The sequence below is a fragment of the Diaphorina citri genome, unplaced genomic scaffold (genome assembly GCF_000475195.1).
Source record: "Diaphorina citri unplaced genomic scaffold, Diaci psyllid genome assembly version 1.1 scaffold163, whole genome shotgun sequence".
Lineage (NCBI taxonomy): Eukaryota > Metazoa > Arthropoda > Insecta > Hemiptera > Psyllidae > Diaphorina > Diaphorina citri.
This window is the reverse complement of record NW_007377600.1, coordinates 114,279-184,663: the sequence shown is the minus strand read 5'-3', so window position 1 is coordinate 184,663 and position 70,385 is coordinate 114,279. Positions and strand designations below refer to the sequence as shown.

Here is a 70,385-nt window from a genome sequence, read left to right as displayed (position 1 = left end):
ATAATTATGTCATAGCTACTCATTTCCCTCACGAACCTCCTCCTCCTCTTCCTCCTCCTCGTCTTCCTCCTCCTCTTCCTCCTCCTCCTCCTCCTCCTCCTCCTCCTCTTCCTCCTCCTCCTTTCTCTATCTTTCATTCTCACTTCTACATTGGATCAACCTTCATCTCACTCTCCCAGGTATTCGCAGAATTTCAGTGTCGATGGCGCGGCAGCTTTCAATATGCGGCCAGTCCATCCCATAATTTCAGTTCAGTTTTCCATCTTGACTGACGTGATGATGGGAGTATTTTAAACTAAATTGTTTACCATCGACCATTATTCAATGAAACTATCAATCAACTTCAAGGTCAACTATCAATCAACTCCAAGGACAACTATCAATCAACTCCAACGTCAACCATCAATCAACTCCAAAGTCGCTCAAGGTCATTGACGTCTGGTGTTAAAACAAATACCATCTGCTTTCTTCACCAGGTTTGTTCTTAGCTCTACTTTGGATATAATGTAAATGTAAATGCAGTTTCTTTGTGTTATTATTTGGTCTCACTGCAGCATTGTAAGATTTTTCCCAATATCTCAATAATCCTAAAATCCAATGTTTACCTACCATGCTGGCACCGGTCGCTTTGCGCATTTATGTCATAGCTACTCATTTTCCTCACGAGGCTGAGTGGGCCCCGCAACAGCCAGTCACGGAATCAATCGTTTGGATGATACAAATTTCTTGACCCCGCCGGGAATCGAACCCGGGTCTCCCGCGTGCAAGGCGAGCGCAGTGACCACTACGCCAATATCTCAATAATCCTAAAATCCAATATTTTGGGTATAAAAAAAAGGAATTTTCCAGTCCTGTTTGAGCAGTAGGTACTACAGATTCACAGGGTTGAATGGTAGTGATTGAAGTAACCCATAAAGGGTTTAAATAGGTGAATAAATCAATTTAATAATAGGATAACGAACGTAAATACTCGTATACCTATCGGTTTGGTCTACACTGAAGCAGACCCTGTGTACAAAATTGTGTTCAACCATTTGCAATAATAATATGAGGTAACAAAAATTGAGTTTTTTTTTTTTTTTTTTTTTAACCCTTTTCAAAAAAAAAATGAGGGAAAAAAAATTGTGTTTTTTTTTTTTTTTTTTTTTTTTTTTTTCAAAAGCATGTACCCTATACGTATGTAGGTACATACCTATGTATATTGGTACATATATCTATACATAGTTTCAAGTCCCTTGGGAAGCCTCAACATTCTCTACCACTCAACAGCGGTCTCTCTCTCTCTCTCTCTCTCTCTCTCTTTCTCCCGATCTCTCCTTCCTCTTTTTTGCCTCCCTTCCTTTCTCTTTTTTCCCTCTTTCGATTTCTCTTTCCCTTTTTACCCTCCCTTCACATTGTAGTTTTCATGTTCTCTGTGTTACTCTCCCTCCTACTTCTCCTCCTCTGATATTCCTCTCAGTCTCTTCCCTCTTGCCTCTTCCCCTATTCCTTTTCCCCTCTTCCCCCCTTTCCCGCCACTTATTTTTTTATTGGACACGGTTATGGTTCATAGCTTGTTTTCCACCTACATTGATTTGCCACTTTTGCTTTCAACGTGGGGAAAAAAGTTGACCTCTCCGACAATATTGACGAGAAAAACAGTCGCGCCAACATGAGTTCATCGCACCTACTCAATAACGCGACGTACCTGTTGACAAAGAAGCCTTAAAAGTGTTTTGAAAAACTGTCATCATATTAGAATGTCTAGTTTTAACAACAGCACATCATAAATATCCCAAGTATTTAGTATCTATGTACATGGTATATTTTACATGATGCTGTGGTTTATCATACAAGAGCTAGGCGAGGTAAAGCCATGTGGACGTTCACTTACATAATCTACTTAATTTATAAAACTGTTGGTCCTTAACCCATCCTTAATCAGGTCCTCAAACAAGAATAAATAAAATCAATATAAATAAATTCAAGAAAAATCCGAACAATAAAAAATAATCTCAATAAATTCAAAAAAAGTCACACTGCCTCAACGATCAATGGCGGCAAGACCAAAAGATCGCCAGTCCAAATACACCCAGGAAACGATTCAAATCAGTCTCGTCCGATCTATCACCACGACTGGCGCAACCTCTTGTGGGAAAAATTTCGGCACGCAATCTAGCGGCCAAACGGTGAAACTCTCCGAGTCGCGAGAATCGGTCAAAGATTCGACCACCTCCTATTCGTCCAGCGATACAGAACCGATTTCTCTGTCCGATACCGATGAACAGTCGTCAGCAGGTGAGACATTTTTCTCTTTCAACCCATTTGCTTAAAAATACATGCCTGGGTAGATTCGTAGAAGCTTAACCCATCCTTTAGGGCTGTTTGCCCCTACACTTAAGCCTCGGAGCGGGCTTTTTATGTATAGAGGTATTCTGATTATCCCTTGGTTGGTATTTGAAACAGTGTGACTTCCTTGTTACCAGAAGAGCCTTGATTAAGCTACCAAATTCTTTCACCGTTAACGTAGGTTTTTTCCGTGTGTGTGAAACAGGCAACCCCTCTCACAGTGTTCGAAGGTTTGGGGTTCTCACAATGTTCGGAGGTTTGGGGTTATCACACACAGTGTTCGACAGGCAACCCCTCTCACAGTGTTCGAAGGTTTGGGGTTCTCACAGTGTTCGAAGGTTTGGGGTTCTCACAGTGTTCGGATGTTTGGGGTTCTCACAGTGTTCGAAGGTTTGGGGTTCTCACAGTGTTCGAAGGTTTGGGGTTCTCACAGTGTTCGAAGGTTTGGGGTTCTCACAGTGTTCGAAGGTTTGGGGTTCTCACAGTGTTCGGAGGTTTGGGGTTATCACAGTGTTCGGAGGTTTGAGGTTATCACAGTGTTCGAAGGTTTGGGGTTCTCACAGTGTTCGGAGGTTTGGGGTTCTCACAGTGTTCGGAGGTTTGAGGTTATCACAGTGTTCGAAGGTTTGGGGTTATCACAGTGTTCGGAGGTTTGGGGTTCTCACAGTGTTCGAAGGTTTGGGGTTCTCACAGTGTTCGGAGGTTTGGGGTTCTCACAGTGTTCGGAGGTTTGGGGTTCTCACAGTGTTCGAAGGTTTGGGGTTCTCACAGTGTTCGGAGGTTTGGGGTTCTCACAGTGTTCGGAGGTTTGGGGTTATCACAAGATTCACAAGGTAGAAAGGACTGGTTTTAAAAGCAGGTGAATGTAGGTTTAACGGTCAACTAGATTCGGTTAACCTTCGTTTCTGGTTCTCACAGTGTTCGAAGGTTTGGGGTTCTCACAGTGTTCGAAGGTTTGGGGTTCTCACAGTGTTCGGAGGTTTGGGGTTATCACAAGGTAGAAAGGACTGGTTTTAAAAGCAGGTGAATGTAGGTTTAACCGTCAACTAGATTCGGTTAACCTTCGTTTCCCATCTTCAATCCACTCCATGACGAGAAAAAAGTGAACGAAACGGGCGATTCGAATCATCACAGCAAACAATATCCTAAGGTAGGTATATAGGTACTAGCAATATTTTGAGCAAGATACTTTCATTGCGCTATCATCCAAGCCCCTCTCATTTTATATGATAAATATTATGAGATAATATGTGAGCTCTCCTGAACAAGCTTATAAGAGGGAGAGAGAGAAGGATAAAGAGAGGAATAGAGAGAAGGGAAGAGAGAGATAGAATTTAAGTACCCTCCTGTATCTCTTTTTTCTTCCAAGTGTAGAGAAAACAAACTTATCCTATTGAGATCTTTATTGAGAGAGAGAGAGAGAGAGAGAGAGAGAAAGAGGGAGAGAGAGAGAAAGAGAGTAAAAGAAAATTTTGGGGTTGCTAGAAAGGTGGAAATCGAGTAAAGGAGAGAAGGTGAGAGAGAGGTAAAGAAAGAGATACCTAGAGAGAGTTTCGGGCTTCTAGAAAAAGGTAGAAATTCTGAGAGAGGGAGGGAGAGCGCGAGAGAGAGAGAGAGAGAGAGAAAGAGGGAGAGAGAGAGAAAGAGAGTAAAAGAAAATTTTGGGGTTGCTAGAAAGGTGGAAATCGAGAAAAGGAGAGAAGGTGAGAGAGAGGTAAAGAAAGAGATAGAGAGAGTTTCGGGCTGCTAGAAAAAGGTAGAAATTCTGAGAGAGGGAGGGAGAGAGCGAGAGAGTAGGGAAAGAGAATGTAAGAGAAAGAGAGAGGGGGAAAAGAGAGAGACAGAGAAAGAAGGGTACCTAAATGTAGAATTTCGTTATGTACCGAGAAAGGATTTTGCTAGAAAATTGCACAGAAAGAAAGAGAGAGAGTGTGTGAAAGAGAAGAAGGAGAAAAGGGAGAGAAATTGAGAGAGAGTGCAGACAGAGAGAGAGAGAGAGAGAGAGAGAAAGAGGGAGAGAGAGAGAAAGAGAGTAAAAGAAAATTTTGGGGTTGCTAGAAAGGTGGAAATCGAGGAAAGGAGAGAAGGTGAGAGAGAGGTAACGAAAGAGATAGAGAGAGTTTCGGGCTGCTAGAAAAAGGTAGAAATTCTGAGAGAGGGAGGGAGAGCGAGAGAGTAGGGAAAGAGAATGTAAGAGAAAGAGAGAGGGGGAAAGAGAGAGACAGAGAAAGAAGGGTACCTAAATGTAGAATTTCGTTATGTACCGAGAAAGGATTTTGCAAGAAAATTGCACAGAAAGAAAGAGAGAGAGAGTGTGTGAAAGAGAAGAAGGAGAAAAGGGAGAGAAATTGAGAGAGTGCAGACAGATTCTCAGCTTTGTTTTATTTTGTTTTTAGGCTCTGTTTGAACAAGGGTAGAAAATAACCGTGTGTATTGTACCCATGGGGTTAGACGAAAAACATGAGTGAGGGAGAAAAAATGTGAAAAATCAAGAGAAAGGGGATTTTTTTTCTCAACAGCATTTTATTATGTTAGGAAGTTCAATGTGAAGGTGACCTAATTTATGAACTTGGGAGAAGGACAAAGAAATCAATTAAACAGGAAAGATAGGCTTAAAATGGAGAGAGAGAGAGAGACTGATTAAGGATGGAAGGGTGAGAGAGAGAGAGAAAGGAAGAGATAAAATGAAAATGAGCGTGTAAGAGAGGGGAAGAGACACAAAGTGTGAGAGATAGATATATGTATGGCAAAAGAAAAGGAAGGAGCAGTGAAAGAAATCAATTAAACAGGAAAGATAGGCTTAAAATGGAGAGAGAGAGAGAGACTGATTAAGGATGGAAGGGTGAGAGAGAGAAAGGAAGAGATAAAATGAAAATGAGCGTGTAAGAGAGGGGAAGAGACACAAAGTGTGAGAGAAAGAAATCAATTAAACAGGAAAGATAGGCTTAAAATGGAGAGAGAGAGAGAGACTGATTAAGGATGGAAGGGTGAGAGAGAGAAAGGAAGAGATAAAATGAAAATGAGCGTGTAAGAGAGGGGAAGAGACACAAAGTGTGAGAGATAGATATATGGCAAAAGAAAAGGAAGGAGAGAGACGGATATAAAGGGAGGGAGGGGGAGAAGGAGAGGGAGAGATACAATGAGTGTGACAAAGTAAAACAGACGTGCGGAAGATCAATATGATGATAACGGTCTTTTTTACGAGAATAGAAAGAAATAGAAAATAGGGATGTATAGGGAAGAAAGAGAAAGAGGGAAAGGGAAGTGGAGGAAGAGGGGCGGAGAAAGATAGAAAGAGGGAGAAGAAGAGAGCGAGGGAGACGAAAAGAGGAAGAAAGACAGAGAAAGATAGAAATAAAGAAAAGCGAGGGAGGGAGAGAAATATGGGAAGAATAGAGAAGAGAGAGGGAAGGGAATGAATGAGGAAAATGTAGAGATAAAGAAAAAAAATCTGGTGTGAACATCCCACGACTTTCCTTATCCTATTAAATTATGCTTATTTGGGTGTTTATCTATTGTAACTTTTACAATATCTCTAACCGTTTAGTCAGTATAGCTGAAAAGCGGTCGAAAGCCGTCAAAAAGCGGTCAAAACACCGCCAACCGCAGCACCTGACAAAGTAAAACAGACGTGCGGAAGATCAATATGATGATAACGGTCTTTTTTACGAGAATAGAAAGAAATAGAAAATAGGGATGTAGGGAAGAAAGAGAAGGAGGGAAAGGGAAGTGGAGGAAGAGGGGCGGAGAAAGATAGAAAGAGGGAGAAGAAGAGAGCGAGGGAGACCGTTCAAAAAGTTTAACCTTTCGTTGTATTTCTGTGCTTACCTTTTGCAGTTTTACCTTGAAAGTTCCATTATTGGATAAATTCAATTTTATTTTACATGGGAACAAAGGGAATATTTAGTTTTTCCTCCTAACTGTGTAGAAAGTGGGTAAACTATGTAGTTTAGAAAGGAAATTTTGGTCTACTCCAAGTCAGTAGAATTAGTTTGACAAAGCCCTTTCAATACCTATCCGGATATTTTCAGGGTACAAAGACAATAACGACGACGAGTAATTCAAAAGAAAAAGTAAAAACAAACAATAGTTCCATGAAAATTCCTGATCAAGCCACAAATGAAATTACTGGCAAAGAACAGTCCATGACAGTAGAAATACCTCCAACCGAAGAAAAATTGCTGCCACCTTCGCCTCCGAAATGTCCTCCACCTCAAAAGAATGAGTATACATGTGTCAGTGCTGATCTAATTGATGAAGTATCTAATCTTGTCAATAAAATTGTGAGGTTCAACAAAAATGTAAACCTAGACAAAATTAAACAACAAATAAATTTCATATTGGAAAAAAATTCAGCAGACAATGAAGATACTAACAAAGAAGAGCATGTTGAAGAAAAGGTCATTCCCAAAGAATCAGGCAGACCCACTATAACTAGAGACAACCCAACAACTAGTAAACTGCAATCCATGACGAAACAAAAAGAAATAGTGAGTGTTCTTTTACCCTAACTTTTACAATATCTCTAACCGTTTTGTCGCTATAGCTGAAAACCGCCAGAAAACGGTCAAAATCTGTCCAAAAGTGGTCAAAATACCGCCAAGCGCAGCAAACATCTCAACCAAACGTTTCGTGTCTAACTTTTACAATATCTCTAACCGTTTTGTCGCTATAGCTGAAAACCGCCAGAAAACGGTCGAAATCTGTCCAAAAGCAGTCAAAATACCGCCAAGCGCAGCAAACATCTCAACCAAACGTTCCGATTGTTAAATTACACCGAAAACCGCCAAAAAGCGGTAAAATGCCGCCAAGCGTTGCATCGGTCTTAACCAAAAGTTTCGTGTCGCATTCTCACATTTGACAGCTACATACCAAATTTCAAGTCTCTAGCTCTTACCGTTCTCGAGATATTTTGTTTACAGACAGACACTCACATTTGACAGCTAAATACCAAATTTCAAGTCTCTAGCTCTTACCGTTCTCGAGATATTTTGTTTACAGACAGACACACACACACAGAAACACACACGGACCAATGGCTGAAACTTTGCATTTAGGATCTAGGGACCTCAAAACGTGTTTTGAAACTAAAAACTGACCATCGAAAATTTGACCCGATTACATTACTTTCCTTCCTATAGGATAAGGAAAGTAAAAAGAGGTGTATCGAGAACTGCGAAGGTAGACTATGTGTTGGGATGGTAATAAATTTTGAATTTCATTGATCCTTTATGATACTAATTATCTAATAATTCATTAACTTGGTTAACTTGGAAAAACTGCGAAGGTAGACTATGTGTTGGGATGGTAATAAATTTTGAATTTCATTGATCCTTTATGATACTAATTATCTAATAATTCATTAAATTCATTAACTTGGTTAACTTGGAAAAAAAGTAAAAAATAAGATGGCACATAAAAAAGAAAAATCAACTGTAGTGTTTCAGTCAAAAGGTTAAAACAATTAAATTTACTGTCTGATGAAAATATTAAAATTATGAATGTATAGGAGTGAAACATGAAGTTCACATTACTTTCTAGATAAATTTTCAGTACCAAATCATAAACAGGGTAATGTTTTCTCATGAAGGTAAGTTTGTCCGGTAATAAGATAAAGTGAGGAGACAGGAGACATAAAATAACGGCAGGTTTAACCAAATTGATAATTCAATCTCATGAAGGTAAGTTTGTCCGGTAATAAGATAAAGTGAGGAGACAGGAGACATAAAATAACGGCAGGTTTAACCAAATTGATTGAAGAAAAGGTCATTCCCAAAGAATCAGGCAGACCCACTATAACTAGAGACAACCCAACAACTAGTAAACTGCAATCCATGACGAAAGAAATAGAAATTCCTAATAAAAGTGCTACTCGAAATGAAAGCAATAAAAACATAAAAGGAATTCGCAATTCATTGATAGAACAAATCAAACAAAACGTCCATGGCTTACAAGTTCGGAAAACGGAACTGATTTATGAGTCAAATCATTCGGAAACAAGTATTCGGCCTAAAAGTATTCATGAACAGAGAAAAAGTCTAAATGAAGACGTAAAACTGAGAGAGATTATGATACCTGTAAACATGATCAAAAACCCACATAGGGAAGAAATAGAGTGGAGAAGAGACAGCATACAAAGAGAAACAAAAAATGAAAAAGACATTCAAAAACCGAGGTTTTGTGGACCTAGCGATTGTGATAAAAGATGTAATAGAAAATGCAAAGAAAAAAGTGGCGTCTTTCAAAATCAGCATGGATACAATTGTGTTGTCAGAAATAAAGTCATATCGAACAACCGATTTCTCTGTCCGATACCGATGAACAGTCGTCAGCAGGTGAGACATTTTTCTCTTTCAACCCATTTGCTTAAAAATACATGCCTTGGTAGATTCGTAGAAGCTTAACCCATCCTTTAGGGCTGTTTGCCCCTACACCTAAGCCTCGGAGCGGGCTTTTTATGTATAGAGGTATTCTGATTATCCCTTGGTTGATATTTGAAACAGTGTAACCTCCTGGTTACCAGAAGAGCCTTGATTAAGCTACCAAATTCTTTCACCGTTAACGTAGGTTTTTTCCGTGTGAGTGAAAATTTAAAAACAAAGCGATAAAAAAAAAAAACATCTCCCCCCCTTCTGAATCTTTTGTTCCCGACCCATTCAAAGAAGAAAAAAAAACAAACAAATGTAATTAAGAAGAAAAGAATATATAATTTATCTATTTATGTTATCTTAAAAAAAAGCCCTCCCTTGAAAAATTATTAAGGTCCTTCCAATGTTTTTTATTTAATCCCTCGAAAACAATGTTCTGGAAAAAATCCTTCTTTTGCTTCAGTAGGAGTAGGTATTTCTTGTGAGCTGAATACCAGTAGTAGAGCTATAGGCAAGTGAATCTTGCACCAATGTTATTAAAAAATGGAAAAAATGTTACTAAAAAAAAAAAAAAAAAAAAAAAAAAAAAAAAACAGGACAATTAGACAGTGGGTGGTTCTGATAAGCTAAATCATAGAAAAATGCTATTTCTCTTTGGAAATCAAGAAGTTTGCTTCGTCTAATCAAGAACTATTTTTAGGCACGTTCGAAAAGTTCACTCTCCCAAAAAGAAAGGATTCTTTCCCAAAGCCTAGGAATAAAACTTCGGTGTTTTCGTTCCCAAATTGGAAAATATTCCACACCGAAAAGGGAAAATTTATCCAAGTAGAAATGTCAATAGGTTTCCCGGGGTTTGTTTTGTTTCGGTGAATCTTTTTTTTCTTTTGTTAAAAAAGAGTTTTTCTCTTTTCTTTCCCGATTTGAAAACGAGAACCTCTTTGCTTTTCGACACACTTTGGTTTTCCATTGTCCAAAAATCTTTTAATTAAAAAAAAGAGCTTGCCATAAGTGAGAGTAACGGCGACCCCTTTCAAATAAGATTAGGAAAAACAGTGCATTAGAAGAAGGAGGAGAAGAGGAGGAAGAGGACAAAGGAGAAGCAGAAGAATGAGAAGATGAAAGAGGAGGACTAGGAGGAGGAGAAGGAGAAAAAGAAGAAGAAGAGGCAGAAGAAGGTGGAGAAGAAGAAAAGGAAGAAGAAAAAGCTTTCCGCATGAAACAAAGCTTTGACTTACACGAGTTTTTATGAAGAGAAATGAACTTCCGCCGAAGGTCACAGATTCAAATAGAAGGTTTTCCGTTGTCTGGATAAACTTAAAACACATGCCTTTCCTTATTTTTTAATGTCTACCTTTAATACAATACATCACCTTGTCACCTAATACTCCAAGTCCTAAGAAATTTCAAGGACTTGTATACTCTACTCTCCAAGTCTTAAAAGTTTAATATGAAGCACTTTTCTTACATCACTTACTTTTCCTTACAACTTTGCCTCTCGCCTCTCCATCTGTCTGGTTTTGGCGTGTGAAATGCACCACTTTGCATTTCATACAAATTTCTTGACCCCGCCGGGAATCGAGCCCGGGTCTCCCGCGTGCAAGGCGAGCGCAGTGACCACTACGCCATGGGAGCTGACTCACAACTTTGGTGTTCACTGCATTGTAGGATTTTCCCAATATCTCAATAATCCTAAAATCCAATACTTTGGGTATAAAGGAATTTTCCAGTCTTATTTGAGCAGTAGGTACTACAGATTCACAGCATTGAATGGTAGTGATTGAAGTACCAATAAATGGTTTAAATAGGTGAATAAATCAATTTAATAATAGGATAACGAACGTAAATACTCGTATAGGTACCTATCGGTTTGGTCTACACTCTACACTGAAGCAGACCCTGCGTGTACAAAATTGTGTTCAACCATTTGCAATAATAATATGAGGTAACAAAAATTGAGTTTTTTTTTTTTTTCAAAAGCATGTACCTACCTATCTATACGTATGTAGGTACATACCTATGTATATTGGTACATACATCTATACATAGTTTCAAGTCCCTTGGGAAGCCTCAACATTCTCTACCACTCAACAGCGGTCTCTCTCTGTCTCTCTCTCTCTCTCTCTCTCTCTCTCTCTCTCTCTCTCTCTCTCTCTCTCTCTCTCTCTCTCTCTCTCTCTTTCTCCCGATCTCTCCCTCCCTCTTTTTTGCCTCCCTCCCTTTCTCTTTTTTCCCCTCTTTCGATTTCTCTTTCCCTTTTTACCCTCCCTCCGTTCACATTGTAGTTTTCATGTTCTCTATGTTACTCTCCCTCCTACTTCTCCTCCTCTGATATTCCTCTCAGTCTCTTCCCTCTTGCCTCTTCCCCTATTCACTTTTCCCCTCTTTTCTCTTTTCCCCTCTTCCCCCCTTTCCCGCCACTTATTGTTTTATTGTACACGGTTATGGTTCATAGCTTGTTTTCCACCTACATTGATTTGCCACTTTTGCTTTCAACATGGGGAAAAAGTTGACCTCTCGTTGTACACGGTTATGGTTCATAGCTTGTTTTCCACCTACATTGATTTGCCACTTTTGCTTTCAACATGGGGAAAAAGTTGACCTCTCGAACAATATTGACGAGAAAAACAGTCGCGCCAACATGAGTTCATCGCACCTACTCAATAACGCGACGTACCTGTTGAAAAAGAAGCCTTAAAAGTGTTTTGAAAAACTGTCACCATATTAGAATGTCTAGTTTTAACAACAGCACATCATAAAAAATATCCCAAGTATTTAGTATCTATGTACGTAGTCGCGCCAACATGAGTTCATCGCACCTACTCAATAACGCGACGTACCTGTTGACAAAGAAGCCTTAAAAGTGTTTTGAAAAACTGTCTCCATATTAGAATGTCTAGTTTTAACAACAGCACATCATAAAAAATATCCCAAGTATTTAGTATCTATGTACATGGTATATTTTACATGACGCTGTGGTTTATCATACAAGAGCTAGGCGAGGTAAAGCCATGTGGACGTTCACTCACATAATCTACTTAGTTTATAAAACTGTTGGTCCTTAACTCATCCTTAATCAGGTCCTCAAACAATATAAATAAATTCAAGAAAAATCCGAACAATAAAAAATAATCTCAATAAATTCAAAAAAGTCACACTGCCTCAAGAATCAATGGCGGCAAGACCAAAAGATCGCCAGTCCAAATACACCCAGGAAAGAACAATAAAAAATAATCTCAATAAATTCAAAAAAGTCACAATGCCTCAAGGACCAATGGCGGCAAAACCCAAAGATCGCCAGTCCAAATACACCCAGGAAACGATTCAAATCAGTCTCGTCCGATCTATCACCACGACTGGCGCGACCTCTGGTGGGAAAAATTTCGGCACGCAATCTAGCGGCCAAACGGTGAAACTCTCCGAGTCGCGAGAATCGGTCAAAGATTCGACCACCTCCTATTCGTCCAGCGATACAGAACCTATTTCTCTGTCCGATACCGATGAACAGTCGTCAGCAGGTGAGACATTTTTCTCTTTCAACCCATTTGCTTAAAAATACATGCCTTGGTAGATTCGTAGAAGCTTAACCCATCCTTTAGGGCTGTTTGCCCCTACACTTAAGCCTCGGAGCGGGCTTTTTATGTATAGAGGTATTCTGATTATCCCTTGGTTGGTATTTGAAACAGTGTGACTTCCTTGTTACCAGAAGAGCCTTGATTAAGCTACCAAATTCTTTCACCGTTAACGTAGGTTTTTTCCGTGTGAGTGAAACAGGCAACCCCTCTCACAGTGTTCGAAGGTTTGGGGTTCTCACAGTGTTCGAAGGTTTGGGGTTCTCACAGTGTTCGAAGGTTTGGGGTTCTCACAGTGTTCGAAGGTTTGGGGTTCTCACAGTGTTCGAAGGTTTGGGGTTCTCACAGTGTTCGAAGGTTTGGGGTTCTCACAGTGTTCGAAGGTTTGGGGTTCTCACAGTGTTCGAAGGTTTGGGGTTCTCACAGTGTTCGAAGGTTTGGGGTTCTCACAGTGTTCGAAGGTTTGGGGTTCTCACAATGTTCGGAGGTTTGGGGTTATCACACGGTAGAAAGGACTGGTTTTAAAAGCAGGTGAATGTAGGTTTAACCGTCAACTAGATTCGGTTAACCTTCGTTTCCCTTCCAGACGAAGAGGCAAGTGGATACAGTGACGAAGACTATAGTGATACCGATCCTACTGATCCAAGCCATGGAACCAGCTCTTATACTTACCAGTCGACCAGCAGAACAACTGACGCCACTGGAACCAATTCGACTAACCTAAGTGGTAAGTGTATCGCTCATTGACTTGGGGGGGGAGAGTTGCCTTTACAGGTTCAGTGCGTGCGGTAAGGAAATGTGTAAAAAAAAGGTGTATTGAGTATTGAGAACTGTGATGGTAGACTATGTGTTGGGATGGTAATGAATTTTGAATTTCATTCATCCTTTATGATACTAATTATCTAATAATTCATTAACTTGGTTAACTTGGAAAAAAAAAAAGTAAAAAATAAGATGGCACATAAAAAAGAAAATCAACAGTAGTGTTTCAGTCAAAAGGTTAAAACAATTAAATTTACTGTCTGATGAAAATATTAAAATTATGAATGTATAGAAGTGAAACATGAAGTTCACATTACTTTCTAGATAAATTTTCAGTACCAAATCATAAACAGGGTAATGCTTTCTCATGAAGGTAAGTTTGTCCGGTAATAAGATAAAGTGAGGAAACAGGAGACATAAAATAACGGCAGGTTTACTCAAATCGATAATTCAAAATTTAAAATAATGGGATATTAAGGAACAGAAGGAGTACGGTAGCTCTTCGCCCCGCCAAGTCATACTGTCACTATTTCCAGAAATGCCCACACATAAAAGATCCAGCAGATATCGAGCGTTATCCGTAAACAACCCATCCAGTGAAGTGCCAAGTAAATCAGCCAAGAACTCCTCCGACGGCACTTCATATGGTACAACAAACACATCTGGAACCACTAGTTATTCCACTAGTACTCCCAACACAACAACTATAACATCCAGCCATGGACCAACTGACTCCAACAAAACACTAAACGCTCCACCTGACCCCTCTACCAAACTGGAAGAACCGATCAATGAAAACGAGTATATTCGGGCACAACTAACACTGCCTACTAATGAGGTCATATCCATCCTGATGAGGAAAGATCAAAACTTGGGGAACATCTTCAATCCACTCCATGACGAGAAAAAAGTGAACGAAACGGGCGATTCGAATCATCACAGCAAACAATATCCTAAGGTAGGTATAGGTACTAGCAATATTTTGAGCAAGAGGGAACATCTTCAATCCACTCCATGACGAGAAAAAAGTGAACGAAACGGGCGATTCGAATCATCACAGCAAACAATATCCTAAGGTAGATATAGGTACTAGCAATATTTTGAGCAAGATAGGTACTTTCATTGCGCAAACGTCATTAAATTTGGATTGCTACTACCCTTGCAGTCAATGAAAATCTCTTGTTCAAGCTAACTTACACATTGATAAGAGACCAACAATCATGTCATGTTACAGGTTGGAATAGCAATACAACAGTCAAACCATCAATCCACAAATCAAAATCAAGGAGGGGGTCAATTAGTGAAAACCAAAGCTGTCAAATCTTTCGGAAACATCAAAGTATCCAAACCATTCAGTAAAATCATCAAGAAGAGTAGCAACAATAACGTCAACATTCAGCGCGGTACCAAGGACGACAAGACAAGAGAAAGTTTAGATGAAAAGGAAATAGTACAAACGAGTTTGGTCAAAGATAGAAAATCCGACAAGCCTAAAGAAAGTAAAGAGATACCTGATTGTCAAGGTATAACGCGGTATAACAATACAAAGAAAAGTGTTCAGATTGAGGGAATAGATACAAAAGGTGCAACAGTGGAACAGAAAAGTGACGATAAAGCAACGGATTCCTTCAGAATGGTCAGCTCTAGAAATGTAGAGAGGTAAGGAAATTAATCAACTGTCTCCTTACCTATCTCATAAGTTATCTTCAAAATGTCTCTTTCTTTTTCAGCAAAAATAAAACGTTCCTTCAGAATGGTCAGCTCTAGAAATGTAGAGAGGTAAGGAAATTAATCAACTGTCTCCTTACCTATCTCATAAGTTATCTTCAAAATATCTCTTTCTTTTTCAGAAAAAATAAAACGTTAATTGAGGGAATAGATACAAAAGGTGCAACAGTGGAACAGAAAAGTGACGATAAAGCAACGGATTCCTTCAGAATGGTCAGCTCTAGAAGTGTAGAGAGGTATGGAAATTAATCAACTGTCTCCTTACTTATCTCATATGTTATCTTCAAAATGTCTCTTTCTTTTTCAGCAAAAATAAAACGTTATTTTTCCTAATGACCTTTTCCCAGTTATAGGTTCTAAATCCAATTTACCAACAGTGTCCAATTTATCACCGAACTAAATTTCGGAAAGGTTTTCCTTCTCCCAGAGGAGAGCGTATTAAATGGTTACCTTTTGTTTTCATATTCAGGTACGTTCCACAACCCATCAGTTTCAATCTACCATCGCTCCCCAAACTGACAACCGACAAATCAGTATCTTTCAAAATAAACACAGAACTCATCAAAGATAAACGAAAAGGCAAGTCCAGCTTTTCCTTCAGAAAGCTCCAAGACCAAAAGAAATTAACGAAAAAATCAATCAAAAAAGAGAATCCGAATCAAGTCTACAAGACCAGTTCAATGAGATGTCCACAGTTTATCAGATTTGATGTGGATTCTAAGCGAGAGATTTTACAGAACTCATCAAAGATAAACGAAAAGGCAAGTCCAGCTTTTCCTTCAGAAAGCTCCAAGACCAAAAGAAATTAACGAAAAAATCAAACAAAAAAGAGAATCCGAATCAAGTCTACAAAACCAGTTCAATGAGATGTCCACAGTTTATCAGATTTGATGTGGATTCTAAGCGAGAGATTTCGCCTAAGGCTAAAAGTGCAAGGAAAAATGAAATCCCATTCAATGATTCAACATTTGACGTAGAGCAATTCTCGAGAAATAAGAATCGGCACAAACTTGCAAATCATAAACTCAAACCAAACCCTCCCTTGCAAATCATAAACTCAAACAAAATCCTATCTGACAAAAATACAGCGTTGCCAGGTTCACGTCCGGGGAGAAATACAGCGATGCCAAATTCATGTCCGACCTGTTCGGTAACGCACTTTTCACTTCTAAGTTTGCCTGGGTCAAGTCAACGCAGCCTTATAAGCAAGAATACAGTCTACGCAGGTACATGATGGCATTTATATTGTGAAATCGGTTGAGTTTTTTTCCATAGATAACTCATCCCTTGGTTTCATCAGAAATACTAAAAGAAAATAATAACGCCATACTTCAGGTTGGCAATTTGAGTTGAACCTGCTCCAATAATTACTTTACATCTTGGGTTTTACTTTCAGGTAACATTGACAGGTTTGGGGTTCTCACAGTGTTCGGAGGTTTGGGGTTATCACAAGGTAGAAAGGACTGGTTTTAAAAGCAGGTGAATGTAGGTTTAACGGTCAACTAGATTCGGTTAACCTTCGTTTCTCTTCCAGACGAAGAGGCAAGTGGATACAGTGACGAAGACTATAGTGATACCGATCCTACTGATCCAAGCCATGGAACCAGCTCTTATACTTACCAGTCGACCAGCAGAACAACTGACGCCACTGGAACCAATAGTGGTAAGTAAGTGGTAAGTGGTAAGTGTATCGCTCATTGACTTGGGAGGGGTGGAGAGTTGCCTTTACAGGTTCAGTGTGTGCGGTAAGGAAATGTGTAAAAAAAATCTGGTATGAACATCACACGACTTGTGATACCGATCCTACTGATCCAAGCCATGGAACCAGCTCTTATACTTACCAGTCGACCAGCAGAACAACTGACGCCACTGGAACCAATTCGACTAACCTAAGTGGTAAGTGTATCGCTCATTGACTTGGGGGGGGAGAGTTGCCTTTACAGGTTCAGTGCGTGCGGTAAGGAAATGTGTAAAAAAAAGGTGTATTGAGTATTGAGAACTGTGATGGTAGACTATGTGTTGGGATGGTAATGAATTTTGAATTTCATTCATCCTTTATGATACTAATTATCTAATAATTCATTAACTTGGTTAACTTAAAAAAAAAGTAAAAAATAAGATGGCACATAAAAAAGAAAATCAACAGTAGTGTTTCAGTCAAAAGGTTAAAACAATTAAATTTACTGTCTGATGAAAATATTAAAATTATGAATGTATAGAAGTGAAACATGAAGTTCACATTACTTTCTAGATAAATTTTCAGTACCAAATCATAAACAGGGTAATGCTTTCTCATGAAGGTAAGTTTGTCCGGTAATAAGATAAAGTGAGGAAACAGGAGACATAAAATAACGGCAGGTTTACTCAAATCGATAATTCAAAATTTAAAATAATGGGATATTAAGGAACAGAAGGAGTACGGTAGCTCTTACGCCCCGCCAAGTCATACTGTCACTATTTCCAGAAATGCCCACACATAAAAGATCCAGCAGATATCGAGCGTTATCCGTAAACAACCCATCCAGTGAAGTGCCAAGTAAATCAGCCAAGAACTCCTCCGAGAAGAAGTATGATATTCCCACCTACTTTCAGTGACGACATTCATTTTCTTGTTTGTTCATTCCAGCTGATTTATGCACGTTCTGCAAACTAAATGATAACGATACGGAGTTCAAACAATTGCAACTCATATTCAGAACTGTGAAACGCGCTTACGACAGAAAAATGAGAAACAAAGCAAAGAAACCAGGGTTGTTGAAAGAAATGTACGAGCTTTCCAAAGAAGAACATTCTAGTAACATAGGCCAACATATGAGTCAGATCTATTTGAAATGTTTCAGTAAAGTAGACCACACACCTTACAGTCAGAACGATTTTGTCAACATTCGCAAAGTGGTTGATTTCTTCCTAAAGTATTTGGTGTTCGAGTACAAATACTTGCACTTGTACAAAAACGTTGCAATGAAAAATATTATTTACTCTGTATACGCGAAAATATCTCAACATCATTTTAGATTGAAACATCATTTGAGTACTTCCTCTGAGTTAGGTAAGCCCTTCATGATATTGCTTTTTCAATAAAGGTATTCTCTCCTGTCAGAAATATATTTTCTCGTTCAGCTATCTGTCGACTGCATTTCATTCATAACAGTAATTGAATGCAAGCTCACATCAATTTTATTTCGACATTTCGTTCTATCTCCAAAGAAAGTAATTTTATTGAAAATTACAGCTTATTCATTTATTTCTTTTTTATTAATTTATTTTGTACTTCCATTTGTTTAAACGCTCGTGCATAAATCTATGTTTTTCAGATCCTCAGAATAATCCTTGGCCAGTGAAGGTGTATGACCAACTGACAAAGTTCAACATTTTAGTCAATAGCAACAGCAGCAATACAAACTACAAGGAATCAAACACTAAGCTCAGACCAAGCTTTTCAACCCACAGTGAACATTCAATCAAATATTTCGCTATCGATTATTTTCTAAAATTACTCAAGATTATAGTCATTGAAGGACAAGAAGGAAATGACATTCATGGCGAATCTCAGAAAGCAGCTGTCTCTGAAAGAGCCACTGCATCCAGTTTCAACTCTCATCACTATTGTCACTTAGAAAGTAGCACCAAAACTTCATCACATTGTTCCAAACATTCTCTCCACCATGAGGTAACACCTAGAGATATAGCATCCTATGGCACTGTCGGAGATGTTCTAACAAACTCTGTTGAAACAGACAATGAATCTGCTGTGAATACGACACGCTTTCAATCCGTAAAAGGAAAACTGAAAAGATTTAAGAAAAGAAAAACTCGCCGCAGTTTTATAGAGAAACAGCTAAATCGTTCTGCAAACACCAAACAAGCTCATGTGAAGCAAGAACCTAACCTCAGCAGATTTGAATTGAACAGATATGTGTTCAACAAAACTGTCAAGGGGAAACAGTTGAAATCTTTTCAGTCCTTGAAAACTAAATCGAAAATTGAGGTTAGCCATAATATCAAACTCCTCCGACGGCACTTCATATGGTACAACAAACACATCTGGAACCACTAGTTATACCACTAGTACTCCCAACACAACAACTATAATATCCAGCCATGGACCAACTGACTCCAACAAAACACTAAACGCTCCACCTGACCCCTCTACCAAACTGGAAGAACCGATCAATGAAAACGAGTATATTCGGGCACAACTAACACTGCCTACTAATGAGGTCATATCCATCCTGATGAGGAAAGATCAAAACTTGGGGAACATCTTACGTGAAACTGTTTCAAGAACTCATCTTATTTCTTTTGGATAAAAGTTCGTCCAGGGCAGGAATCGAGCAAGCAACCTAGCAACTTACAAGGCCGGACAGGAATCTAGCCCGCCTTCTAGAGCTTACAAGGCAGACGTATAGGTAAAACTGAAGAGCTGTTAATCTTTTCTCAAAAATCTTGAATATCATAATAATTATTCAACGTGGTATTTTGGCATCTCCACTAATGGTTTTACGTACCTACGTCGTGTAGGTAGGTAAGTACATTTACGTAAAAGTTCTGCTGAAAATGGAGTGGCGAAACTGAAATGGCTTTCTGGACGATTTATAAGGAAATATTATGCATTTTCATTGCGCAAACATCATTAAATTTGGACTGCTACTACCCTTGCAGTCAATGAAAATCTCTTGTTCAAGCTAACTTACACATTGATAAGAGACCAATAATCATGACATGTTACAGGTTGGAATAGCAATACAACAGTTAAACCATCAATCCACAAATCAAAATCAAGGAGGGGGTCAATTAGTGAAAACCAAAGCTGCTACTACATACCAAATTTCAAGTCTCTAGCTCATACCGTTCCCGAGATATTATTGAATTACACCGAAAACCGCCAAAAAGCGGCCGAAACACCGCCAAGCGTTACACCGATCTTAACCAAAAGTTTCGTGTCGCATCCTTGTCACATTTGACAGCTGCATGCCAAATATCAAGTCTCTAGCTCTCACCGTTCTCGAGATATTTTGTTTACAGACGAACAGAAGGACAGATGGTCAGAAGAGACACACGGACCAATGGCTGAAACTTTGTATTTAGGCTCTAGGGACCTCAAAACGTGTTTTGGCACTAAAAACTGACAATCGAAAATTTGACCCGATTACATTACTTTCCTTCCTATAGGATATCGAACAAAATAAATCAGAAAATCTTGGAGCTAACCAAGAACGTATCCCTGGAAAACACGAAACCTATAAATGTACACGAAGAATCAGTTCAACAACAGAGAAGCGCAGGAAGACATCAACCAAAACATGAGTCTTGTCCAAAAATGAATATCGAACAAAATAAATCAGAAAATCTTGGAGCTAACCAAGAACGTATCCCTGGAAAACACGAAACCTATAAATGTACACGAAGAATTAGTTCAACAACAGAGAAGCGCAGGAAGACATCAACCAAAACATGAGTCTTGTCCAAAAATGGTACACGAAGAATCAGTTCAACAACAGAGAAGCGCAGGAAGACATCAACCAAAACATGAGTCTTGTCCAAAAATGATTGACAATAATGAACGTCATAAATGTTCTCCAGTCAAGTTTAATGCTGAGGTAAAGAAATCCAATGAGAAATATGATGTAGTCGAAAAGAAAAATACCACAAGCAAGAACAAAACTAATGAAGACCAAACTAAGAAACAAGACAAAATGCTGAACAAGAGCAGTCAAAAAACTCCCGTCATCATCTCAAACGATCCAAAAATGATTGACAATAATGAGCGTCATAAATGTTCTCCAGTCAAGTTTAATGCTGAGGTAAAGAAATCCAATGAGAAATTTGATGTAGTCGAAAAGAAAAATACCACAAGCAAGAACAAAACTAATGAAGACCAAACTATGAAACAAGACAAAATGCTGAACAAGAGCAGTCAAAAAACTCCCGTCATCATCTCAAACGACGATTTGTTCTTTACCAATAGACGAAGACTCAGCATTTTCAATCGACCATTTCACAGTATATTGGGTTTCGAATCAGATCGACTGAGTGATGAACGATATTCCGATGATGACTTGAGTATTCATGAACTTTACGTCAATAAACCCTATTGCCATCATGAATCCAAGTCTTGCACAAATCACATAGATCATGAAAACGTCAGGAATCCATCGAGATTAGAGGATTCGAAACACAAAATAAGCTCTGCTCAAGGTTTGTACAGACATTCTACATGACATGTTTGTTATGTTCTGAAATTATGTTCTTTGTAAAATTGTACAAAATACTTACATCATATCCACTTTGAGTTGATTCTGCTACTCTATTCCGTACAGCATCTTCAATACTCTAGTCTCCTAACAGAACTTTGATGTCATTTCAGATACGAAAGACAAATGTCTGACCAAAAAACAGTTGGAAGTGTTCAACAAGCTAAGAACCATGTATCAAGAAGAACTAGACATGGATACAAGCAATTCAAACCAGGCCATTACCAAACCGCCTCCTGAATTTGGTAAAAGTGTAAAATACACTACTATAACGGAAACCAAACCACTGTTTCGCGGAATCAACAGGAGCCAATCGAAGCCAATCGGTAGGAAATCCAAATCTCAAAGTTGTATCTTTGAAAACTTGGCGCACTTTAGCATAAAGAACTGTAGATTCTACCATTATTACACGTATTACCTTTCGAGAAATAGGTGAAGTAGATAGTTATGTACCACCTACATTTTGGTGGAGACGCCAAAATTACAGCTCGAATTTTCTCTTCACCCCTTTACACCAAAACTCGTCTAAACATTTTGTCTGCTCATACTTAGGTATCTTCTCAGAAGTAGGTATGAAGTGAAAGGTAAACCCAAATCTGAAATGTTTCTTCATTTGGGATTGCATTGTGAGGTATGAAATCCTCCCTTGTACCTAAATACCCCTTAGGTACCCTGTCCTAATATTATGTAGCGTACTTGGAAATTCCCTGTGGAACTCATAAGCGGTTTCCTTAACAACAATATTCCCTATTGCACGCCCTCCTGTTTACCAGGCGAGCGTCTTGACCACTACACCACCGAGGTAGGTTGAACATACTCATATTAGGTACCTATGTTTAAATCCTCACTAAATTAGTACCATTATTACACGTATTACCTTTCGAGAAATAGGTGAAGTAGATAGTTATGTACCACCTACATTTTGGTGGAGACGCCAAAATTGTCGATTTGTCGCTCAAATTTTCTCTTCACCCCTTTACACCAAAACTCGTCTAAACATTTTGTCTGCTCATAATTAGGTATCTTCTCAGAAGTAGGTATGAAGTAAAAGGTAAACCCAAATCTGAAATGTTTCTTCATTTGGGATTGCATTGTGAGGTATGGAATCCTCCCTTGTACCTATAAATACCCCTTAGGTACCCTGTCCTAATATTATGTAGCGTACTGAACTGTAGATCAAGTGAAACCGTCCTTGGGTTGGACTAGATCGATAAACGAATAAGAATAGGAAGAATCAAGTTGATTGAAATTACGGGTGCTGTTTAGATATAAGTATAAATTATATTTTAATTCGTGGAAAATATTTTAAAGCATCTTGTGTAATCTAGATCGATAAACGAATAAGAATAGGAAGAATCAAGTTGATTGAAATTACGGTGCTGTTTAGATATAAGTATAAATTATATTTTAATCCGTGGAAAATATTTTAAAGCATCTTGTGTAACCAAGTACGTTAGAACTTAGCCGGATTTGTAAGTTAGTAGCGTAGGTACGGTTTAGTGCTTTAGTTAGAATGTCGAAGTAGGACACTAGATCGATAAACGAATAAGAATAGGAAGAATCAAGTTGATTGAAATTACGGTGCTGTTTAGATATAAGTATAAATTATATTTTAATTCGTGGAAAATATTTTAAAGCATCTTGTGTAACCAAGTACGTTAGAACTTAAACTTAGCCGGATTTGTAAGTTAGTAGCGTAGGTACGGTTTAGTGCCTTAGTTAGAATGTCGAAGTAGGACATATATTATAGTCCCTTTATCTCAACCGTTTAATATTGTACCCCTTTGTACAGTACAGACTTCTCTGCAGGAAAGCGAGAGCTTTTTTTCGCTATTATTCTAAGGAAATTATAAAACCAACCCTTAACGGTGGCATACGAGATTCGAAGTGGAAATAAAAGAGAATGGCGAAAAACACAAAATGAAAGCGAGAGCTTTTTTTCGCTATTATTCTAAGGAAATTATAAAACCAACCCTTAACGGTGGCATACGAGATTCGAAGTGGAAATAAAAGAAAATGGTGAAAAACACAAAATGAAGCTCCGGACCGGGGGATATTGATGTCGTAAACAGTACCGTCGATAAGTCACACGTAAGTAATGTCGGACTGCAGGGGAAATGATGGCCAAGGTAAAGAAATACAAACACAATTTACAATCAAGTGGGAAGGGAAGGACAAAGGGATGCGGGAGGGAATATAATCATTTCCTGTTGAGGAAATTCCCTCGTACCCCTGGCAGACTTATCATTACTCGTACTCTTCTCTCATACAGGGTGCGACTGAAGCGGCCAATACAGTGTTGCCAGATGGATTTGTCCTCCAAGAGCGACTAAACAACACAGTCGTGTTTCCCAATTTTCTTGGTGATAGATAATGGTGGGAAATAGGGAAATGGACCATTGTCTGGCATTGTACCATTTCAACATTCCCTTACATTAACACCTGAAAATTGCGAAAGGGAAATACGAATCGTCTTTTCCCACATGAAGGGAGAAACGAAGATCCATTTGAGAAATTGGCAACGTTTTATTCAAGGTAATTTTCTTGGTGATAGATAATGGTGGGAAATAGGGAAATGGACCATTGTCTGGCATTGTACCATTTCAACATTCCCTTACATTAACAACTGAAAATTGCGAAAGGGAAATACGAATCGTCTTTTCCCACATGAAGGGAGAAGCGAAGATCCATTTGAGAAATTGGCAACGTTTTATTCAAGGTTTTTTCCGCCAATAGGAAGGACTTGGGAATCAAAACTTTGAAATATGTTTACAGGGAGTTTCACGAGGTACAATGATGAAATATGTTTAATATGTTTACAGGGAGTTTCACGAGGTACAATGATAAAATATGTTTACAGGGAGTTTCACGAGGTACAAGACTGTTTTTACCTACAAACACCAGACTTCCTAGACACCCAGTATCTTCCTAATTATTCAAGGTTTTTTCCGCCAATAGGAAGGACTTGGGAATCAAAACTTTGAAATATGTTTACAGGGAGTTTCACGAGGTACAATGATTAAATATGTTTAATATGTTTACAGGGAGTTTCACGAGGTACAAGACTGTTTTCACCTACGAACACCAGACTTTCTAGACACCCAGTATCTTCCTGAACATTTCCCTCACTTGTTTTTCTCTCTTTCCCTTCTTCTCCCTCTCTCTCTCTCTCTCTCTCTCTCCCTCCTAGAAGTACTTCTGATCTGATGTTTGAGAAGTATTATTTTTTTTATCCCTTGGCGTTCTAGTTGCTATAATAATAAATGGCCTAGCTCTTAAAATAGAAAAACATTGCTTGTCGCTCGCCTTGATGAATTTCATTATTCTTTTGAATTCATTTTTTCAACAACAACAAAAAAAAGGCAAACAAAAGTTTTGATTTTCGCATAGTAATTTCCTCTCTATTCCGACAAGTTTAATTAATTCTTCTCAAATGTTTCGGGGCTAAAATATTCACAAACAGACGAAGGAAAGTTTGAAAAAACAGAAAAAAAAGCTAGTTAGGAGGAAACTGGTACCTCTTCATTATGGCGTGACACATAGGGGGACAAAAGTTGTCCCTTGGCGATTTTTTTCTATCCCTTCCCTCTTCTTTTTCTCCTTCTCCTCTTCCTCCTTCTTCTTTTTCGTCTGCTTCTTTTCCCTTGGCGATTTTTTTCTATCCCTTCCCTCTTCTTTTTCTCCTTCTCCTCTTCCTCCTTCTTCTTTTTCGTCTGCTTCTTTTTCTTCTACTTTTTTTTATCATCCAAGCCCCTCTCATTTTATATGATAAATATTATGAGATAATATGTGAGCTCTCCTGAACAAGCTTATAAGAGGGAGAGAGAAGGATAAAGAGAGGAATAGAGAGAAGGGAAGAGAGAGATAGAATATGAGGGCGAACATGCTGAATTTCTCTCATATAACTTCTCACGTTTTTGGTCGGTTTGCAACTTTTGACCTGATGGTACAGTGGTTCGTCGGTTTGGGTATCTTATGCTAAATGATCCTGAATGTAGGTCACAGGTCACATGAGACTTATGGTGAAAGTTTAGGGAAGGACTGTCCATTCATGTATTGTGTAGGCAAGAAACTTTGGGGAAGGAAAGGACTGTGTATGTTCCATTGTGGAGGCAGGTACATATTTTCAGGGGTCATCTCCCGACTTTGTGCTACTAAAAGTCGCTCTACAACGTTCCAATGTACGACAGACCTAAGCATTTTAGATTTACCTAGGTCCTAGATGATTGTAAATAATTGTACAATGTAGGTAATTGTAATTGTAATAACTAATAACAAAAACTTCGATAAGAAGTATAATTAGATTAACTAGTAGCTCAACACTTACTCAGTAAGAGGTCCGGTCTCTACAAAGGTCCGGCAAGTCCGAAAATCTTTCGACAAAATGTTCTTTAAGTGTTAAACAATTTTGCACTTCAAAACCAAATCGGAAATTGCAGGCTAACCAAAAATACAGAAAAACAAAATGACAAATAGTCAAGTTAAAACTTGGAGTTCAAATCTTTCGTTCGGTGAAGAGATACATCATTGTATCTTAGGATAGGATATGCCATAGGAAAACCATTCCCTCATGTGTATACCTATACAATTTCACCTCTAGGGCCTTACGAGTAAGGTATACAAAAACCATCTACCATCTAGGTATCCGTTTTTCTGAAATGCATTTTGTGCTTGCTGTTTCTAGTTTGCATTATTGTACTTTTTTGTCCTGTCCCAGTTTATTTTCGTCTCTTTTATGCGGGATTTTTGTTCCTGTGATTTGTGGTTTACGAATTTTATGCTTACTATTATTGCTTATTGTTATGCTTCCTGCCGTCTTCCTGTTATGTACCTACGTTTCAAATAATCTGCACTCCGTTTATTAGACTCAATCACATTCAGACGAAATGAGAGCAACGATTATTCAAGGTCTATACGTAAATATACCTATGGATAGGTAAAGTTTAAACTTATAACAATCCTTTGTTATAAAATGAGAAAAAAAACTTTACGATTTAATATTACAATAAAAAATTACCTGTGGAAATAGCTACCTATAAAAATAACTTCTTTTTTTTACTTTTTTGGTATGTAGGTAAGTATTTATACCTACTCGTGCTCTTAAAATGTACTTAAATGCACTTAAACATTTAAAACGTGAAAATGTGTGTAGGTATTTCGAGTTTCCAGAACAAGTTTGACCCAAATCTAGTTTGGCCTACATTGGGTAGGTACTTATATCCAAATAGGTCTGTGAATAACCTTTTATGTCTGTATATCTCGTACGACCCACTTGTCTCACTTTACGCTACAATGCACTTTGTGATTTTTTTCTGCACTTTGTGATTTTTTTCTGCGGTATGTAGGTAAGTATTTATACCTACTCGTGCTCTTAAAATGTACTTAAATGCACTTAAACATTTAAAACGTGAAAATGTGTGTAGGCATTTCTAGTTTCCAGAACAAGTTTGACCCAAATCTAGTTTGGCCTACATTAGGTAGGTACTTGTATCCAAGTAGGTCTGTGAATAACCTTTTGTGTCTGTATATCTCGTACGACCCACTTGTCCCACTTTACGCTACAATGCACTTTGCGATTTCTTTTCTGCACTTTGTGATTTTTTTCTGAACTTTGTGATTTTTCTCTTTTTTCTCTCTCCAGTGGAGAAAATTAACTCTTACCTTCGAACTTAAAGCTCTAATTAGAAACTTGGGGATGGAAAACTTTTCCTCCTGAAACTGCTAAACCTTTTAGCATAAAGTTCTTAGGAAACTTTTCCAAGATTCCGCACACAATGGGGATGGAAAACTTTTCCTCCTGAAACTGCTAAACCTTTTAGCATAAAGTTCTTGGGAAACTTTTCCAAGATTCCGCACACAAATATATACTAACACGAAACCTTTTTCCTACCACTGAACCTTCCTTTTGTCTCCCAAAAGTCCTAGAGAAGCTAGTTTAGAAAAATGTATTTTATCACGAAAGCAAAAGGAAATTGAAATTAAACTAACTGAAATGAAGCCTACCACTGAACCTTTTGTCTCCTAAGTCCTAGAGTGAAGCTAGTTTAGAAATGTCTTTTATCACGAAAGCAAAAGGAAATTGAAATAAAACTAATTGAAATGGACATGGGGAGGTCGGGGGTAAATGAATCGTTTTAAATTAATGAACACCAATTTGTTGATTAGTAGCTTGTTCGCTTCCAGACGTTTCAAAAATTCAGAAACCAAAACTACGAGGTAAGTGTACCATTTATTCGCCCACCTAAAAAACGTACCATTTATTGGCCCACCTGTACCATACGCCACATAAGTCTGCTATCAAACCAGTAGTATTCCGAGGGAAAGGGAAGTGGAGGAAGAGGGGCGGAGAAAGATAGAAAGAGGGAGAAGAAGAGAGCGAGGGAGACGAAAAGAGGAAGAAAGATAGAAATAAAGAAAAGCGAGGGAGGGAGAGAAATATGGGAAGAATAGAGAAGAGAGAGGGAAGGGAATGAATGAGGAAAATGTAGATAAAAGAAAAAATCTGGTACGTTCACACCAGATTTTTTCTGGTGATATGTTCACACGACTTTCTGGTATGTTCACACGACTTTCCTTATCCTATTAAATTATGCTTATTTGGGTGTTCATCTATTGTAACTTTTACAATATCTCTAACCGTTTAGTCAGTAAAGCTGAAAAGCGGTCGAAAGCCGCCAAAAAGCGGTCAAAACACCGCCAACCGCAGCACCTATCTTAAACAAAAAACTGTAAGTACAATCAGGAAACTTCTGCATCAGATTGTTTCAACTTGACTTAAGATGGGCCCTCAAGTCTCGAAGAAGATTTTTTTTACTAATGTAAACACTGCGCTGTTATCAGATAATGTAATTCTGAAAAATATGAACTTAAAAAAATAAGCAAAGAAATTCAACTCAGGCTTGTATCAGACCTTTGAAGATGAAACAAACAAGATAATAAAAAAATAATGAAAAAACAAAAGTTAAATAGAGTTCTGTTGTTTTTTTCTCTCTTCGTTCTTAGAAAAAAAAATGCTTCTTAGATAAATTTCGAATAATTTCGGTGGATAATGTTTAAATTAAAACTGCTTCCAGAATTTTAAATTTTCAACTCGTCTGCTTAAGTATTTCGTGAGAAGAAAACTTAGCAGGAGATTGTGAGGGTTTTTTCTAACCATTGAGACGGCAGACTTTTTTACAGACATGTAAAGTTTTTATTATTATTATTTATTTTTTACAAGAATATTATCCGGACAAGTGGAGACCCATTACTTAAAATTAAATTACTTAGTGTGAAAAGTAGAGAGGAGGTGTATTTCTAGCTAAATTCCTGCCATAAAAGAGTGCAAATAAAAATGTAAATTATATTACTATTTGTATACAGTCATTATTTCTTTCTCCCTTCTTCCACATCTTACTTTTCTGCTCTATATTACGTTTCTCCTTCCTTTTTATTCTCTCTCTCTATCTTTCTCTCTCCTCCTGCCATAAAAGAGTGCAAATAAAAATGTAAATTATATTACTATTTGTATACAGTCATTATTTCTTTCTCCCTTCTTCCACATCTTGCTTTTCTGCTCTATATTACGTTTCCAAATTAGGTAGGTACATAGGTATTCTTTAACCACGATCGAATGAACTACGGCCTAAAAAAATCCCGGAGGGACGGACCCAGCTTGTTATTCTCTCTCTCTATCTTTCTCTCTCACTCCCTCCCTTTCTCTATCTATCTCGTTTCTCTCTTCCTCCCTCTTCCTACACCTATTACATCATACTTTTCTAGTCTATATTACATTTCTCTTTTCTCTCTGTCTCTCTCCCTCCATCTCTCTCTCTCTCTCTCTCTCTCTCCTTGGTTGTGTTGAATGCACTCATGTTCTTATTATTCAATGTTGTCATCTTTATGACATAACTGTTCTGAGTCATGGCAACCTTCCTGAAAGTCTCAAGCGGTGTCCACACATAATCGACGCCGTCGATCGACGAGGTGAAGAGTTTAGTCTATGTATGTTGTCCAGACAGTGCGCGGTTTCAGTCGACTGCAGGCTTCACGATTCAAAAGATTCTCGTTCTTCTAAACCCCATGAACTACGCCACTGCTGTTATTGGCTTCTGTCCCCCGTCCTTCCCATGTTGTTTTGCAATAAATAAGAGAAATATTTTTCTCTACCCTGGCACAGCAAAACCAGACACATCCGCAGGCTTCACGATTCAAAAGATTCTCGTTCTTCTCAACCCCATGAACTACGCCACTGCTGTTATTGGCTTCTGTCCCCCGTCCTTCCCATGTTGTTTTGCAATAAATAAGGGAAATATTTTTCTCTACCCTGGCACAGCAAAACCGAAAAACTATTCTCCAACAAAATTTTATCTCTTTCTCCTCCTCTTCCTCCTTCTCCTTCTCCTCCTCCTCTTCCTTTCTTTCTTCCTCCTTTTTGTATCAAATTAAAGGTCTTTTTACCAGGATCACGAAAATGGTGGTGCAAATTTTGTCCGGAAAACCATAAAGCCAAAAAAAGCAAAAAAACTGGTTTTTGGGCCCCAAAATTTGGGGGATTTTTTTCACATTTTCTCACACAAATGAGCTCTGATCTCGAAATTTGTCGCGACGACCTATGAACTCAAAGCGAGAAAGTTTTAGATAACACTTCAGTCGATCGTTTAAGACGGTTTTAGCGTCATTTATGTTAAGCTACGCCGAGCAAGGCCAATAAATGGATGGTTGGTCTTTCTTCCTCCTTTTTGTTTGCAAAAAATAGGAAGGACTCTCTTCCAAAGAGACAAAACTTTCAATTTTATCTATTTTTAAGACTTTTCCCTCCCTCCTCGCCCTCCTTTTTCTTCTTCTTCTTCTTTTTCTTTTTCTTCTTCTTCTCCTTTTTCTTCTTCTTCGTCTTCGTCTTCTTTTTCTTCTTCTTCTTCTTTTTCTTCTTCTTCTTTTCCTTCTTCTTCTTCTTACAAAAGTTGGAGCTCGTGTGGTTTTTTCGGTCGGAAATTTATTTCATAGGCTGCGGAATTTATATTCTCAGCTTTGTTTTATTTTGTTTTTAGGCTCTGTTTGAACAAGGGTAGAAAATAACCGTGTGTATTGTACCCTTGGGGTTAGACGGAAAACATGAGTGAGGAAGAAAAAATGTGAAAAATCAAGAGAAAGGGGAATTCTCAGCTTTGTTTTATTTTGTTTTTAGGCTCTGTTTGAACAAGGGTAGAAAATAACCGTGTGTATTGTACCCATGGGGTTAGACGGAAAACATGAGTGAGGGAGAAAAAATGTGAAAAATCAAGAGAAAGGGGATTTTTTTTTTTTCTCAACAGCATTTTATTATGTTTGGAAGTTCAATGTGAAGGTGACCTAATTTATGAACTTGGGAGAAGGATTTAGGTTTGTTTTGTACCTGTGGCTTGGGGTGCACAAGAAGTAGAGCAGAGCATAAGAAATTTACCAATGGTGTTTGCCAAATTTTCCCTCACTGTTGTACCTAATAATCCTTGAATTCCAATGCCCTAATTTATGAACTTGGGAGAAGGATTTAGGTTTGTTTTGTACCTGTGGCTTGGGGTGCACAAGAAGTAGAGCAGAGCATAAGAAATTCACCTACCAATGGTGTTTGCCAAATTTTCCCTCACTGTTGTACCTAATAATCCTTGAATTCCAATGCCTTGCTTGTCGCTTGTGACTTCTATCGAAGTTTGGACATGGACACCATCACGGCAATGTACCTGTCTGAAGAAATCCAGGATTGGAGAAATTTGGGTTGAATCAAAGAAATAATAATGTTGTGTACATGGTTTTGCTTTTTACCTTTTTTGTGGGAAGGTATAACTAAAAAAAAACCCAAGTACTACCACCCAAGAGGAATAACATGCAAGCTTCGTAGATAAATTTCAGCACAGTGGATTACAAGGTACGCTATCTAAGAATAAGAAGAGGAGGAGGAAGAGCTGAGGAGAAAGAGGAGGAGGAGAAGAAGAAGGACGAGAAGGAAAGGAGGAAGCTCTGGAAGAGAGGATGAGAAAAAAGAAGGAGGAATAGAACGTTTAGAAAAGAAGAGAAAAAGAAGGAGGAGGAGAAGAAGAGAAGGAGGAGGAGGAGGAGAAGGACATTAAAAACGATAAAAATGTGAGGGCGAACATGCTGAATTTCTCTCATATAACTTCTCACGTTTTTGGTCGGTTTGCAACTTTTGACCTGATGGTACAGTGGTTTGCTAGATTTGGAAGACGTGGGTATCTTATGCTAAATGATCCTGAATGTAGGTCACATGAGAGTTATGGTGAAAGTTTAGGGAAGGACTGTGCATTCATGTATTGTGTAGGCAAGAAACTTTGGGAAAGGACTGTGTATGTATTGTTGTATTGTGGAGGCAGGTACATATTTTCAGGGGTCATCTCCCGACTTTGTGCTTCTAAAAGTCGCTCTACAACGTTCCAAATTTCCAATGTACGACAGACCTAAGCATTTTAGATTTACCTAGGTCCTAGGTGATTGTAAATAATTGTACAACGTAGGTAATGTAATTGTAATAACTAATAACATTGACTACTAGGTAGCTGAGGGCTTTGTGGTTGCTTGTAGCTATTTCAAGCATGGACCATTGTACTATGCTTTCTAGTTGACCTGCTTGAGGTTGTATGGTAACCCCTTGTATAAACACGGTTTATTGTTTGATTTTATGGTTGCTGTTGTCGAAAGCAAACTTGGTAATGTGGCCTGCAAGTTTTTGTGCCCAGTTGATGTGGACTCCTACTACAAAACTATACTACTCATAATAATTTAGTGGACTTGGCAACCTCCGTGGCCGAGTGGGTATCACACTAGGCTTGCACTTTTAGTAAGAGAGTTCGATTCCCGGCGGGACGGAGGTTTTTTTCGGCTCTGTGCTTGGATTTCGGGGTGCACTCGGATTCGTGAGGATAATTGAGTAGCTGCTTTAAACGAGTAGCGACCAGTGGCGGCATTACAAGTCGAAGAGACGAGCGATAATAAATATGATCATTGAGTAAATGAAAGACTTGTAATACTGTGATACCCACAAAATTGTGAATGACTCTCTGCTTTACCACAAAGATTCATGATTTGATTTAATTTTTTCGATTTTAATTTAGTGGACTTTTAGTAGGCAAGTTAAAACTTGGAGTTCAAATCTTTCGTTCGGTGAAGAGATACATCATTGTATCTTAGGATAGGATATGCCATAGGAAAACCATTAGCTCATGTGTATACCTATACAATTTCACCTCTAGGGCCTTACGAGTAAGGTATACAAAACCCATCTACCATCTAGGTATCCGTTTTTCTGAAATGCATTTTGTGCTTGCTGTTTCTAGTTTGCATTATTGTACTTTTTATGTCCTGTCCCAGTTTATTTTCGTCTCTTTTATGCGGGATTTTTGTTCCTGTGATTTGTGGTTTACGAATTTTATGCTTACTATTATTGCTTATTGTTATGCTTACTGCCGTCTAAACCCTGTCAACCTGTCAGTGTTCTAAAGGACGGACGTTTCAAATAATCTGCATTCCTCAATCACATTTAGACGAAATGAGAGCAACGATTATTCAAGATATATACCTATGGTACGTAAATATACCTATGGATAGGTAAAGTTTAAACTTTAAAACAATCCTTTGTTGTAAAATGAGAAAAAAAACTTTACGATTTAATATTACAATAAAAAATTAACTGTGGAAATAGCTACCTATAAAAATAACTTCTTTTTTTACTTTTTTCCCTTACATAAATATGGGATTGGGAGTTTTTGTCATCTCCACCAGGTGCTGGGTCAACACGAGAACACCAGAAAGTAACCCGTTGAAATATTTGCAATCGAAAAACGAGTACAAATTTTTGTCGATGGTGGGCTTTTCTATTCTTATTCTTGGTGGAGATGTCAAAACTCCCAAGTGTTGAAAAGAAGGTCGAATTGAAAGTAAAAAAACATCTTCTTTGAAGAAATCTTCGGACTTCTTTAGTTTGAAATAGCTTGGAACTACCTAAATAGATAATTATGTATGTATTTACTTATAGGCTGCTGGTGGAGATGCCAAAACTCCCAAGTGTTTACAAAAGGCAAAAACACATCTTTGAAATGGTCTCCAAACCTCTAGATTGTGTTTCACTTCTTTGTTTAGGTAGGTACCGTTTTTGAATTCCGAATTTCCCAAAAAAACAAACTCTCAAATACCGACACAAATATTTTCCGTCCTCTTTTCCTCCTCCTCCTCCTCCTCCGGATACAGAGGTCTGAGATAAAACAGTAAGCATACTAAACATAGCAAAAGAGCACATCCTAGAGGATAAAGGAGGACATGAAAGAAATCAAACATAAACTGAAAGTGACACCTCAAGTGGCAGGAAATGAAATGAGACTTGACTTTGTGTCAGAACTGAGATGCCTCTCGAGACTACAGGGAGTTCAACATGGATTCCATATGACATACGAACATATATGGGTTTGATAATAAACCTCATATAAATACAACTGGGATGAGACTGAGAAGTCCCTTTTGCTAAGCCCAAAGCAGAATATAGCCTGATTTAATAGGTATAATGATGACAATATTGGACATGGACACCATCACGGCAATGTACCTGTCTGAAGAAATCCAGGATTGGAGAAATTTGGGTTGAATCAAAGAAATAATAATGTTTTGTACATGAACTTTGCAGTGCAATAGTCCTAAATTAAAATGGACGCGGCACACAAGGGATCAGGAAGAGACCGCCTTAACATAATAATACATGGTATTGCTCTTTACCTTTTTGTGGGAAGGTATAACGGGGACAAGGACATACATAGGTACTTTTACCAGGTCTTTGATAAAATTTCTAAATTTAGAACTGTAAGTACAATCAGGAAACTTCTGCATCAGATTGTTTCAACTTGACTTAAGATGGGCCCTCAAGTCTCGAAGAAGATTTTTTATCAATGCGAACATAAGAACATATGGGTTTGATATGAAGGAGGAGGTGGAGAAGGATGAGGAGGAGAAGGAGGAAAAGAAGAAGAAGGAGGAGGAGGTGGAGAAGAAGAACAAGAAGACGACAATAGGTGCCTAGACATTGTATAATCAAATAATTATGTATGTGCATACAATGGACTAAAATGCATTAAGGAACGAAATCCTTCGAAGGATGACAGAAACACTGACAAAAGGAAGTGGCATTAATTTGGACAAACTTTTTCCATCAACATGAAGGATTAAAAGACCTTCTTTAGACTGCAAGAGGAAAAGGACATTTCAGTCCTATATAAAAAGAAATCATGATATGATATAAGAAACTAAAATGTTCCTGAAAAGTATAGTCACATAATTATACTTATAGGAACACGATGAGATAAGTATATAAAGAAACTGAATAAACCTTATTATTATGCTGGTGGCATAACATACATACATATCTAATCGTCAGCTTTTAAGAGTTTAATGTGTTTTGTTCAGATACATACTCTTGGTACCTACTTACACCTAAGTATGGAATTATGTTTAGTACATCTGTCACTATGTAGATATGTATCTAGTTCTATCTAGGGAATTTTTACTTTATTCACTTGGTACACAGAGCGAGTAGACCGTTTATCTAACTATCTAAATATACAAGTAGGTACCTATCTAAATTCTAAAGTTATGTACGAAAAACTCTTAGCTCTAACTGACCCTAAAAACCCTATAGCACGCGGGAAATTTTGAGACTCCGGGCCGAAAGCCAAATAATTCATGGAGTCTTCTTCTTCCCCTCCTCCTCCTTCTTCTTCTTCTTCTTCCTCTTCTTCTTCTTCTTCTTCTCCTTCTTCTTCTTAATAGAATATTTTGTGTTCTCTTAAGTGGAACTATTGCATTTTGATAGGCACTTCCCCAAACGGTTAAACAATATTGCAGTAAAGACTCCTCCTCCTTCTCCTTCTTCTCCTCCTCCTTCTCCTCCTCCTCCTCCTCCTTCTTCTTCTTCTTCCTCTTCTTCTTCTCCTTCTTCTTCTTCCCCTTCTCCTTCTTCATCTTCTTCTTCTCCTTCTTCTTTTTCTTTGTCCTCTACTTGTTCCACTCTTCCTTTCCTTTTTCTTCGTCGTCGTTGTCTTGGTCCTCTACTTCTTCTCTCTCTTTCATCGACTTCATCCTTTTGAACTTTGTACTTTTATCAATTTTGATAAGGAATACGGTTCAGATATTAAAATGTTAGATATTGACGGTTAGGTATTGTTGTGATAAGAGGAGAAGGGGGGGACAGGGCTTTTTTTACTTTCTATTACACTCATACGGAACCTTTAGCACTGAACCTGTTTGTTTTTACCCCTTAAGACTTGGAAAAAATCCCAACATAAGAAGTAGGTACCTAGTTGTGTGCTGTTCATCCATAGATTTTTTTATGGAAGGAGAAGGAAGCCACGGGAATAATTTACCTTCTCCCTCTCTCTCTCTCCCCCCCTCCAAGCTCATTCATTCTGGCATTGTAAGAAACCCTTTGAGACTTTATCATGGGGAAGGCATATTATATTGAAGGCATATTTTGGCAAATGTGTAAAGAGGGGGGGGTTCTGATTTCTGATTGAGATTGAGTGTATGGGAGGTAGCTATACTGAGTTAAAGGTAGACCTTGTTTAGACTGCGGGAGTGAAGGGGCTTCTCAGTCTCATTCTGCATTATCAATTTTGATAAGGAATACGGTTCAGATATTAAAATGTTAGATATTGACGGTTAGGTATTGTTGTGATAAGAGGAGAAGGGGGGACAGGGCTTTTTTTACTTTCTATTACACTCATTGGGAACCTTTAGCACTGAACCTGTTTGTTTTTACCCCTTAAGATCCCAACATAATAAGTAGGTAGGTACCTAGTTGTGTGCTGTTCACCCATAGATTTTTTTATGGAAGGAGAAGGAAGCCACGGGAATAATTTACCTTCTCCCTCTCTCTCTCTCCCTCCCCCCCTCCAAGCTCATTCATTCTGGCATTGTAAGAAACCCTTTGAGACTTTATCATGGGGAAGGCATATTATATTGAAGGTATATTTTGGCAAATGTGTAAAGAACTCGGTTCTGATTGAGATTGAGTGTATGGGAGGTAGCTTTACTGAGTTAAAGATAGACCTTGTTTAGACTGCGGGAGTAAAGGGGCTTCTCAGTCTCATTCTGGTAGGATAAAAAAGGTATATTCCAGAGGAACAATTTGTAATTTTGACATATCCACCAATAATATTAGAAACTAGTCTCTCCCTCCCTCTTTTTCTCTCTCTCCTCTCTCCGTAACATAGCAGAATAATAGAGACTCATAATGTGTTGTGCTATCAAAATAGGGTTTAATCAAAACCATTTTAGGTACATATTAGGCGCAGGATTTTAGATAGTAATTATTTCCACGAGCCGATATAATTACGTTGACCTCGGATAAACTGTTTAATTAGGGCAACATAATAATGTAGGTACACTACTGGACACAAAACAATACATACATGCATTATTTATACCGTAATATGTATGTGCCCATATCGCGTTACCTAAACAAATTTTGGTAAATTGACAGGCGCTAAGCGGTTTTCCGTGCCGTTCTTTGTAAGTATTTCCCTGCCTTGCCTTGTAAGTTTGGAGTGTAGCGCGCCTGCCTTATTGTAAGTTGTAAGTATTAGGTCGCGGGTTCCATTTCCGCCCGGGGGTCCCGGCCGATTCCCGCCCAGAAGAAAGGATAGAAGCTGGCCGTTTTCTCTTTGCTTTCGGGACAATGAGACCTCAGCGGTCGAGTCCCTCTTAAAAAATAAAAATAAAAAGAAGAAAAAAAAAGTGTTTCAACTGGACAATTTAACAAATTAAAAATTCGGTGGCGCAGAGGTCAACATCGACTAGTAAACGGTAGGGCGCGAGTTCAATCCCTCGCAGAGTCTATTATTGTTCCATAGAAAACCTATGATGAAACACTTGAAATCACGGTCATGGCGAAATGCAGTGTTTCTTTGTCAATGTCAATTGACATCGAGCAGTGAGAATCAACATATTTTTCCTCAATTCTCTCAATATACCCATCTACTAGGTATATTCTTTTTTGTCTTGATTCAAATCTCCATCGCATTGGCCCTACTGATTATCGCGTTTTTTATTCAGTCCTATCTCCCATCTCGTCTTTTCACACTGAATGAACATGGAGATTCAATCAACGTAATCAGCAACACCTTATGGATAATGTCTGCACGTAGATCCATTAACCCATTGTGTGCCATATGTAGTCTTTTTTCCTTTCCTTATACTACTTTTTTCTTTTTTAAGAAGTTTGATTGATTCAAATCTCCATCGCATTGGCCCTACTGATTATCGCGTTTTTTATTCAGTCCTATCTCCCATCTCGTCTTTTCACAATGAATGAACATGGAGATTCAATCAATGTAATCAGCAACACCTTATGGATAATGTCTGCACGTAGATCCATATTAACCCATTGTGTGCCATATGTAGTATTTTTTCCTTTCCTTATGCTATTTTTTTCTTTTTTAAGAATTTTGATAGAGGGAACTGTAACTGCTAGGGTCTTATCGTCCCGAAAGTGAAGAAAGACAGGAGAAGAGAGAAGAAAGACAGGATAGCAGAAAGCCGCCCATTCCGAGAACAAACATTATCCGTTCAGGGTTCTCGTTGTAATGTTTGCAATCGAAATAGGTACAAGTGTAAATTTTTTGTAAACTCTTTGAGTCGAACCCGGGATTTTCTGCATGGTAAGCGCGTTACTACTGGGCTAACTGGTACCCCTGAACAATGTTTCTATTAATCTACTGGAGTCTGGAGTCTGGAGTCCGCAGTGACAGCGGATATTTTTGTGCGTTCATTAGGACAAACCTGTCAGGTGTTCTTGATACAATACATGAAAATTATGAATGGAACACAAGTGTGATGTTGACATGTTGTTTTTGAGAGAAATTAGAAAGTAACCATAATAAGGAAACTTCTGGAACATTGGTGGATTGGGTGTCCAAGTTGCTGCAAAAGTAGGGGTTCTGGGGGAAAAAACAAAACTCCGTGCCCGAGTAGACACTAGATACCCACTCTGAAGGTCCCAGGTGCCTATAATACCACATTGGAGTTTAAACATCGATTAGCCAACTTGATAGTTTGCTAATCAGTGATTAGGATTCGGTGTAGTCTTCAACTTATGTCTGGATTATCGAGGCCATTTGCACAAAATGCACTTCTGATCTGTTACAAATCCCATCGATTCTGGTCAACAGGAATGTTAAGGTGGGTTTACTCGCTCAAGACATTTGCACAAATTGGCTTGCGCATGTCGGCTTGTTCGGTTTGCACAAAACTGTGAGAAGCCCTAAAGCCTGCGTTCACACCCTACGATTCACTCGTGCAAACCGGCTTGTATCAGCCAGTTTGAGCAAATGGTTTGAGCGTGTAAATCCACCTTTAGTGGTGTTTACATGAGACCAGTAGCTGGACCGTCTATTGGATTATGCAGTGTCTCCACGTGAGGAGTCAAACTCCCATCTGAATTCACCTTCAAGGGTTGATGTTTATGAAGTCAATTATGCAAAACCATCCATTCACCCACGTACGCAGAACAAAGCTATGTCGACAATGATAATAAATTGTTTTGCTTTCGATTCGAAAAATCCATTTCCTCCGTTTTATACAAAACGTCACTTTTCGGTTGACATGGACATAACGATATTAGGGGAGTGGGAGTTATAGGAGGGGTAGAGAGCTAGGAAGGGGTATTAGCTGGGAAGGAGTAGAGATATTAAGGGAGTAGGAATTAGGAGGGAGGAGACGGAGATATTGGAGGAATAGGAGGTAGGAGGGAGTAGGGATTGACGCCGGATTTTCCCAATATTCCTCGTCATACGAAACGTCATTTGTGTTTGACGTTTAAATCCATTTCCTCCGTTTTATACAAAACGTCACTTTTCGGTTGACATGGACATAACGATATTAGGGGAGTGGGAGTTATAGGAGGGGGCAGAGAGCTAGGAAGGGGTATTAGCTGGGAAGGAGTAGAGATATTAAGGGAGTAGGAATTAGGAGGGAGGAGTAGGAGATATTGGGGAAATAGGAGCTGGGAGGGAGTAGGGAGTTGGGATTGACGCCGGATTTTCCCAATATTCCTCGTCATACGAAACGTCATTTGTGTTTGACGTTCTTTGCTTTCGATTCGAAAAATCCATTTCCTCCGTTTTATACAAAACGTCACTTTTCGGTTGACATGGACATAACGATATTAGGGGAGTAGGAGTTATAGGAGGGGGTAGAGAGCTAGGAAGGGGTATTAGCTGGGAAGGAGTAGGAATTAGGAGGGAGGAGTAGGAGATATTGGGGAAATAGGAGCTAGGAGGGAGTAGGGATTGACGCCGGATTTTCCCAATATTCCTCGTCATACGAAACGTCATTTGTGTTTGACGTTTTCTATCCCGTCTGATCCTCTCTCGTTACTCCGCGCAGTTTTGTCAACGCTGAGGATAAAGTCTGTCAATTGTTCCCTCTGATTGTCAACATGGTGTCCTCATTTGGAGAGCTATATATTTGACTATTTTTAGCTTTCCATTTCGTGTTGATTTCGGTACGCGGGGGATTTTGTCAGATTCATTCGAGCTAGCACAATGGATTGGACTGGTCGAGTTTTCGTTTTGATCGCGATCCTTGCGCCTCAGGTAGGTGTGTTTGGTTCTGGGACATAATTTGTTCAACTTGTAATGCAGTAAAGAGGCCGTTTTCTGCCTCTTTGTTGAGTTGGCTAATATCAAACATCTAAACAAATTAAAAATTGTGTTCTTAGAATGGATTGGACTGGTCGAGTTTTCGTTTTGATCGCGATCCTTGCGCCTCAGGTAGGTGTGTTTGGTTCTGGGACATAATTTGTTCAATTTGTAGTGCAGTAAAGAGGCCGTTTTCTGCCTCTTTGTTGAGTTAGGCTAATATCAAACATCCAATCGAATTGAAAATTGTGTTCTTATTGGACTGGTCGAGTTTTCGTTTTGATCGCGATCCTTGCGCCTCAGGTAGGTGTGTTTGGTTCTGGGAGGTAATTTGTTCAATTTGTAGTGCAGTAAAGAGGCCATTTTCTGCCTCTTTGTTGAGTTAGGCTAATATCAAACATCCAATCAAATTAAAAATTGTGTTCTTATACCGTCATATTGAACGAGGATTCTCGATCCTTGTAGTCACGAATCTTTTCCCGGACTTCATTACTTAGTGGACTTTATTATTTTACGATGTTAGAGCGAGTACCTATCTAGGTACAATTACCTAAGACATTTGGTTTGTAACAGGAACACGGGAAATGTGGTTCAAATTCCAATAACGAGAGACTCGATCCTTGTAGTTACGAATCTTTTCCCGGACTTCATTACTTAGTGGACTTTATTATTTTACGATGTTAGAGCGAGTACCTATCTATAGGTACAATTACCTAAGACGTTTGGTTTGTAACACGGGAAATGTGGTTCGAATTCCAATAACAAGAGAAAATTTGGTACAATAACCAATGACTGAATGCCATTTGAAAGAGGGTAAACGGATCACAGATACATGATTGATCCTTTAATTTTTGGTAATCTAAGCACAATCCATAGGAATCTCTTGAGTATAGTCTTATCCTCTTGTTAATTTATCTTCAAGCTGTCTATTATTCTATCTATCTATGTACTTATAAGTTGACTATTATTCTTTCTATCTATGTACTTATAAGTTGACTATTATTCTATCTATCTACCTACTTACAAGCTGTCTATGTCTAGATTGTCTATTCTTAATTCTTATCTCTGATATGACACAGAAAGCTTTTCGAGGACAGCACGTGTTTTGTTTCACTGTTAAAAGTTTTCCCTCAAGTTTTCACAAAGTGGTATCGAGAGACAAGTGGTATGACAATGACATGACGCGTGTTCCCAGTATTTATTCTTGTCATTACTTACCCCAGTGCCCCATCTTGCCCCGCCTTCCCCTATTGTGATTGTAGCTTTTTAGATAATGGATGCTGGAGATAAAAGTATCAATACATTTTTTTTTTGTCTTCTCATTTTTGTTCCTGTGATTTGTGGTTTACGAATTTTATGCTTACTATTATTGCTTATTGTTATGCTTCCTGCCGTCTTCCTGTTATGTAGGTACCTACGTTTCAAATAATCTGCACTCCGAAATCACATTCAGACGAAATTAATTTACATTCCTCAATCACATTTAGACGAAATGAGAGCAACAATTATTCAATATCTATACGTAAATAGTAAATATACCTATGGATAGGTAAAGTTTAAACTTATAACAATCCTTTGTTGTAAAATGAGATTTTTTTTTTTTTTTTTTTTTTTTTTTTTTTTTTTTTTACAGACAGATAAATAGGTACCCATATATTAGCAGATTACTGCAGTGTTGTTTGTAGGTACTACATGGAAAAAAGTATGAATAACAATAGATAAGTATTAATTTACAAGTGGAAAGCGGAGAAGAAGACGACGAAGAAGAAAAAAAAAAGAAAAGGAGACGAAAAATTCTCACTGCTTTCACGTCTTAACAAGTGGTTCTACACCTGTACAGTGTATATATGTATGTAGTTAGGGTACAACCTTCAAATCGCATGACCGACCAGATGAGTTAAGTAACGCCAAGGTGGCCCAAGGCCGTATAATCGTCCACCATAAATGCATATAAATAAAGAAAAAAGCTAGATGGAATAATAATAATAAAATATATTACGAGTATCTTATCACGTAAGCTCATTATTACATTGTATGGATGCCATTATTGCATACCGGTTTGCATAGTTATGTAATATCGATCCAATGAAATGAGAGATCTGTGCACTTTTAATAATAATAGACTCCAGAATGAAAGGTTTAATTTAACGATGAAACAGATAATTATTAAGGTAAGCATATGGTGGTCATACTAGCTCATAGAAAGAAGGAACTATGAAGGGTGTGTTCTCATTACACTGTATGGATGCCATTATTGCATACCGGTTTGCATAGTTATGTAATATCGATCCAATGAAATGAGAGATCTGTGCACTTATAATAATAATAGACTCCAGAATGAAAGGTTTAATTTAACGATGAAACAGATAATTATTAAGGTAAGGATTTGGTGGTCATTGGTCATACTAGCTCATAGAAAGAAGGAACCATGAAGGGTGTGTTTTTTGGTAGACATTTAACGTCACTTTATAACTGATAGGTAAGGTCACAAGTGACAGAAGTCTGATAAGGCCCGATCCGGATACTAACCACGTGGAACGTTTCTTAACTTCAATGATAATGGAAGACAGGAGAGGAGAAAGCCAGCCGTTCCGAGAACGAACATTATCCCTTCAGGATAAAATCCGCCCCGGGCGGGAATCGAACCCGCAGCCTAACGCTTGCAAGGTAGGGTGTGTTTTTTGGTAGACATTTAACGTCACTGTATAACTGTTAAGGTCACAAGTGACAGAAGTCTGATAAGGCCCGATCCGGATACTAACCACGCGGAACGTTTCTTAACTTCAATGATAACCGGCCTCGCTGTCGTAATGGTCAAGACGCTCTCCTAGTTAACAGGAGGGTGCGAGTTGAATCCCAGCTGAGGAGTAGAATGTTATCATGTATTTATACTCGAGACTCAGCTTTCCCACGACTAAATAATTTAAGATTTTGATTACTTGTTCCCTCCATTAGTCAAATTTGAGACTCCAGGTATGGCACTTTCAGTGCCAAGTGATACTTCAAAGTATCAACTGCCTCTGTGCTAACATGAACATTTGTTTTAGATTATTAATATCTTAGCAGGTTTCAGGGAAATTACAGTCCTGATAACAATTTCCTTAGGGTTGTGTTTACACTTATTTTTCCTTTTCTTTTTAAAGAAAACCGACCTATGAAGTAGTTCCTGTGTTGGACTTCAGATTTGATGGGGATGGAAAACTTTTCCTCCTGAAACTGCTAAACCTTTTAGCATAAAGTTCTTGGGAAACTTTTCCAAGATTCCGCACACAAATAATATATACTAACACGAAACCTTTTTCCTACCACTGAACCTTTTGTCTCCTAAGTCCTAGAGTGAAGCTAGTTTAGAAATGTCTTTTATCACGAAAGCAAAAGGAAATTGAAATTAAACTAATTGAAATGAAGATGGGGGGTCGGGTTCAAATGAATCGTTTTAAATTAATGAACACCAATTTGTTGATTAGTAGCTTGTTCGCTTCCAGACGTTTCAAAAATTCAGAAACCAAAACTACGAGTAGAACAAAAAAGAAGCAATTTAATTATCGAATTTCATAGTCAAGTAAACATACCTATGTACCTGTTTAGAGAGACAGTGTGTACGTACCTTGTAGGGAGAAGTAGATAGATAAATAGATATTTACCACCCTGTACATTTTGGTGGAGAAGCCAAATTACCGCTCAAATATCCTGTTCTATCACCGTGAAGCCACAGCAAAACTCTTGTGAACAATAATAATAGTAATAGTGCTTGAACATACTCATATTAGGTACCTATGTTTAATTAAATCCTCATTAAATTAGTATCGGAGGAGAAAGAGGAGGAGAAGAAGAAGGACGAGAAGGAAAGGAGGAAGAGCTTAGATGGAGAAAGAGAGGATGAGAAAAAAGAAGGAGGAATAGAACGTTTAGAAAAGAAGAGAAAAAGAAGGAGGAGAAGAAGAAGAAGAGGAGGAGAAGGACATAAAAAACGATTTTCAAAAATTCAGAAACCAAAACTACGAGTAGAACAAAAAAGAAGCAATTTAATTATCGAATTTCATAGTCAAGTAAACATACCTATATGTACCTGTTTAGAGAGACAGTATGTAGGTACGTACTTTGTAGGGAGAAGTAGATAGATAAAGAGATATTTACCACCCTGTACATTTTGGCGGAGATGCCAAATTACCGCTCAAATATCCTGTTCTATCACCGTGAGGCCACAGCAAAACTCTTGCGAACAATAATAATAGAACGATAAAAAAAAAAAACGCAACAAAATATGCCATGGAAATTGCGCGTTTGAAGAAATTGAATGCATTGTGCAGTCAGTCATGACGGAATAGCAGTACAGGTATTTTCCCAAACGGTAGAAGAGGAAGTAGAGGAAAAAGACTGGAGGGGCGGCAACTTTGGACCGGGGGGGCGGGGCGGGGGTGAAATGGAAGCTTTTAGCTGTTATTAAAAGTTTTCCAACGTCTACGAAAAAGGCACCTGTTTACAATAATGGCGGGTGTGCTAACAAAGGAATCAAAGACTCATCGCCGAAACAGCGCACTCTTTCGGAAACTTTATCAAACGTGAATAGCTCAAAAAAGGTCTAATTTTTTTTCTTTTTGAGATTTACGAAGTTAACCATGGGAGGAACATAACTAACTCGTGGGTCTACTCTCGCATAAAACTTCGATAAGAAGTATAATTAGATTAACTAGTAGCTCAACACTTACTCAGTAAGAGGTCCGGTCTCTACAAAGGTCCGGCAAGTTCGAAAATCTTTTGACAAAATGTTCTTTAAGTGTTAAACAATCTTGCCCTTCAAAACCAAATCGGAAATTGCAGGGTAACCAAAAATACAGAAAAACAAAATGACAAATAGTCAAGTTAAAACTTGGAGTTCAAATCTTTCGTTCGGTGAACAGATACCTTTATCTTGGGATAGGACATAGGTAAACCATTCCCTCATGTGTATACCATTCCCTCATGTGTATGTGAGTAAGGTATACAAAAACCATCTACCATCTAGGTAGGTATCCGTTTTTCTGAAATGCATTTTGTGCTTGCTGTTTCTAGTTTGCATTATTGTACTTGTTTACAAAAGGCGAAAACACATCTTTGAAATGGTCTCCAAACCTCTAGATTGTGTTTCACTTCTTTGTTTAGGTAGGTACCGTTTTTGAATTCCAAATTTCCCAAAAAAACAAACTCTCAAATACCGATACAAAGATTTTCCGTCCTCTTTTCCTCCTCCTCCTCCTTCGGATACAGAGGTCTGAGATAAAACAGTAAACATACTAAACATAGCAAAGGAGCACATCGTAGAGGATAAAGGAGGACATGAAAGAAATCAAACATAAACTGAAAGTGACACCTCAAGTGGCAGGAAATGAAATGAGACTTGACTTTGTGTCAGAATTGAGATGCCTCTCGAGACTACAGGGAGTTCAACATGGATTCCATATGACATACGAACATATATATGGGTTTGATAATAAACCTCATATAAATACAACTGGGATGAGACTAATGAGACTTGACTTTGTGTCAGAATTGAGATGCCTCTCGAGACTACAGGGAGTTCAACATGGATTCCATATGACATACGAACATATATGGGTTTGATATAAACCTCATTTAAATACAACTGGGATGAGACTGAGAAGTCCCTTGCTAAGCCCAAAACAGAATATAGCCTGACTTAATAGGTATAATGATGACAATAAGATATCAATGCGAACATAAGAACATATGGGTTTGACATGAAGGAGGAGGTGGAGAAGGAGGAGGTGGAAAAGGAGGAAAAGAAGAAGATATCAATGCGAACATAAGAACATATGGGTTTGATATGAAGGAGGAGGTGGAGAAGGATGAGGAGGAGAAGGAGGAAAAGAAGAAGAAGAAGGAGGAGGAGGAGGAGGTGGAGAAGAAGAACAAGAAGACGACAATAGGTGCCTAGACATTGTATAATCAAATAATTATGTATGTGCATACAATGGACTAAAATGCATTAAGAAACGAAATCCTTCGAAGGATGACAGAAACACTGACAAAAGGAAGTGGCATTAATTTGAACAAACTTTTTCTATCAACATGAAGGATTAAAAGACCTTCTTTAGACTGCAAGAGGAAAAGGACATTTCAGTCCTATATAAAAACAAATCATGATATGATATAAGAAACTAAAATGTTCCTGAAAAGTATAGTCACATATACTTATAGGAACACGATGAGATATATGAAGAAACTAAATAAACCTTATTATTATTATGCTGGTGGCATAACATACATACATACATATCTAACGATAATATGATATAAGAAACTAAAATGTTCCTGAAAAGTATAGTCACATATACTTATAGGAACACGATGAGATATATGAAGAAACTAAGTAAACCTTATTATTATTATGCTGGTGGCATGACATACATACATATCTAATGCTGTCCCTTTATTTCCTACATAAGCAAGATCTATTCTATGCTATACGCATTGCTGTCCTTTTGTTCCCACAAAGCTTTCAAACTTTGACTTTCTGCAACATCCTGTAGGGATATAAATTTCAAACGAAAACGAGATACTGTCGGGGACCAAAGACCTGAGAATTGGACGGTGAAAATAGGGTGTTTCTTCTCATAATTTGTTTCTAATAGGGGAGAAATAAAATCTAATATATGTGTCCTACAAAACTGTTTTATTTTCAATTTCTATCCTATTAAACCCAGTGGCGGGGAGACGTGAATCCTAAAGGCCCTATTTTGACAGATTCTCCTTGGAATGGAGAGAATAAAGGAATGCCTAAAAGTCCTAAAACTCTAAATTCTGGAATCCGAAGAAAAAATGAAGTTTTTTTAGCTATTTTAGATTCCTTTTCTTGAACCCATAATAATTATAAGTTACTTATAAGGGAAATTTTAATTTTTGGACCTCATTGGGCATTCAAGGATCCCGAAGCGGCCCTGTTTCTGAGTGAAAAATCTAATATATGTGTCCTACAAAACTGTTTTATTTTCAATTTCTATCCTATTAAACCCAGTGGCGGGGAGACGTGAATCCTAAAGGACCTATTTCTACAAACTCTCCTTGGAATCGAGAGAATGAAGGAATTAAAGGGAAGCCTTAGAACCCTGAAGAAAAAGGAAAGCTTTTGTTAAATTTCTTGAAACTATGTATTAAGAACTTGATATTTGTTTAAGAACAATTTTAATTTTTGGACCTCATTAGGCATTCAAGGATCCCGAAGCGGCCCTGTTTCTGAGTGAGTTCTGCAGTTCACTGGATTACTAGCACGAATATTGAAATATTGGTTGTGTTGAATGCACTCATGTTCTTATTATTCAATGTTGTCATCTTTATGACATAACTGTTCTGAGTCATGGCAACCTTCCTGACAATCTCAAGCGGTGTCCAGACATAATCGACGCCGTCGATCGACGAGGTGAAGAGTTTAATCTATGTGTGTTGTCGAGGCAGTGTGCGGTTTCAGTCGGCGTCGACTATGTGTGGACACATCTGCAGGCTTCACGATTCAAAAGATTCTCGTTCTTCTCAACCCCATGAACTACGCCACTGCTGTTATTGGCTTCTGTCCCCGTCCTTCCCATGTTGTTTTGCAATAAATAAGGGAAATATTTTTCTCTACCCTGGCACAGCAAAACCGAAAAACTATTCTCCAACAAAATTTTATCTCTTTCTCCTCCTCTTCCTCCTTTTTTTTTTTTTTTTTGTAAAACTGTAAATGTAAATGCAGTTTTTTTGTGTTATTATGACACAACTTTGGTGCTCACTGCAGTATTGTAGGATTTTTCCCAATATCTCAATAATCCTAACATCCAATGTTTACCTACCATGCACCGGTCGCTATGCGCATTTATATGTCATAGCTATTCATTTTCCTCACGAGGCTGAGTGGGGCCCGCAACAGCCAGTCACGGAATCAATCCTTTGCAGATACAAATTTCTTGACCCCGCCGGGAATCGAACCCGGGTCTCCCGCGTGCAAGGCGAGTGCAGTGACCACTACGCCAACTTGACCCCGCCGGGAATCGAACCCGGGTCTCCCGCGTGCAAGGCGAGCGCAGTGACCACTACGCCATGGGAGCTGACTTTTTTTTTCAAGAGGATTGATAGAAGGAACTGTAATTTCTGAGGTCTTATCGTGCCGAAATTGAAGAGAGAGGCTTGATAGGAATTTTTGCTCCATTACTACAGGGCGGACTCCGAAAATTTGGAGCATCTACCCCCTCTCCCGTACATCACTGTTTGGCTCTCTCAATGAAAATCCTCGATACGTCCCTACTATCTATAATGGAAACTCAAATTTCTTGACCCCGCCGGGAATCGAACCCGGGTCTCCCGCGTGCAAGGCGAGCGCAGTGACCACTACGCCATGGGAGCTAACTTTTTTTTTTCAAGAGGATTTATAGAAGGAACTGTAATTGCTGAGGTCTTATCGTGCCGAAATTGAAGAGAGAGGCCTGATAGGAATTTTCGCTCCATTACTACAGGGCGGACTCCGAAAATTTGGAGTATCTAGCCCCTCTCCCGTACAACACTGTTTGGCTCTCTCAATGAAAATCCTCGATACGTCCCTACTATCTATAATGGAAAAATTAAAATTTCTTTATTATTATTCCAAGAACTAAATACATAAAATTAATAGATAAAATAGAATATAGATAGTTCAAACAAACTTTCTTACCGTAGTTGATCTTAGATGACACGTTGGCTCCCATCAAGGCCACATGGAAGCTCAAGACAAGACATACTTTCAGCAAGAATGCTCGCGAACTAATAGAAAAAGCTCGCGATCCCAGAAATGCTGCCATGTTGGTAATAAACTTGAGGAATTCACGTAAAGTTTTCAATCTTCAGATTATTGGGTAATGCTCGCGAACTAATAGAAAAAGCTCGCGATCCCAGAAATGCTGCCATGTTGGTAATAAACTTGAGGAATTCACGTAAAGTTTTCAATGTTCAGATTATTGGGTAATAAAGTTTGGGAAATTCCGGGTTAAAGTTACGACACTCTGTCACTACCCGATATACCCCGTGTTCCCCTAAAGTTTGGGAAATTCCTGGCAAAGTTACGACACTCTGTTGTCACTACCCGATAACACCCCGTGTTCCCCTACAACATCCTTTGCAAAGGTTAATATTTAACCAACAAGTGTGAGAGAGTATGAAAAGTTGTCTGGGAGATTGTTTACATGTTTTACGTCAGCTTTTAAGAGTTTAATGTGTTTTGTTCAGATACATACTCTTGTACCTATTTACACCTAAGTATGGAATTATGTTTAGTACATCAGCTTGTTTAGATATGTATCTAAGTTCTATCTAGGGAATTTTTACTTTATTCATTTGGTACACAGAGCGAGTAGACCGTTTATCTTACGTCAGCTTTTAAGAGTTTAATGTGTTTTGTTCAGATACATACTCTTGGTACCTACTTACACCTAAGTATGGAATTATGTTTAGTACAGCAGCTTGTTTAGATATGTATCTAGTTCTATCTAGGGAATTTTTACTTTATTCACTTGGTACACAGAGCGAGTAGACCGTTTATCTTACTATCTAAATATACAAGTACCTATCTAAATATACAAGTGAAGTTATGTACGAAAAACTCTTAGCTCTAACTGACCCTAAAAACCCTAGCACGCGGGAAATTTTGAGACTCCGGGCCGAAAGCCAAATTAATTCATGGAGTCTTCTTCTTCCCCTCCTCCTTCTTCTTCTTCTTCTTCTTCTTCTTCTTCTTCTTCCTCTCCTTCTTCTTCTTCTTCCCCTTCTCCTTCTTCTTCTTCCCCTTCTCCTTCTTCATCTTCATCTTCTTCTTCTCCTTCTTTTTCTTTTTCTTTGTCCTCTACTTGTTCCACTCTTCCTTTCCTTTTTCTTCCTCGTCGTTGTCTTGGTCCTCTACTTCTTCTCTCTCTTGCATCGACTTCATCCTTTTGAACTTTGTACTTAAGTACCTCTCTACACTCCTTTCACAAAGCACGAGAAAATCTATTTCTATACATTGTCTTCAGACAACAAGAGATTATTTTTAAAATGAGAAAAAAAACTTTACGATTTAATATTACAATAAAAAATTAACTGTGGAAATAGCTACCTATAAAAATAACTTCTTTTTTTATTTTTTTTTCCTTGCATATACAATATGGGATTGGGAGTTTTGGCATCTCTACCATTCTATTCTTATTCTTGGTGGAGATGTCAAAACTCCCAAGTGTTGAAAAGAAGGTCGAGTAGAAAGTAAAAAACATCTTCTTTGAAGAAATCTTCGGACTTCTTTAGTTTGAAATAGCTTGGAACTACCTAAATAGATATGTATTTACTTATAGGCTGCTGGTGGAGATGCCAAAACTCCCAAGTGTTTACCAAAGGCAAAAACACATCTTTGAAATGGTCTCCAAACCTCTAAATTGTGTTTCACTTCTTTTTTTAGGTAGGTACCGTTTTTGAATTCCAAATTTCCCAACTCAAAAATGTTAGTACTAACCCCAGAGCTGTTTGGCAGACCCTGGATCGTATCTCAAAAAGGGCAAGGAAAATGAATGAGAATTTTTCGTGGAATTATTTACCTTTGTGCTACCTATACCTGCAAAGTACATACATAATTATGTAACCAACCATTCAAGGAAATTTTTTAATGATCTTTGAGTTAAATATACCTACATCTACAATAGGTACTTAATAAAAGGTTTATTTACTTTAGGTTGTCTCATACATCCGACATCGCAGGCAACATTATCCTGCAAAGTACATACATAATTATGTAACCAACCATTCAAGGAAATTTTTTAATGATCTTTGAGTTAAATATACCTACATCTACAATACTTAATAAAAGGTTTATTTACTTTAGGTTGTCTTATACATCCGACATCGCAGGCAACATTATTTTTTAATTAAATGCAAACTTCATTAGCACAAGAAGTATTTTCAAATTTAATCCATCCTACCCACCCAAACACTATTTGTAGAGTTTTAATTCTACACAAAGCTTTGTACTTAAGTACCTCTCTACACTCCTTTCACAAAGCACGAGAAAATCTATTTCCATACATTGTCTTCAAACAACAAGAGATTATTTCGAAAAAAAAAAACTCTATGCATTTGACACCTATGTTATAGACTATAGAGTATACTATCAATAAATTCCAACGCTCTGCCTTTAAGAGTTTTGTTCTTCTTTCGATTCTAACGTTACATACAGGGTTCATTTTGACTCAAATAGGTTAGTACTCTAACTCCAGAGCTGTTTGCCGTGTTTGGCAGACCCTGGATCGTATCTCAAAAAGGGCAAGGAAAATGAATGAGAATTTTCTTGGAATTATTTACCTTTGTGCTACCTATACCTACAATGAACATAATTATGTAACCATTCAAGAAAAATTTTAAATAATCTTTGAGTTAAATATACCTGCATCTACAATATCTACTTAATAAAAGGTTTATTTACTTTAGGTTGTCTCATACATCCGACATCGCAGGCAACATTATTTTTTAATTAAATGCAAACTTCATTAGCACAAGAAGTATTTTCAAATTTAATCCATCCTACCCACCCAAACACTATTTGTAGAGTTTTAATTCTACACAAAGTATTACAAAGAACAAATTTTATAATTATCTAGAACAAACTATAGGTACAATAATTTTCTCTACCTTTTGTTCTGTCCCTTCTTCCCTTTTCTCTTTTTTGTAATCCCTTCATATTTCTCTTTTCCTTCTTCTCCTTTCCTCTCTTCCCCTGGTTTTTAGCCCGTCCTTCCTTTATTATTACGATAGTAAAAAAAAAGGTATAGTGGACGGGCTATTGTATTCGCTTCGGTGTCGTCTGTGTGTCTGTCCACATAGAAGGACTTATCCAAACCTGGTCGACCTACATATATATCAAATTAAAGGTCTTTTTACCAGGAACACGAAAGTGGTGGTGCAAATGTTCTGTCCCTTCTTCCCTTTTCTCTTTTTTGTAATCCCTTCATATTTCTCTTTTCCTTCTTCTCCTTTCCTCTCTTCCCCTGGTTTCTAGCCCGTCCTTCCTTTATTATTACGATAGTAAAAAAAAGGTATAGTGGACGGGCTATTGTATTCGCTTCAGTGTCGTCTGTGTGTCTGTCCCCATAGAAGGACTTATCCAAACCTGGTCGACCTACATATAAATCAAATTAAAGGTCTTTTTACCAGGAACACGAAAGTGGTGGTGCAATTTTTTTAACATTTAAGACCGGTTTTAGCGTCACCTGTGTTAAGCTACGCCGAGCGAGTCCAATACATGGATGGGTGACTTAAACATTATATTGGTAGTTATTAGGACTTAAGACCGGTTTTAGCGTCACCTATGTTAGGCTACGCCGAGCAAGGCCAATAAATGGATGGGTGACTTGAGCCTTATATTGGGAATAAAGGGAGAACGGGCTCTAGTCTTGATTTTAAATCATTACATGAAAGTAAAATCAAAAAATCAAATCAAGAATGATAAATAATAAACTGTATATTAAACAAATTAGGTAGGTACATGGTACATAGGTACTGATTTTTTTTTTAACCAAGATCGAATAAACTATGGGCTAAAAAATTCCCGGAGGGACGGGCCCAGCTTGTTTTAGGTACATAGGTACTGATTTTCTCTAATCACGATCGAATAAACTACGGGCTAAAAAATTCCCGGAGGGACGGGCCCAGCTTGTTTCCTCTCATTCTTCACATCCCTCTTCCTCTTCCTTTTCCTGTGTCTCTTGTTCCCCTGGACGGGCCCAGCTTGTTTCCTCTCATTCTTCACATCCCTCTTCCTCTTCCTTTTCCTGTGTCTCTTGTTCCCCTTCTTTCTCCTCCTCTTTCTCCTCCTTCTCTTCTTTGTTCTACTCCGTTTCACATGGATGTTGTATTTGTGTGTACATGCATATAGTTTTGTTTACTTTATTTAATACAGAAAGGTGTTCTCTCTTTTTCTTTTCTTTTCATCTTTCACCTTCTCTCTCTCTCTCTCTCTCTTTCTTCTTTTTCTCTCTCTTTCTTCTTTCTCTCTCTTCTTGTTTCTGTCTTTTTTCTGCCTATTTCTGTCTCAGCCGCTAATTAACTTTGTTTCCGACTCTTGAGTGGAGCGTAACCACTGGCGCATAGTTGATGTCTGAGGCATTATCTACCACATATAGTGGAGCTCTTCGCTATTTAGTTGATAGAATAATGTGGATTTTATTTCTTACTTTCTTCCTTCCTTCATTCCTTCTTTTCTTTCTTTCTTAGTCTTATTCTCTTTTAAAAAAAAATAATAATAATAATTAAAAAAAAACTAGTGTTTCGTGTTTCACACCGTTTTTATTTCGCAGCAATGGACCAACTGCTACATTAGACTCATGTGGTCTGTGTCGTAGCATGCATTCGTGAAAATTATGACAGTCCAATTTGCGATGGATTGACTTGAAATTTAGACGTACGATTTGACACTTTTGACCCAAATAAATGGAAAACTCAACGAGAGAAGAGGAGATAGTGAGACCACGGGTCTTCACGACACTTGTTGCACATTGCATAATTAATTATTGATTGACGGCGTTCATACGAATTCAGGTGTTCTTGTAATCATTGTACATGCGGCGCCATGCATCTTTCAGAGGCTTTACAATTTATTAATAATACCTATATGTAAATGCAAGGAATTCTCGCATTCTGATTGGTTCTTTCATTTTGGGTTGATGACTCATTGCTGCCATATCCATCTGGATAACGTATAGTTACCAGTTAGCTCGGAGGGTAAGTGCTTGGTTGCGGGTTCGATTCCCACCAAGGGCGAACTTTTATACTAAACAGATAAGTTTCGACCTCGGAGAGGTTGACTTTCTCTTATCCTAAACTCCTTGAATTTCAGGACGATAAACCTCCGTTAATAATGGTGCTTATTTATACTGCTCGCATAGGACTGAAAAGTCCCTTTACTCCAACAGTAGGCTACTACTATTATTGTGGTCAAATTATACATATTGAGGATAAAATTCCATACTTCGACTGGGATTGAACCCACGCCCTCCTGTTTACCAGGCGAGCACCTTGACCACTACACGGAGGCAGGACTACACCAACGAGGCAGGCCTGTAATAACCAGTTCTCGACGGACCAATGAGGTTAAGCAACGTCTTGTATGGTTGGTATTTGGTCAGCTGAGCATTGGGAAGATCAGATTCGGCTGAGAATTGGGCAGATCAGTTCAAGTTGAAAACCAGGCAAATTCTTGTCATTACTTACCCCAGTGCCCCATCTTGCCCCGCCTTCCCCTATTGTGATTGTAGCTTTTTAGATAATGGATGCTGGAGATGAAAGTATCAATACATTTTGTTTGTCTTCTTTTTCTCCTCCAATCTTCTCGTTCAGAACAAAAGAAATTCGTATCCTGACGGATGAAGAAAAGGTTGTGGAAGTGCTCGTCATTTTTAGGTCATTAGTAGGTAAACAAATATCACCCCAAACCCAAGTTTCCAAGGTATCAATCTACCTATCCCTTTTGTTCCAAGTCTTACAATAGGTAGGGAGATGATAGGTATTTTTTTTTTTTTAGTTAATGTTTGGTGCTATGTATTGAGAAGTTGAATCACATCTTTCGGACTCCCCAAGTCCCCATAAGCTAACTCTCCACCTGATAGTAGCGTGCTTTTACCTTTGACTGCAGACTCCTACGTTCCTTCCAAAAAAATTATGAAAAGAAATTTACGATTTACTTACATTTATATCGGGTGGCTTAATCTTGGTAGTCTGTGTTTCAGATTTCCGGACATGTCTTGCTGCAGAAGCGGGAGGACCCCAACTACGCGCACTTGCAAGCGCAAGCTCAGGCCAATATACCCTCCATGCCAAGTCTGTCTTCCCTGTATAACATGTTACCCAATATGCCCAATGCACCCAACATGCCCAATGCACCCAATATGCCCAATCCGCCCAACATGCCAGGATTGAACAGCTTGCCCAATATGCCAAATTATCCAAATATGCCCAATGTGTCAAATTACATGCCCAATATGCCTAACATGAGTATTCCTGGATACAATAGCTCTTTGTCCTTGTTGAATTCATGAGCATGAAATGTATTACCTCGACTGGAATTGAACTTGCGGCCTTTTAATAAGCACACGAGCACCTTGAACTCTATGCCACTGAGGTACTTTACATAATTACATTTCAGACATTTAAACCAGATAATTAGTTGAGATTTTCTTCTCGCACATAGTCGTACTTATAATAATTATGTAACTAATAATCATACCTACTATGCTCATTCATGAGCATGAAATGTATTACCTCGACTGGAATTGAACTTGCGGCCTTTTAATAAGCACACGAGCACCTTGAACTCTACGCCACTGAGGTACTTTACATAATTACCTATTTACATTTCAGACATTTAAACTAGATAATTAGTTGAGATTTTCTTCTCGCACATAGTCGTCCTCATAATAATTATGTAACTAATAATCATACCTACTATGCTAATATGTATGTTAATGATTGTATCAGCATCTAATTTAAATTTCCATCATGTACAAACATAGATACATTTGACCGGAAAAGTGTACGTAGGTACAATGTATTGGTCCGGAAATAGGCTATAAAGAGGAGAAGGGGGACAGGGCTTTTTTTTACTTTCTATTACACTCATACGGCTAAAGGTATCTGTTTGTTTTTACCCCTTAAGACTTGGAAAAAATCCCAACATAATAAGTAGGTACCTAGTTGTGTGCTGTTCATCCATAGATTTTTTTATGGAGGGAGAGGGAAGCCACGGGAATAATTTAACTTCTCCCTCTCCCCCCTCTCTCTCTCTCCCCTCCAAGCTCATTCATTCTGGCATTGTAAGAAACCCTTTGAGACTTTATCATGGCGAAGGCATATTATATTGAAGGTATATTCTGGCAAATGTGTAAAGAAGGAGGGGTTCTGATTTCTGATTGAGATTGAGTGTATGGGAGGTAGCTTTACTGAGTTGAAGGTAGACCTTGTTTAGACTGCGGGAGTGAAGGGGCTTCTCAGTCTCATTCTGCAGGTAGGATAAAAAAGGTATATTCCAGAGGAACAATTTGTAATTTTGACACATCCACCAATAATATTAGAAACTAGTCTCTCCCTCCCTCTTTTTCTCTCTCTCCTCTCTCCGTAACATAGCAGAATAATAGAGACTCATAATGTGTTGTGCTATCAAAATAGGGTTTAATCAAAACCATTTTAGGTACATATTAGGCGCAGGATTTTAGATAGTAATTATTTCCACGAGCCGATATAATTACGTTGACCTCGGATAAATTGTTTAATTAGGGCAACATAATATTGTAGGTACACTGGACACAAAAACCAAAACAATACATGCATTATTTTATTTATATCGTAACATGTATGTGCCCATATCGCGTTACCTAAACCAATTTTGGTAAATTGACAGGCGCTAAGCGGTTTTCCGTGCCGTTCTTTGTAGGTAATTCCCTGCCTTGCCTTGTAAGTTGTAAGTATTAGGTCGCGGGTTCCATTTCCGCCCGGGGGTCCCGGCCGATTCCCGCCCAGGGGAATAGAAGCTGGCCGTTTCCTTTTTGCTTTCGGGACAATGAGACCTCAGCAGTTGAGTCCCTCTTAAAAAATAAAAAGAAAAAGAAAAAAAACGAAGTGTTTCAACTGGACAATTTAACAAATTAAAAATTCGGTGGCGTAGAGGTCAACATCGACTAGTAAACGGTAGGGCGCGAGTTCAATCCCTCGCATAGTCTATTATTGTTCCATTTAAAGAAAACCTATGATGAAACACTTGAAATCACGGTCATGGCGAAATGCAGTGTTTCATTGTCAATGTCAATTGACATCGAGCAGTGAGAATCAACATATTTTTCCTCAATTCTCTCAACATACCCAATCCACCGAAATGCAGTGTTTCTTTGTCAATGTCAATTGACATCGAGCAGTGAGAATCAACATATTTTTCCTCAATTCTCTCAATATACCCATCCACTATATTCTTTTTTGTCTTGATTCAAATCTCCATCGCGTTGGCCCCACTGATTATCGCGTTTTTTATTCAGTCCTATCTCCCATCTCGTCTTTTCACAATGAATGAACATGGAGATTCAATCAATGTAATCAGCAACACCTTATGGATAATGTCTGCACGTAGATCCATTAACCCATTGTGTGCCATATTATGTAGTATTTTTTCCTTTCCTTATGCTATTTTTTTCTTTTTTAAGAATTTTGATAGAGGGAACTGTAACTGCTAGGGTCTTATCGTCCCGAAAGTGAAGAAAGACAGGAGAAGAGAGAAGAAAGACAGGATAGGAGAAAGACAGGAGAAGAGAGAAGAAAGACAGGATAGCAGAAAGCCGCCCATTCCGAGAACAAACATTATCCGTTCAGGGTTCTCGTTGTAATGTTTGCAATCGAAATAGGTACAAGTGTAAATTTTTTGTAAACTCTTTGAGTCGAACCCGGGATTTTCTGCATGGTAAGCGCGTTACTACTGGGCTAACTGGTACCCCTGAACAATGTTTCTATTAATCTATTACCTATTTACATTTCAGACATTTAAACTAGATAATTAGTTGAGATTTTCTTCTCGCACATAGTCGTCCTCATAATAATTATGTAACGAATAATCATACCTACTATGCTAATATGTATGTTAATGATTGTATCAGCATATAATTTAAATTTCCATCATGTACAAACATAGATACATTTGACCGGAAAAGTGTACGTAGGTACAATGTATTGGTCCGGAAATAGGCTATGTCATGTAACTTGGACATAAGATGATTCATGGTCATTTCCATAGTTAATTTACACGTAATTATGCTAATCGATTTATTCACTTTCGCTTAGCAGCTATACGGCGTTCAATGCACTCATTCCCAACACATCATTGAGATTCAGCAAAAACGAGTCGTATTTTCTCTCTTATGAATTGCCCTACGGAAACAGCAGTTTACAGTCAAAAAACCTATAGGCAATTCATAATGAACCGTTAACACCCTCAAAAAGTTCAAAATATTAGCCTAAAAATAATAATAAAAACCCAACGCATCATTGAGATTCAGCAAAAACGAGTCGTATTTTCTCTCTTATGAATTGCCCTACGGAAACAGCAGTTTACAGTCAAAAACCTATAGGCAATTCATAATGAACCGTTAACACCCTCAAAAAGTTCAAAATATTAGCCTAAAAATAATAATAATAAAAAAGTTGAAGATTTACAACTACAAATTTGGTACAAAATATTTGGTTTATTATTGAAAGTAAAGAAATGCAAAATGAAAGCAAGAGTTATTCCATAGGTTCAGATATCAAGTAAAAAATACAAGATTATGGATGTAAATTTAAATAAAACAATGAATTTAGAAATTACTTTTTTTTAATGCAAAAATGATGTTGTTGCCTACAAATATTTGGTTTATTATTGAAAGTAAAGAAATGCAAAATGAAAGCAAGAGTTATTCCATAGGTTCAGATATCAAATAAAAAATACAAGATTATGGATGTAAATTTAAATAAAACAATGAATTTAGAAATTACTTTTTTTTTAATGCAAAAATTATGTTGTTGACTATGAATTTCATAGGATGAAATGAACAAATGATATATTATGGCACATCATATTTCCTGATGAATTTCCTAGACTCTTAAGACTTAACTTAGTAATCAAACAATCACCTTTCTGTGCAGAAGCCATTGTACAATTTAAAAAAAAAGTCTGTTTGAATGACATATTAAAGTACCTACAGAAGGGGGAAAATAAATGTGTAGGTATAGTTCAGGACTTTACAACTTTATGAATATCACAGCATTACAAAGGACATTTTGTACTTATTACCTATAGTTATCAAGGGAAATAAAGTTCTTTATTTGGCTGCTTATGCAGATATAGGTGCACCTAAATAGCTACCTATGGTATTGTACTTTATAATCTGACTTTTAAGAATTATTGTAATCTGAAGTAATTATTCTCAATAAATCTACCTCAATATCATGTAAAGATTTCTTATGAAATTTGTAACTCTGATTCAAATCATATTTCATCTCCGCAATCACATCTACTTGCTCTACATTTTTAAATGCTTGTATTTTCTTCAAAATGCTTTCCCTGGTCGAGGTTTTATGCAGAGAGTATACAACTTTGCTAATATCAGCTGCATACTGAACAAAGGCTAAATCAATACCACAATTCCTGGTACCAAATGGGGGGTTCATGATAACTGTGTCCACCTTTTGTTTGAAAACACTTGAGTCCAATGACTTTTCATTTATTTCAAATAGAATAGCATCACAGTTGGTGATTTCAAATTCATTTTTATTGTCAATGAATATGTCCAGGATTTCTTTATCACATTCAAGAGCAAAACAAAAATCAGCTCCAAGTAAAATTGAACCAAATGTCAATATGCCACTGCCACATCCAAGATCAAGAACAGTCTTGCCATCAATATCATTATAATTATTCTGGATGGTATGTAATATTGTGGCGGCTAAATGAGGAGGTGTATGATATTGTTCAAGATGAACTTTAGGATTGGAGAAGTTGAATGTCAACTGTTGTAAATATTGTTCTATGTGTTTCAACTTCATGGTAATTAACAAAAGTCAAATTCAACCTTTATAAATGACTATTTTCAAAATTTAAGAACTCTGTATCACAAATAGCTACACTGTGCATTGGCAAATGAATTTCACATCTCACTTTTTCAACAAACTCAGAAAATATAAACCATGTTTCTTTGACCTTGGAGAAAATGAGTTCTTGGTGTTGAACCAAAAATTTTAGGATCAACATTGGTGAAGGTTTAAAATTATATATCAAATTTACGATTGGGGGGAAGGGTCCTTAGTTTCAGTATTAAATGCTCAAAAATGAACACAACATTGCATAGGAGATGCTTTTATATGAGAGTGAAACATCAGTGTATCCCCTTCAAGGATTCTTAGTAGATTTGTTCAATCTTCTGTCAACTCAATAAAAAGGGCAATGCTTCAACTGATCTCCACCAATAATCTCTCTTACAGTCGTTGGACAGAATGTATCTGTAAGGAAAAACAAACAATATTATTAAAACAAGCACTTACCTATGTAAAATTAATTTTCCTAGGTATTAGTAATTATTGTAATTAAAAATGCAGCTAGACTAGCTTGTCATTTTTATGGTTTGTTGAATGTTCAAAGGTACAGTGAGTATGTACAAATTTTATTGTTCAGTATTTTTTCCCTGTAAATTTTGATGACTACCTATTTCTACATTTATTTATTATCATTTTTTTTCTTTTGTAGATACCTGAATTAAATAAATCAGATGTTGTACATTATTTCAGACACATTTTGGAAGGCACTATGAGCTTCTAAACAAGCACAGGTCTATAAAAATTTAAAAACCATCTAAAAATTTATCAACATAATTATGTATAGTAAAATCAACGTGAGAACATAGACCTCTGGCCCAAAATACTTTCCAAGGATAATAAAATTATCTACTCACATGATAGGTAATCCAGAAACACTCGATTGGATCTCTTCTTATCTAATAGGATAGAACTAGAATATTGAGATACTGGATAGAACTAGAGATTACTGATGCTAGAATTCACACAGCTTTCACTTGATAACTACTAGAATTTGCACTGTCTGATTTGCCTGTCCACTTTGGTTTAATCTTCTGATCCAGAAAGATAAGAACTTGCTCAGTACCAGTGCTTACATCAGCTACAACTACCAGTAATCCGTCTGTGGGACTTACCAGTCTACTGCGGCTTACATAATCCGGTATCCGGTAATCCCTAATCTCTAATCAAAATCTAAAATCAAAATTTGACTTATTTTTAAAATTCCCCGCCAAATGTGATGTCTGTGAAGCGAGCAAACGCTTGATTCAAGGAGGTGAAGAAAAGTCGATGGGCAAACCATTGTACTGGACATTACCAGTCAGAATAGCATCTCCTGCACAGCTATCACTTGGGATGAAGCTCCTGTTAATATAGGTATGTAAAATGAGTTTCACTTGATTACCTAACTTCCCTTCTTATAGGATAAGAAAAGTACTTACTTGCTTTTCTAGTCTGGAACCAACTCATATACGATGCCAGAATGTTGATGTCTCCACTGCTACTTCAGTTGCAACCACAAGGTCTTCCATGGTGCAGACATGACCAAGCAATGAGCAAACTAGAAGATGGGCCATGTCCTGAGTAACAGCATTTACAAGATGTGAAAAAATAAAAGTGGTTTGATAGAGGGAAGTGTAACAACGGAAGGGAAGAGGTCTTATGGCCCCGAAATCGAAGAGAAAAGCAAGACAGGATAGGAGAAATCCAGCCGTTCCGAGAACGAACATTATGCGTTCAGTATAAAATACGCCCCATGTATGGCCCTAAATTGTGGAACTTTGGCTCAGAATAACTATCACAAATAGCTACACTGTGCATTGGCAAATGAATTTCACATCTCACTTTTTCAACAAACTCAGAAAATATAAACCATGTTTCTTTTACTTTGGAGAAAATGAGTTCTTGGTGTTGAACCAAAAATTTTAGGATCAACATTGGTCTGGTTATGGTTTAAAATTATATATCAAATTTACGATTGGGGGAAGGGTCCTTGGTTTCAGTATTAAATGCTCAAAAATGAACACAACATTGCATAGGAAATGCTTTCATATGAGAGTGAAAATCAGTGATTATCCCTTCAAGGATTCTTGGTAGATTTGTTCAATCTTCTGTCAACTCAATAAAAAGGGAAATGCTTCAACTGATCTCCACCAATAGTCTCTCTTACAGTTGTTGGACAGAATGTATCTGTAAGGAAAAAACAAACAATATTATCAAAACAAGCACTTACCTATGTAAAATGAATTTTCCTATTAGTAGGTAATTATTGTAATTAAAAATGCAGCTAGACTAGCTTGGTATTTTTATGGTCTGTTGAATGTTCAAAGGTTCAGTGAGTATGTACAAATTTTATTGTTCAGTATTTTTTCCCTGTAAATTTTGATGACTATTTCTACATTTAGTATTAAATCAAACGTTGTACATTATTTCAGACACATATTGGAAGGCACTATGAGCTTCTACACAAGCACAGATCCATAAAAATTTAACACATTGACTGCCCAGCATGAAATGGTGGTGTATACTCCCAGGCCCGCGGTGTCGGCGATATATCATTGACGGGGCCTCTCAGGATAAAAGCGTCAGCGACATATCGCTGACGGGGCCTCTCAGGATAAAAGCGTCAGCGATATATCGCTGACATATCGCTGACGGGGCTTCTCAGGATAAAAGCGTCAACGACATATCGCTGACGGGGTAAAAAACATGTTAAAATTCATGACCATACTGTGTCTTTATTATTCGTCCTAGGTTCACGTAAAATATACCAAATGATTCCTCACAGGCCCCACTATTCAGTGGCAATGCTAAAAACCATATAGCGTCAACAGAAATCTATTGACAGGGCTTGAAAGAGAACACTACCCGTCAACGATATATCACTGACGGGGCCCAAGACTAAAAATGACCGTCAGCGAAATATCGCTGACGCGGCAGTCAATGTGTTAAAAACCATCTAAAAATTTATCAACATATGTATAATAAAATCAGTGTGAGACCATAGACCTCTGGCCCAAAATACTTTTCAAGGATAATAAAATTTTCTACTCACATGATAGGTAATCCACAAATACTCAATTGGATCTCTTCTTATCTAATAGGATAGAACTAGAGTATTGAGTTACTGGATAGAACTAGAGATTACTGATACTAGAATTCACACAGCTTTCACTTGATAACTACTAGAATTTGCACTGTCTGATTTGCCTGTCCACTTTGGTTTAATCTTCTGATCCAGAAAGATAAGAACTTGCTCAGTACCAGTGCTTACATCAGCTACAACTACCAGTAATCCATCTATGAGCCTTACCAATCTACTAATCTACCTGTACCTGCGGAACTGCGGCTTGCATAATCCGGTAATCCCTAATCTCTAATCAAAATCCAAAATCAAAATTTGACCTATTTTTAAAATTCCCCGCCGAATGTGATGTCTGTGAAGCGAGCAAACGCTTGATTCAAGGAGGTGAAGAAAAGTGGATCCTAGTGGAGTGATTTGTAGAGAAGTGAAGCTACAAAACGGCCATCTTGAAAAATTCCATTTCCCCTCTCTCCCTCCCCCCCCCAACTGCAGTGGGCGGTAAAATTTGAAAAAAAAAATCAAAAGTTCTTATCAGCAATCAGCATCAGCAAGCAGCAGCAGATTCAGCAGGACCATTTCAGTTTTCGGCTTTTCAGTAGCATTTCTAGATTTCTACTTTATAGTTTTATAGCTGGCAGTAGCAGTTTTGAGGCTTTTCTTCCAGAAATTTTCCTACCATGAGTTTGGAGATTTGAGTTACCAAAGCTCTAGAATGGATGAGTGATCACAATAGTTGTTATCAGTTATCAAGTGGTAAGTGGTAGGTAGATAAGTGATGATGAAGTATTGGAATTAATCTGAGGAGGTAGGACTGGTAGGAGGAGAAAATTAAGGAAAAAGATATACCTACCTTTTTAAAAATGATAGATGTGGCATTTTAATTTTATATTTTTTTCCAAATTCAGGGGACCTAGTTACCTGCATGAATGACTTGACACTCCCTACTCCATTCTTTTTACTCCATATACCAAAATTATTGACACCCTAACCAGCCTATATGTTCTTTATTCTGCCAGCACTATGGCTACAGCTGAAACCACTACAGAAGCACCTCCACATTTGTGTGTTATCTAGAAAAAAAAGCTGCACTTCCAATTAACATGTTAGACCAGTGTTTCTTAATTAGTTTGGCCCGCGGAACCCTTTTCAAAAGGTGAACATCTTTGCGGAACCCTGAACTTTCAAGATTGCACCCCCACCCCCCTTATTATAAAAATACAGCCAGCCTAGTCGGCTGAAAGGTTAGTACGTCTGCCTTTCAATCGCTAGGTCGCGGGTTCGATTCCCGCCCGGGGCGAACGGAACCCTTTTCAAAAGGTGAACATCTTTGCGGAACCCTGAACTTTCAAGATTGCACCCCCACCCCCCTTATTATAAAAATATAAAACGTCTGCTTTTCAATCGCTAGGTCGCGGGTTCGATTCCCGCCCGGGGCGAATTTTATCCTAAACAGATAAAGTTTGTTCTCGGAACGTCTGGCTTTCCTCCTATCCTGTCATTCTTCTCTCTTCGATTTCAGGACGATAAGACCTTAGATGTTACAGTTCCCTCTATCAAACCTCTATAAAAAGCTGTGTAAGATGAAATACCTAGTCTAAGATGGTCGTTTTGAAACTGCATTTTATCTAGTGTATGATTTTTCCAAAATATCTCGCGGAACCCTTGCCGTCAGCTCGCGGAACCCCTAGGTTCCGCGGAACACCAATTAAGAAACACTGGCATATACAATTATACATATCTTTTAATTATTTCCATTCCAGTATTTAGCGGCTTCGCATGTTCATTGTGAGTTGTAAAGTTTGTTTTAATACGAATGCTTACGTTGCTTTTTGGATTCCATATCGCGAACTTGTTGAAAACAATTATTTCAATAGTTCATTCGATAACTTGTTCAATTCAATTTCTGTTTGCCTATACATTATATCTACGGTTTTCAGTTGATATTTTATGTATTTCAAAGTTTCCTGTTAGAATATTCAAGAATTGTACATCTGTGCCTTCCTTAAGTAATGCCTATTTAAAAATCCCTCGGCATATAGCATATATACAATTATACATATCTTTTAATTATTTCCAGTATTTAGCGGCTTCGCATGTTCATTGTGAGTTGTAAAGTTTGTTTTAATACGAATGCTTACATTGCTTACACTATCGCTTCTTGTCATGGGAATATCTTTAATTTCTTTACCTTTAATCTAACCTTATCTACATTTAATTTCAATTCAAGCCGACTCTCATTGCTTTGAACATTTTGCTTGTTGATGATTTCATCGTTAGATGGTTCGCACACGGGTCGCAATTGACTCAAAGAGACTCGCTATTAGAGCAGATGCTGCGAAGAAATGCTACTGGTAACCTTCTGCCTTTTATTAGGCCCGCCACTCAGGTAGACCTGTTCAGATATACCTGTCAGGTCTAGCTGATAGTGAGTGGCTGGGCTTAGTTTTCTTGCTTAAAGATTGCCTCCTTTCACACGTTCACATGACTAGATTGCCTCCAGTGTAGTAAAGTCAATGGTTCGCACACGGGTCGCAATTGACTCAAAGAGACTCGCTATTAGAGCAGATGCTGCGAAGAAATGCTACTGGTAACCTTCTGCCTTTCATTAGGCCCGCCACTCAGGTAGACCTGTTCAGATATACCTGTCAGGTCTAGCTGATAGTGAGTGGCTGGCCTTAGTTTTCTTGCTTAAAGATTGACTCCTTTCACACGGTCACATGACTGGATTGCCTCCAGTGTAAAGTCAAAATCAAAAGTCTGATCATTTTGATTGGTTGGGATTTTCAGGCAGCGCGCTAAGCTACGAAAAGTAGAGCAACTAAGAAGCTTCCAATGAGCGAGGGGCCTAATCGCCACTCTATTTGAGAAAACCCGATCTGTTAGCTCTTACGAATGAATTTCGACCCGTGTTCGTTCTGCCTTAACTGTTGGTTAATCTTGGTAGTCTGTGTTTCAGATTTCCGGACATGTCTTGCTGCAGAAGCGGGAGGACCCCAACTACGCGCACTTGCAAGCGCAAGCCCAGGCCAATATACCTTCCATGCCAAGTCTGTCTTCCCTGTATAACATGTTACCCAATATGCCCAATGCACCCAACATGCCCAATGCGCCCAATATGCCCAATCCGCCCAACATGCCAGGATTGAACAGCTTGCCCAATATGCCAAATTATCCAAATATGCCCAATGTGTCAAATTACATGCCCAATATGCCTAACATGAGTATTCCTGGATACAATAGCTCTTTGTCCAGCTACGTGAATTCGGCTTATAACTCCTTGCCAAGTAAGTTCATACCAAATATTCCAAAAAGGTAGGTAGGTACAAATTAACAAGTGCCGAATAAAGTCGTATATAAAATAGGTAAATTTGTAGATAAAAAAAGGCAAATCTGCGGTGAATCTTTTAGTACATACATATAACCACCCAAAGTTTTTAAAAGGACTTTTTACCCCTGAATCAAATTAACATTTTGAGGCCGGGGGCCACAAAGCGAGTTTAAACTCCGTTTAGGTTTCAAGACTTTAAAGTTTAAAGCTCGGATTAAGCAATCTGAGCTCTTTGTCCAGCTACGTGAATTCGGCTTATAACTCCTTGCCAAGTAAGTTCATACCAAATATTCCAAAAAGGTAGGTAGGTACAAATGAACAAGTGCCGAATAAAGTCGTATATAAAATAGGTAAATTTGTAGATCAAAAAAGGCAAATCTGCGGTGAATCTTTTAGTACATACATATAACCACCCAAAGTTTTTAAAAGGACTTTTTACTCCTGAATCAAATTAACATTTTGAGGCCGGGGGCCACAAAGTGAGTTCAAACTCCGTTTAGGTTTAAAGACTTTAAAGTTTAAAGCTCGGATTAAGCAATCTGAGAATTAAACTTGAACGAGATTAAAGTCACTTTGCGGCCCCCGGCCTGAAGCATCTATCCGTTGGACAATATTTTGCTCCTCAGGTATGCCCTCAATGACCAGTTTCCTCAGCAATGCCGAACAAGTGCCGAATAAAGTCGTATATAAAATAGGTAAATTTGTAGATCAAAAAAGGCAAATCTGCGGTGAATCTTTTAGTACATACACATAACCACCCAAAGTTTTTAAAAGGACTTTTTACCCCTGAATCAAATTAACATTTTGAGGCCGGTGGCCACAAAGCGAGTTTAAACTCCGTTTAGGTTTAAAGACTTTAGAGTTTAAAGCTCGGATTAAGCAATCTGAAAATTAAACTTGAACGAGTTTAAAGTCACTTGTGGCCCCCGGCCTGAAGCATCTATCCGTTGGACGATATTTTGCTCCTCAGGTATGCCCTCAATGACCAGTTTCCTCAGCAATGCTCTCAGCTATCTACCCTCTGGCTCTGTCCTCTACAACGCCATCATGGCCATTCTCAATGCCGTTACGCCCGACTACTCCACGGTCAAATCCCTGTACGACCAAGTCCGAGCCATGATCCCCGCTCCGCCGGGAGGCTATTACTAGATCCACCAGAATGACCCGACTACTCCACGGTCAAATCCCTGTACGACCAAGTCCGAGCCATGATCCCCGCTCCGCCGGGAGGCTATTACTAGATCCACCAGAAATAATGACTTTTCCCAGGGTTGAATGGTTTAGAGTACCCTAGGCAATAACTTCGCCCTTTGTTTGTAACTCCTTTCCCATGTAACTCTGAATTATAACGTTTATAGCCCAATAAAGAGTCTAAATAAATACATTTTCCTCCTCAAGGTATGTCCTCAATGACCAATTTCCTGAACCGTGCTCTCAGCTACTTGCCGTCCGGTTCTACGCTTTACAACTCTATCAAATCCGCGCTCGATGCTGTCATGCCGGACTACGCCACGCTACGATCTCTATACGACCAGGCGCGCGCGGCGATGCGGCAGAACAAGCAGGATGCGTATCAGAGAAAGCTGGAGCGCATGCGCATTAAGTACGGAGATCCGACGTACCAGGCACCTAGAGTCCAGGGGCCTCAATATAATGGCCCCTTGCCTCAGGATCCACCCTATTGAGAATTGAGACCCTTATTCAGTCCTCAATGATATCTAAGGACGAAATTGTAAAATCAGGTTACTGAGTTTTGTTTTGTTTTTAAAAAGGCTTGCCTCAGGATCCACCCTATTGAGAATTGAGACCCTTATTCAGTCCTCAATGATATCTAAGGACGAAATTGTAAAATCAGGTTACTAAATTTTGTTTTGTTTTTAAAAAAGATGAGTGTTTCACCGCCGTTTTAATTTCGTAGCAATGAAACAACTGCTACATTAGACACATGTGGTCTGTGTCGTAGCATGCCCATCCCGCAGTATATCCCTCATCAGATGGGCGATATTTTTTTCATATTATTATTATTATGATTTTGGTGTTGTGGGTAGAGCCTGCACTTCTGTGGCGAAAAGTGTGACCCCTGATACTTAGTGGTGATCAGGATAATATAAATTTCACTTCAGTCTGAAACTCTGAAACTATTTACCTTTATTTTTACTCTTGTTATTAAGTTTGCTTTTATCCCCCCCCCATTATAGTTGCCCTCCCCCTTTTTTTTCTCACCCATGAAGAAACAAGGCAATTAGTAATCAAGCACAATTTTTATTTCAAGTTGGGAAGAAAAAGTTAAAAAATATATTTTTTGATAAATTTTCTGTTATAAGTTATTGCAACTTGGTAGCCTGCCTCTTCTTTCTCTTGGCATATAGTTTTGTTTACTTTATTTAATACAGAAAGGTGTTCTCTCTTTTTCTTTTCATCTTTCACCTTCTGTCTCCTCTCTCTCTCTCTCTCTCTCTCTCCCTCTCTCTTTCTCTCTCTCTCTTTCTTTTCATATAGTTTTGTTTACTTTATTTAATACAGAAAGGTGTTCTCTCTTTTTCTTTTCATCTTTCACCTTCTGTCTCCTCTCTCTCTCTCCCTCTCTCTCTTTCTTTTTCTCTCTCTTTCTTCTTTCTTTCTCGTCTTTCTTTCTAGTCTTTTTTCTACCTATTTCTGTCTCAGCCGCTAATTAACTTTGTTTCCGACTCTTGAGTGGAGCGTAACCACTGGCGCATAGTTGACGTCTGAGGCATTATCTACCACATATAGTGGAGGCCTTCGTTATTTAGTTGATAGAATAATGTGGATTTTATTTCTTACTTTCTTCCTTCCTTCATTCCTTCTTTTCTTTCTTTCTTTCTTTCTTTCTTTGTCTTATTCTCTTAAAATAAAAATAAAAAGAAATTTAAAAAATAAAATAAAGGAAGGACGGACTAAAAAACTAGTGTTTCGTGTTTCACACCGTTTTTATTTCGGAGCAATGGACCAACTGCTACATTAGACTCATGTGGTCTGTGTCGTAGCACGCATTCATGACAACCATGTCAGTCCAATTTTCGATAGATTGACTTGAAATTTAGACGTACGATTTGACACTTTTGACCCAAAGAAATGGAAATCTCAAGTAGTAGGTATATACAATAATAATTTATGATGTCAGTTATTTATTTAAATTCCTAATTTCAACATACCTATTTAAAAAAAGGATTTTTTAATTAATTTTTCTAAATTACTTATTATTTAGTCCTTTGAAGATCTAATTCTTACATGAGACATGGATTTTTATTGTTATTTTTATTTATCACATTATCTTGTCTGTCTGTCTGTCTGTCTGTACTGTAATATTTTGTCAATTGCCTGTATTGTATTCACTTTAAATAAATAAATAAATTACAATTACAATTACAATCTTACTTAGGTACTCTTACCCTACATAATAAAAGACAAAAAATAATAACTAGAAATCATAAAATACACTAAAACTAAACCGATATTTATTTTATTCACATTTTACACACACAAAAAGGAAACGTTAAAAAATGCTCTAATTTTCGACGATTTGAGAAAAATGTTCGAAATTTTCCGCCGTCAGAAAGCTCTGTCGTGTTATCTCCGCTCGGAAAAGCACGTGAATGGGAAAGCTTCGAAGAAAAACGCCACATTTATATTCCCTACTCTATGAGAAAGTTGAAAGTTTGCTTTGTAATATACCTAGAATCTAAAGCGCATGGATTTTCTCTGATGCATTTGTATTTCCTCGGCTTTTTTTTCTATGAAAAATGTCTACTGTGAAGTTTTAAGTGGAAAACAAATAGAGAAACTACGAATAGGTGTGCTTACCCGCTTAATTTCTTGTGTCAACCGTTTACTTTAATTTCTACTCAACTAGGTACCTACTCATTTAGACAAAAATCTATCAGTTCGGTTGATTTAATTATGACAAAAACCGGAAATCGAAAATTTTGGAGATTGCAGGTTAGGATAGGTAAGTCTACGCTACAGTCGATTGGGACCCATACCTAAAGATTACATAATTATGTACAAAGGATTTTAGTTAAATGAAATAAAGTTTACCGTGGATATAGCCCACAGCAATCACCTAAGGGCTGATCGAGAGACTGGCGAAAAACGCCAACCCCGTCTGAACACGAGAGAAGAGGAGATAGTGAGACCACGGGTCTTCACGACACTTGTTGCACATTGCATAATTAATTATTGATTGACGGCGTTCATACAAATTCAGGTGTTGTAATAATTTTATTGTAGGTACATGCGGCGCCATGCATCTTTCAGAGGCTTTACAATTTAGTAATAATAATAATAGTGCTTATATTTATACTGCTCGCATAGGACTGGGTGTCCAAGTTGCTGCAAAAGTAGGGGTTCTGGGGAAAAAAGAAAACTCCGTGCCCGAGTAGACACTAGATACCTACTCTGAAGGCCCCAGGTACCTATAATACCACATTGGAGTTTAAACATCGATTAGCCAACTTGATAGTTTGCTAATCAGTGGTTAGGATTCGGTGTAGTCTCCAACTTATGTCTGGATTACTCGAGGCCATTTGCACAAAATGCAGTCACGAATCTTTTCCCGGACTTCATTACTTAGTGGACTTTATTATTTTACGATGTTAGAGCGAGTACCTATCTAGGTACAATTACCTCGGACATTTGGTTTGTAACAGGAAAAGGGGAAATGTGGTTCGAATTCCAATAACGAGAGGAAATTTAG

General features: G+C 38.1%; 6 protein-coding genes across 10 annotated transcripts; 5 read left to right on the top strand and 1 right to left on the bottom strand.

The window, feature by feature from the left end:
* Positions 1 to 2,033: 2,033 nt before the first annotated feature.
* On the top strand, positions 2,034 to 3,191 carry LOC113465805. Its single transcript, XM_026820638.1, has 3 exons — positions 2,034 to 2,277; positions 2,632 to 3,056; positions 3,135 to 3,191. The coding sequence occupies exons 1-3, from the start codon at positions 2,034 to 2,036 to the stop codon at positions 3,189 to 3,191; spliced, it is 726 nt and encodes a 241-aa protein (XP_026676439.1).
* Positions 3,192 to 11,917: 8,726 nt separating this feature from the next.
* On the top strand, positions 11,918 to 15,989 carry LOC103505309 (dentin sialophosphoprotein-like). The gene is made up of 6 exons (XM_026820637.1): positions 11,918 to 12,211; positions 12,852 to 12,992; positions 13,564 to 13,985; positions 14,262 to 14,686; positions 15,225 to 15,428; positions 15,611 to 15,989. The coding sequence occupies exons 1-6, from the start codon at positions 11,953 to 11,955 to the stop codon at positions 15,987 to 15,989; spliced, it is 1,830 nt and encodes a 609-aa protein (XP_026676438.1). The 5' UTR covers positions 11,918 to 11,952.
* A 1,365-nt stretch (positions 15,990 to 17,354) lies between these two features.
* On the top strand, positions 17,355 to 18,812 carry LOC113465804. Its single transcript, XM_026820636.1, has 2 exons — positions 17,355 to 17,804; positions 18,070 to 18,812. The coding sequence occupies exons 1-2, from the start codon at positions 17,480 to 17,482 to the stop codon at positions 18,810 to 18,812; spliced, it is 1,068 nt and encodes a 355-aa protein (XP_026676437.1). The 5' UTR covers positions 17,355 to 17,479.
* Positions 18,813 to 20,085: 1,273 nt separating this feature from the next.
* LOC103505302 lies at positions 20,086 to 22,312 on the top strand. The gene is made up of 5 exons (XM_017442364.2): positions 20,086 to 20,154; positions 20,230 to 20,489; positions 20,694 to 20,953; positions 21,123 to 21,396; positions 22,179 to 22,312. The coding sequence occupies exons 2-5, from the start codon at positions 20,302 to 20,304 to the stop codon at positions 22,213 to 22,215; spliced, it is 759 nt and encodes a 252-aa protein (XP_017297853.1). The 5' UTR covers positions 20,086 to 20,154; positions 20,230 to 20,301; the 3' UTR covers positions 22,216 to 22,312.
* Positions 22,313 to 39,476: 17,164 nt separating this feature from the next.
* Positions 39,477 to 67,956, top strand: LOC103505306. Of its 4 annotated transcripts, XM_026820641.1 has the most exons (5): positions 39,477 to 39,614; positions 54,404 to 54,696; positions 65,909 to 65,943; positions 66,642 to 66,820; positions 66,913 to 67,207. In XM_026820641.1, the coding sequence occupies exons 1-4, from the start codon at positions 39,564 to 39,566 to the stop codon at positions 66,818 to 66,820; spliced, it is 558 nt and encodes a 185-aa protein (XP_026676442.1). In that variant the 5' UTR covers positions 39,477 to 39,563; the 3' UTR covers positions 66,913 to 67,207. The 4 variants fall into 4 exon arrangements, 3 of the variants coding, with proteins under 3 accessions (XP_026676442.1, XP_026676444.1, XP_026676443.1); XM_026820643.1 differs by lacking the exons at positions 54,404 to 54,696; positions 65,909 to 65,943 and adding an exon at positions 65,300 to 65,627 and having other exon boundaries at positions 39,493 to 39,614; positions 66,642 to 66,762; positions 66,855 to 67,207; XM_026820642.1 differs by lacking the exons at positions 54,404 to 54,696; positions 65,909 to 65,943 and adding an exon at positions 65,300 to 65,627 and having other exon boundaries at positions 39,496 to 39,614.
* LOC103505303 (methyltransferase-like protein 5) lies at positions 58,058 to 62,650 on the bottom strand. 2 transcript variants are annotated; one of them, XM_008469634.3, is made up of 2 exons: positions 62,314 to 62,650; positions 58,058 to 59,687 (listed from the first exon to the last, which is right to left on the bottom strand). In XM_008469634.3, the coding sequence occupies exon 2, from the start codon at positions 59,232 to 59,234 to the stop codon at positions 58,584 to 58,586; it is 651 nt and encodes a 216-aa protein (XP_008467856.1). In that variant the 5' UTR covers positions 59,235 to 59,687; positions 62,314 to 62,650; the 3' UTR covers positions 58,058 to 58,583. The 2 variants fall into 2 exon arrangements, with proteins under 2 accessions (XP_008467856.1, XP_008467855.1); XM_008469633.3 differs by lacking the exon at positions 62,314 to 62,650 and adding an exon at positions 60,137 to 60,463.
* Positions 67,957 to 70,385: the final 2,429 nt, after the last annotated feature.

What these genes read in the sequence shown, in the direction of transcription:
- LOC113465805 (XM_026820638.1), top strand. Translation starts at nt 2,034, where the DNA reads ATGGCGGCAAGACCAAAAGATCGCCAGTCCAAATACACCCAGGAAACG. An exon ending in CGATGAACAGTCGTCAGCAG is followed by an intron (nt 2,278 to 2,631) that starts GTGAGACATTTT and finishes CCCCTCTCACAG; the next exon opens with TGTTCGAAGGTTTGGGGTTC. An exon ending in GGTTCTCACAGTGTTCGGAG is followed by an intron (nt 3,057 to 3,134) that starts GTTTGGGGTTCT and finishes CAGTGTTCGGAG; the next exon opens with GTTTGGGGTTATCACAAGAT.
- LOC103505309 (XM_026820637.1), top strand. Translation starts at nt 11,953, where the DNA reads ATGCCTCAAGGACCAATGGCGGCAAAACCCAAAGATCGCCAGTCCAAA. An exon ending in ACAGCAAACAATATCCTAAG is followed by an intron (nt 13,986 to 14,261) that starts GTAGGTATAGGT and finishes GTCATGTTACAG; the next exon opens with GTTGGAATAGCAATACAACA. An exon ending in AGCTCTAGAAATGTAGAGAG is followed by an intron (nt 14,687 to 15,224) that starts GTAAGGAAATTA and finishes TTTCATATTCAG; the next exon opens with GTACGTTCCACAACCCATCA.
- LOC113465804 (XM_026820636.1), top strand. Translation starts at nt 17,480, where the DNA reads ATGAGAAACAAAGCAAAGAAACCAGGGTTGTTGAAAGAAATGTACGAG. An exon ending in GAGTACTTCCTCTGAGTTAG is followed by an intron (nt 17,805 to 18,069) that starts GTAAGCCCTTCA and finishes TATGTTTTTCAG; the next exon opens with ATCCTCAGAATAATCCTTGG.
- LOC103505302 (XM_017442364.2), top strand. Translation starts at nt 20,302, where the DNA reads ATGATTGACAATAATGAACGTCATAAATGTTCTCCAGTCAAGTTTAAT. An exon ending in CAAAAAACTCCCGTCATCAT is followed by an intron (nt 20,490 to 20,693) that starts CTCAAACGATCC and finishes TCCCGTCATCAT; the next exon opens with CTCAAACGACGATTTGTTCT. An exon ending in CAAAATAAGCTCTGCTCAAG is followed by an intron (nt 20,954 to 21,122) that starts GTTTGTACAGAC and finishes ATGTCATTTCAG; the next exon opens with ATACGAAAGACAAATGTCTG.
- LOC103505306 (XM_026820641.1), top strand. Translation starts at nt 39,564, where the DNA reads ATGGATTGGACTGGTCGAGTTTTCGTTTTGATCGCGATCCTTGCGCCT. An exon ending in TCGCGATCCTTGCGCCTCAG is followed by an intron (nt 39,615 to 54,403) that starts GTAGGTGTGTTT and finishes TCTGTGTTTCAG; the next exon opens with ATTTCCGGACATGTCTTGCT. An exon ending in GGATACAATAGCTCTTTGTC is followed by an intron (nt 54,697 to 65,908) that starts CTTGTTGAATTC and finishes GAGCTCTTTGTC; the next exon opens with CAGCTACGTGAATTCGGCTT.
- LOC103505303 (XM_008469634.3), bottom strand. Translation starts at nt 59,234, where the DNA reads ATGAAGTTGAAACACATAGAACAATATTTACAACAGTTGACATTCAAC.